This window comes from Nicotiana tabacum, chromosome 5 (assembly GCF_000715075.1).
Source record: "Nicotiana tabacum cultivar K326 chromosome 5, ASM71507v2, whole genome shotgun sequence".
Classification (NCBI taxonomy): domain Eukaryota; kingdom Viridiplantae; phylum Streptophyta; class Magnoliopsida; order Solanales; family Solanaceae; genus Nicotiana; species Nicotiana tabacum.
Window position 1 is genome coordinate 120,247,530 of NC_134084.1, and position 72,089 is coordinate 120,319,618.

At 37.8% G+C, this 72,089-nt stretch overlaps 1 protein-coding gene and 2 non-coding genes across 3 annotated transcripts; all 3 read left to right on the top strand.

The window, feature by feature from the left end:
• The first annotated feature begins 10,758 nt into the window (after window positions 1-10,758).
• TRNAW-CCA (transfer RNA tryptophan (anticodon CCA)) lies at window positions 10,759-10,832 on the top strand. Its single transcript has one exon. It is a non-coding gene; the product is annotated as a tRNA-Trp (tRNA).
• Window positions 10,833-18,302: 7,470 nt separating this feature from the next.
• On the top strand, window positions 18,303-18,376 carry TRNAW-CCA (transfer RNA tryptophan (anticodon CCA)). The gene has a single exon. It is a non-coding gene; the product is annotated as a tRNA-Trp (tRNA).
• Window positions 18,377-33,876: 15,500 nt separating this feature from the next.
• On the top strand, window positions 33,877-41,712 carry LOC107829550 (alkane hydroxylase MAH1-like). Its single transcript, XM_016656995.2, has 2 exons — window positions 33,877-34,214; window positions 39,962-41,712. Exon 2 carries the CDS (start codon window positions 40,014-40,016, stop codon window positions 41,541-41,543), a length of 1,530 nt encoding a protein of 509 aa, XP_016512481.1. The 5' UTR covers window positions 33,877-34,214; window positions 39,962-40,013; the 3' UTR covers window positions 41,544-41,712.
• Window positions 41,713-72,089: the final 30,377 nt, after the last annotated feature.

Sequence of the window (72,089 nt, forward strand, 5' to 3'; positions counted from 1 at the left end):
TCCCTTGTTGGGATGTTTGTTTTGATATTATTGTTCCTTTGCCGAGATGTTGTTGAAATATCATTATTCCCTTGCCAGGAAGTTGTTATATTGCTCTTGTTCCCTTGCCGGGATTCCTTGTGATTATTGTTGGCTTGTAAATGGGAGCGGGTGGTATGCCTACCACAAGAAATAATGAAATGGGAACGGGTGGTACGAAATGAGAGCGGGTGATACGGGTGATACCACAGGATATAATGAAATGAGAGCGGGTGATACGCCTACCATAAGATATAATGAAATGGGAGCGGGTGGTACGCCTACCACAAGATATAATAAAATGGGAGTGGATGGCATGCCTACCACAAGATAAATGAAATGGGAGCGGGTGGTACGCCTACTACGAGATAAATGAAATGTGAGCGGGTGACATGGCTGCCACAAGATAAATGAAATGGGAGCGGGTGGCACGCCTGCCATGAGAGGAAATGGGATCGGGTTGCATGCCTACAACAAGATGTGAAAAGAATTTTGCCTTTGTTTTCTTTATTCTTGTTAGCGGTTGATTTTGATTCCTTTATAATTCTCGTGATATTCTATTTTACCTGTTATTCCCCCAGAAGCATGTTTCCCCCTCCTATCTTTATTTGTTTATTTATGTATTTCTTTTCCGTTGTATATATATTTAAACTGCACAGGTTTATTTGGTAGTATGGTCCTAGCCTCGTCACTACTTCGCCGAGGTTAGGCTGGACACTTACCAGCACAAGGAGTCGGTTGTGCTGATACTACACTCTGCACTATGTGCAGATCCCAGAGCAACTTTTGGACAGTAGCTTGGAGGCTTCCTTCAGTCCATCCGGACACCCAAGGTAGACTTGCAAGCGTCTGCAGGCCCTGGCGTCTCCCTTTGTCTCTATTTCCTTTTTCATTTTCCTTTTATTCAAAAATAGTGTACTGTTATTTCTTCAGACTTTGTATGTAGAAATCTTAGACAGTCTGTGACACTGTAACACCAGGTTTTGGGTGATTAAGGCTTAAGTAGTTGTAATATCTACATAATCAGATATTTTACTATTTTTCTTTCGCTTAATTAAATATTCTGCTGTTTATACATTATCGTCTTATATTTGTTAAAAAGAAATAATTAGTTAATGAAGTATTTAGATTAAAGGTTTGGCTTGCCTAGCTCACATTAGTAGGCACCATCACGACTCCCGAGGGTGGGAAATCCGGGTTGTGACAAGTTGGTATCAGAGCTCTAGGTTACATGGGTCTCACACTTCACAGACAAGCTTAGTAGAGTCTGAGGGATCGGTACAGAGACATCTATATCCCCAGAGGCTGCAGAGTTAGGAACAACTTCACATTTATTCTCTCATGTCGGGCGGTTTGGTTTCTCAGTGCTAATTGAAATTCTATTCTGTTCTTTCGCTGATGGCGAGAACACGCGCTTCCTCATCCACTGACCAGTAGCCCGAGCCCCCAGTAGCAGCTCCCACGAGGGGCAGAGGGCGAGTCCGAGGCCGTGCTAGAGGCCGAGGTAGGGGAAGAGCTCAGCCCCGAGCAGCAGCACCAGCGGCGGAGCCTTAGGTTGATTTTGATGATGAGGTTCTGGCCCTAGCAGTTCTGGTGGGCCCAACTTAGGTCCCAGAGGGGTTTATTGCTACCCAATTCTTCAGGATGCTCTAGTCCGTCTAGTGGGCCTTATGGAGAGTGTCACCTAGGCAGGTTTGCTTCCTCTAGCGCCAGCCGTCTCTTAGGCTGTAGCAGGAGTCCAGACTCCTGCTACTCGCACTTCGGAGCAGGTAGCTCCCCAGTTCCAGACTCCAGAAGTTCAGTCAGTTGGAGTAGTTTAGCCGGGTGTAGTAGCTCAGGCCGGTGATGGAGTAGCTATATCTATCGATGCTTTGTGGAGGTTGGATAGGTTCACCAAGCTCTTCACTACTACTTTCAGCGGTGCATCTTCTAAGGATCCCCAGGATTATCTAGACAGTTGTCATGAGGTTCTCAGGAACATAGGGATAGTTGAGACCAATGAGGTCGATTTTGCTACTTTTCGCTTGTCTGGATCCTCCAAGACTTGGTGGAGATTACTATTTGGCTAGACCAGCCGGATCACCAGCTTTGACTTGGGAGTAGTTTACTCAGCTATTTCTGGAGAAGTTTCTTCCCATCACTCAGAGAGAGGCCTATCGGAGGCAATTTGAGCGTCTCCAACAGGGTTCTATGACTGTTACCCAATATGAGACTAGATTCATTGACTTGGCTCGTCATGCTCTTATCATACTTCCCGCTAAGAGAGAGAGAGAGAGAGAGGGTGAGGAGGTTCATTGATGGACTTATTCAGCCGATTCGTCTTCAAATGGCTAGGGAGACTGGGAGTGAGATATCTTTCCAGGAGATGGCCAATGTGGCCCGGAGAGTTGAGATGGTTCTGTCACAGGGAGGTGGTCATGGGTAGGACAAGAAGCCTCGTCATTCAGGTAGATTCAGTGGTACCTCATCTGGAGGTAGGGATTCATATGGTAGGGGCCATCCTCCCAGGCCTTTTCAGTCAGCACTTCAGGTTTCCCACGGTGCTTCAGGTGGCCGTGGTTCTCAGATGCAGTATTCTGATCAGTAGTCCTACAGTGCACCACCAGCTTCTATCAGTGCACCGCCGCTTCAGAGTTTCCAGGGTCGTCATCCCCAATAGCCGAGGGCTTGTTTCACTTGTGGCAACATGAGGCACATTGCTAGGTATTGCCCTCAAGCATCGAGCAGTTTTCCACATCAGGGTTCCCGTGCCATGGTTCAGGCACTAGGTGTTCCACAGCCCGCCCAGCCAGCTAGAAGTAGGGGTACATGTGCTAGAGGTAGAGGTAGAGGTATTAGAGGTGGAGCTCAGGCCACTAAGGTTGAGGCCAGCCAGCAGCAGGCCGTCCCAAAGATGTAGTTCAAGGTGGTGGGGCTCAGCCCTGATGTTATGCTCTTCCAGCCAGGCTTGAGGCTAAGGCTTCATATGTAGTTATTACAGGTACGGTTCTGGTTTGTGATAGAGATGCTTCAGTATTTTTTGATCCAGGGTCTACGTACTCGTATGTGTCCTCTTATTTTGCACTGTATCTGGTCATGCATAGTGATTCTTTGAGTGATTCTGTTTATGTGTCTACACCGGTGGGTGATTCTATTATGGTAGATCGAGTTCATCGTTCATGTATAGTTGTGATTGAAGGTCTTGAGACTCATGTAGATTTGCTTCTTTTGGACATGGTCGATTTTGATATCATATTAGGGATGGACTAGTTATTACCTTACCACGCTATCTTGGACTGTCATGCCAAGACTGTGACCTTAGCCTTACCGGTTTTACCTCGTTTAGAGTGGAGAGGGACTCCTAGTCATTCTACCTGTAGTGTTATCTCTTATGTGAAGGCTCGGCGTATGGTCGAGAAGGGGTGTTTGGCCTATTTGGCATATGTTCGTGATTCTAGTGCTGAGGTTCCTTCTATTGATTCTATGCCCGTTGTTCGTAAGTTTCCAGAGGTATTTCCTTCAGACCTGCCGAGTATGCCACCCGATAGGGATATTGACTTTTGCATTGATTTGGCTCCAGGCACTCGACCCATTTCTATCCCGTCGTATCGTATGGCCCCGCCTGAGTTGAAAGAGTTGAAGGATCAGTTGCAAGACTTGCTTGAAAAAGGTTTCATTAGGACTAGTGTTTTGCCTTGGGGTGCGCTGGTGTTGTTTGTTAAGAAGAAGGATGGATTGATGAGAATGTGTATTGATTACCGACAGTTGAACAAGGTTACAATAAAGAATAAGTATCCATTGCCGAGGATTGATGATTTGTTTGATCAACTTCAGGGTTCCAAGGTATTTTCGAAGATTGACTTGAGATCCGGCTACCATCAGTTGAGGATTAGGGCATCCAATGTCCCTAAGACAGCTTTCCGTACTCGGTACGGGCATTATGATTATTGGTTATGTCATTCGGGTTGACAAATGCCCCAGCAGCTTTCGTGGATTTGATGAACCGAGTGTTTAGGTCTTATTTGGATTCGTTCGTGATAGTCTTCATTGATGATATTTTGATATATTCCCACAGCCGGGAGGAGCACGAACAACATCTTAGAGTGGTTCTTCAGACCTTGAGGGATAGTCAGTTATATGTTAAGTTCTCGAAGTGTGAGTTCTAGTTGAGTTCAGTTGCATTCCTGGGTCATGTTGTATCAGCGGAGGGTATTCAGGTTGATCCGAAGAAGATTGAGGCAGTCAAGAACTGGCCTAGACCAGCATCAGTTACAGAGATTCGGAGTTTCTTGGGATTGCCAGGCTACTATCATCGGTTCGTGGAGGGGTTTTCATCTATCGCAGCCTTGATAACCAGGTTGAACCAGAAGGGTGCCCAGTTTAGATGGTCAGATGAGTGTGAGGCGAGCTTTCAGAAGCTCAAGGCAGCTCTGACTACGGCACCTATGTTGGTTTTGCCCACAGGTTCAGGGCCTTATATTGTCTATTGTGATGTATCTCGTATTGGACTCGGTGCAGTGTTGATGTAGGATGGCAAGGTCATTGTCTATGCTTCGCGGTAGTTGAAGATTCATGAGAAGAACTATCCGGTTCATGATTTGGAGTTGGCAGCCATTATTCACACGTTGAAGATTTGGATGCATTATTTGTATGGCGTGGCATGTGAGGTGTTCACGGATCACAAGAGTCTTCAGTATTTTTTGGAGCAAAAGGAGTTGAATTTGAGGCAGAGGAGGTGGATGGAGTTGTTGAAAGATTATGATATCACTATCTTATATCATCCGGGAAAGGCCAATATGGTGGCTGATGCTTTGAGTAGCAAGTCAGCCAGTATGGGCAGTCTTGATTATATTCCGGTCGGGTGAGAGACCGCTTGCTTTGGATGTTCAGGCTTTGGCCAATCAGTTCGTGAGGTTGGATGTTTCTGAGCCTAGTCGTGTGTTAACTTGCACGGTCGCTCGTTCTTCTTTATTGGAGCGTATCCGTGATTGACAGTATGATGATCCCCATTTGTGTGTCCTTAGAGACACGGTGCAGCACGGAGGTGCCAAGCAGGTTACCTTAGGTGATGATGGAGTCTTGAGTTTGCAGGGTCGAGTTTGTGTGCCTAGTGTGGATGGGCTCCGAGAGTTGATTTTAGAGGAGGCCCATAGTTCCAGGTACTTTATTCATCTGGGTGCCGCTAAGATGTATCAGGATATGCGGCAGCATTATTGGTGGAGAAGAGTGAAGAAGGACATCATTGCATATGTGGCTCGGTGTTTGAATTGTCAGCAGGTCAAGTATGAGCATCAGAAGCCTGGTGATTTGTTCCAGAAGATTGAGATTCCCGAGTGGAAGTGGGAGCGGATCACTATGGACTTCGTTGTTGGACTCCTACGGAGTCAGAGAAAGTTCGACGCAGTGTGGGTTATTGTTGATAGGCTGACCAAGTCAGCACATTTCATTCTTGTGGCAATCTCCTACTCTTCCAAGAGGTTACCTGAGATCTCTATCCGAGAGATTGTTCATTTTCATGGTGTGCCCGAGTCTATCATCTCGGATCGAGGTACGCAGTTTACCTCCCATTTCTGGAGAGCAGTTCAGCGAGAGTTGGGCACACGGGTTGAGTTGAGCACAGTGTTTCATCCTCATACGGACGGGCAGTTCGAGCAGACTATTCAAATTTTGGAGAATATGCTCCGAGCTTGTGTCATTGACTTTGGAGGCTCGTGGGATCAGTTTTTGCCTTTAGCAGCATTTGCCTACAATAATAGCTACAAGTTGAGTATTTAGATGGATCCTTATGAGGCTTTATATGGTAGGCAGTGTCAGTCGCCGGTGGGATGGTTTGAGCCGGGTGAGGCTCGGTTGTTGGGTACGGATCTGGTTCAGGATGCCTTGGACAAGGTCAGGATTATTCAGGATAGTCTTTGTACAGCTCAATCCAAGCAAAAGAGCTATGCCGACTGCAAGGTTCGTGATTTGGCATTCATGGTCGGGGAGCGAGTATTGCTTCGAGTGTCGCCTATGAAAGGCGTGATGAAATTTGGGAAGAAAGGCAAGCTTAGCCCTAGATTCATTGGCCCATTTGAGATTCTTGATCGAGTAGGAGAGGTGGCTTATAGACTTGCATTGCCTCCGAGCTTATCAATCGTACATCCAGTGTTTCATGTGTCTATGCTTTGGAAATAATGGCAATCCATCTCACGTGTTAGATTTCCGCACTGTCCAGTTGGACAAGGACATGTCTTTTGAGGAGGAGCCGGTAGCTACTCTTGACCGACAGATTCGTCAGTTGAGATCAAAGAGTTTTCCTTCTGTTCGTGTTTAGTGGAGAGTTCAGCCCGTTGAGGCGTCGACCTGGGAGTCCGAGTTCGATATGTAGAGCCGTTATCCCCATCTTTTTCCGAACTCAGGTATTTCCTTCTTATGTTCGTTCGAGGACGAACAGTTGTTTTAGAGGTGGAGAATGTGATGACCTTTTAACTTGTGTTGCAAGTGAATTCACAGTTCCGAGGCCTAGAAACCTCCTTTTACCTCACCTTGATTTACGTGCGTGGTCCGTACCTATATCCGGAAAGCCTTTTATGTGAAAATATGAGAAATAGAAATTCTAAAGTTAAAATTTAATTATGGTTGACTTTGGTCAATATTTTAAGCAAACGGATCCGGATCTGTGTTTGGACGATCTCGGAAGGTCTGCAGTAAAATATGGGACTTGGGCGTATGCCCGGAAATGAATCCGAAGTCCCAAGCCTTAGAAATTAATTTTTGAAAGAAATTATTTTACTGAATTATCTAAGAAGTAAGAAAAGAATTAATATTTAAAACCATTGTTATCAGGCTCGTATTTTGGTTCCGGAGCCTTGTACAAACTTGTTATAGTATTTGAAAGATAATTTTAAAATTTGGTGAAACCGGAGTTTATTTGACGTGAGTTGGACTTTCGGTTGAAAAGTTATGAACTTTGAGAGTTCTTGACGAAAATGTTGAGTTTTGAGGTTTAATTCATGATTTTACATGTTATTTTGATGATGTGATTGCATGAGTAGGTCCACATGATGTTTTTGAGTTAGTATGCACTCTTGGTTTGGAGTTCCGAGGGCTCGGGTGAGTTCCGGGTAGGTTTCGGGATGTCTTAGGCTTAAAACATAGTTGTTGCAGGTTCAGAGAAGTGGAAGGCCTCTGAACAAACCAGTGCGGTCCGCACAAAAAGGAATGCTGCTGCGGAGGGGCTTGTGCGGCCGCACTAGATTTTGTGCGGACCGCGGTGAGGGCTTTGCGGCCGCACTAGATCTACAAGGAATTGTGAGATGATTCAAAAATAGAAGTTGTAGCCCTTCATGTCTAGTTTCCATAAAGCTAATGAAATCACAATTTGGACATCTGTAGAGACAGTTATGGAAAAAATACTAAAGTGTGTCACTGTAGTCCACATGAGAGCTGTGCGGCCGCAGTTGATTTTGTTCGGTCCGCACAGGACAGCTGAAAGTAGTATATTAAGACGGGATTTTCAATTATTTTTCATTTTTCAAAATCCCAAAAACATAAGAGGCGATTTTTCAAATAACCTTTCTTCTCCAAAATATCGGTAAGTGATTTCTAACTCGTTTCTTCAATCATTAACATCTTTAACGTGATTTCAACTCAAAATCAATGATTTTCATGGGGGAAATTGGGTGTTTTGGGTAGAACCTAGGTTTTCAAAAATTGGGGATTTGGACCTCGATTTGAGGTCCGATTTCAAAACAAATTATATATTTGGATTCGTGGGGGAATGGGTAATCGGGTTTTGGTTCGAACCTTGGGTTTTGACCATGTGGGCCTGGGGCGATTTTTGACTTTTTGGGTAAAACTTTAGAAAATGCATTCTCATGCATTGAGGTTGATTCATTTAGCGTTTATTGATGTAATTAAGTAACTTGTGGCTAGATTCGAGTGAATTGGCGGTGGAATCAAGGGGTAAATCTATAGTTGAATCGTGAATTGTGTTCGTGACATCGAGGTAAGTGTTTGGTATAACCTTAGCATGAGGGATTAGGAGTTGTGTCTTATTTGCTACATGTTAATTGTGGAGTACGACATATAGGCATGGTAACAAGTATCTATACATTGGTGTCAAGCATGCCCGTGAGTCTTGTATTATAATTGTTATGACTCTGTTGTGGTTTATTGTGCTTCATATGTTATTATCACCATTGTTCCCTTGCCGGGATGTTTGTTTGATATTAATGATCCCTTTCCGGGATGTTTGTTTTGATATTATTGTTCCCTTGTCGGGATGTTGTTGAAATATCATTATTCCCTTGCCGGAAAGTTATAATATTGCTATTGTTCCCTTGCCGGAATTCCTTGTGATTATTGATGGCTTGTAAATGGGAGCGGGTGGTACGCCTACCACAAGGTATAATGAAATGGGGGAGGGTGGTATGCCTACCACAAGATATAATGAAATGAGAGCGGGTGGTACGCCTACCACAAGATATAATGAAATGGGAGCGGTTGGTACGCCTACCACAAGATAAATGAAATGGGAGCGGGTGGTACGCCTGCCACGTGATAAACGAAATGGGAGAGGGTGCCACGCCTGCCACGAGATAAATGAAATGGGAGCGGGTGCCACGCCTGCCACGAGATAAATGAAATGGGAGCGGGTGCCACGCCTGCCACGAGATATAGGAAATGGGATCGGGTTGCACGCCTGCAACAAGATGTGAAAAGAAAGTGAAATCTGCCTTTGTTTTCCTTATTCTTGTTAGTGGTTGATTTTGATTCCTTTATAATTCTCGTGATATTCTGTTTTACCTGTTATTCCCCGAAGCATGTTTCCCTCTCCTATCTTTATTTGTTTATTTCTGTATTTCTTTTCCGCTGTATATATTTGAACTGCACAGGTTTATTTTGGTAGTCTGGTCCTAGCCTCGTCACTACTTCGCCGGGGTTAGGCTGGACACTTACCAGCACATGAGGTCGGTTGTGCTGATACTATACTCTGCACTATGTGCAGATCCCGGAGCAGCTTTTGGACAGTAGCTTGGAGGCTTCCTTCAGTCCATACGGAGGCCCAAGGTAGACCTGCAGGCGTCCGCAGGCCCTGGCGCCTCCCTCTGTCCCTATTTCCTATTTCATTTTCCTTTTATTCAGAAATAGTGTACTGTTATTTCTTTAAACTTTGTATGTAGAAATCTTAGACAGTCTGTGACACTGTGACACCAGGTTTTGGGTGATTAAGGCTTAAGTAGTTGTAATAACTATAGAATCGGATATTTTATTATTTTTCTTCCGCTTAATTAAATATTCCGCTGTTTATACGTTATCGTCTTATATTTGTTAAAAAGAAATAATTGGTTAATGAAGTAGTTAGATTAGAGGTTTGGCTTGCCAAGCTCATATTAGTAGGCGCCATCACGATTCCCGAGGGTGAGAAATCTGGGTCGTGACATTTAATTAATTGAATTTTATATATTTTAAACATGTTTTTTATTTATATCTTAGTTTTAATTTTATGTTTATAAAATACTAAAAGATTAAAGATGAGGCTTAAGCCCCGCCACAACTTTTGATTTTTTTTTTGTTGTTCTTACAGATATTACCTTAAGGGATTTAGCTAATATGTTATGCATTGCAATTGCTTTAGTTGTGATCTTACATAACATATATCAAATATGCAATTTCGTAGGGTAAATCATAGGTTATAGCGTTGTTTTAAAAACTCAAAAATCTTTCTCATAAATAATCTTGTAATTTTAATAAATAATCTTGTAATTTTAACGTGGATATCTGAGGGGAAGAAATTTGATCTTAATATACTTCTTTACCTACTAATAATTAATTACGGCTTTGCTTTCCAGGGTATTACTACTACCTGACTCATGTTTTATCAAAAACTATTTTACCGATTCATCACCAATACTTGATTGGATCTATAATCTTCTTCATTCCTTCCCATGACAATAACTAGAATGAAAAAAGGGGAATATCAACGCATCCGAGGAAAAAACGATTAATCTCTATCAATAGACCTGCTAAAGCCCCGAACCACAGTGTACTTAGTACTGGTGCCACAAAGAGATATGTTTTTAGATCTTGCATTGAAAAACCTCCTTCTTTTGTATTATTTGTTGGAATAGATAATACATATATGATTATATGCATATATAGTTAAGGGCTGCTTAGAGTTGGACGCAGAATTCCTAAGTCAAAGTGCAATGTACAATGATTCGAGAAATAAGATTTTTCTTTTCTTAAAACAGAAAAAAAAATACATCCCCTTCTTTCTTACCGAGAATTTCCGAAAAATACTAATTTATTTTTACGACAGGTTCTGTATTTATATATTTTGTATATAATTTTATATAAATATTTTCTATATAATCTATAAGAGAAGTCTTTTCTTTTTATTTTACTATTATATGTTAAATTATATGGTAAATGAGACCAAAAGGACGAAATGAGCAGAAAATTTGTATATATCAATGGAGGAAATAACCATGTGGAAAACAAGACAGAAATTCTCTATAATTACACTGTGAAACAATTGAAGGGATGTGGCACAGCTTGGTAGCGTGTTTCCTTTGGGTAAAAAATATCACAGGTTCAAATCCTGTCATCCCTACCTATTACTGCTCAAAGGAGCATTAACGAGGGATCAATTGAGATCGCCTCAAATTGGACATAATCTTTGATTTTTATCATGCTATTCTAGTATATGCATACAAAATATATTGGGGTTATGAAAAGAATCCTTTTATTTACAGTCTTATCTATTCTGATAAGAAAGCGCTCTTAGTTCAGTTCGGTAGAACGTGGGTCTCCAAAACCCGATGTCGTAGGTTCAAATCCTACATAGCGTGATTTTTTTTTCTTGTAAACGATTTCAAATATGAAAATTTCTTTATTACCTCATATATAATTTGAGTCTTTTTTTTTGTTGTAGAGGGGAATTGTTCTTTCTTTGTATTTTATTTTTGTTTAATATAATATCATAAAATACAAATATGTTGCATAAATATATTTATAGGGAACTAAAAGTTGTGCTGGATATTTGTCTGCAACAGGGAACGTCTTGGTTGTTGATAGGTATTACTCCAATAATGGATAAGGGATATATATATATATATATATATATATATATATATATATATATACATATGTAGTGAATGTATAAAAATTATATATGACACCAAATTAATAGAGTTATGTTGGAGAATATGCAAAAGGATAAAACTGATCAAAGAGTACTGTTTCCCTAATTTTTCATTGTATGCTCTTGATAGTATAGAACAGACTTTGTTGAAACTGATCACTTTACATAAAATTTAATATTATTTGTAAGAATAAAACGAGAATAAGAATTACATTTCGTTAATCTTAACGATGAATTTAAAAGTTTCACTGCATGAGTTATCTCAAGACCATGACACCAAATTAATAGAGTTATGTTGGATAATATGCAGAAGATAAAACTGATCAAAGAGTATTGCTTCCCTAATTTTTCACTATATGCTCTTGATAGTATAAAACAGACTTTGTTGAAACTGATCACTTTACATAAATTTAATATTATTTGTAAGAACAAAACGAGAATAAGAATTACATTTCGTTAATCTTAACGATGAATTTAAAAGTTTCACTGCATGAGTTATCTAAAGATCATGAGTTTGGAAATTATATTTATGTCTTTTAGGCTACTCTTTTATTAGTAAAGACTGATTTTATGTGATAAGAATTCTACCAATTACTGTTTACCCATATTTTTATTCTCTTTTGATGACCGATAAATTTACTAGTTACTAATTAAATCAAATAAACCATCAACTGACGAATGAGTCACAAATCTCAAAGTACAACCATGTGAGAAATTTGATTTCCCAAAAGACTTCTTGATCTAAGATGTGCATAAATAAAGTAGATAACAATCTATTACTATATCAAAAAGGTATTTCATGCTAAATTTAAAGCTCAAGCTTATAATGGCCATCTACAGTAAGCAAATTAGATAATTTAAGCAATGAAAACCTAGAAGACTATTATGCATAGTTGATTGTTACACCCTCCGATATTCTTTAGTTGTCATGGTTAATAAAAATAATGCGTAATACATACGGAGACACCTAAAGTTGACACGATCTTTTATTTAGACACTTAAACTAGTCCTCTTTCCAATTAGACACGTTTCCTAGGTAATTCTCCTATCAATAAGACACTTTTTTTGCTGGCTTATTAATTAACCAAGTGCGTGTTCTGTAATCTCCGTCTACGTGGCAAAAGTAACCATTATAAATCGTGTCACATCATTTTATTTGTCCACCTCACTGTCCACCTCAGCTATATAGTGTTATTTCCACTAAAATACAAATAACTAGCCCTAAACAAACATCTAAACATATTACCAACCCACCACTCCCCTCACTGTCCACCTCAGTATGGGCAGTCTTGCTTATATTCCGGTCGGGTGAGAGACCGCTTGCTTTGGATGTTCAGGCTTTGGCCAATCAGTTCGTGAGGTTGGATGTTTCTGAGCCCAGTCGTGTGTTAGTTTGCACGATCGCTTGTTCTTCTTTATTGGAGCGTATCCGTGATTGGCAGTATGATGATCCCCATTTGTGTGTCCTTAGAGACACGGTGCAGCACGGAGGTGCCAAGCAGGTTACCTTAGGTGATGATGGAGTCTTGAGTTTGCAGGGTCGAGTTTGTGTGCCTAGTGTGGATGAGCTCCGAGAGTTGATTTTAAAGGAGGCCCATAGTTTCAGGTACTTTATTCATCTGGGCACCGCTAAGATGTATCAGGATTTGCGGAAGCATTATTGGTGGAGAAGAATGAAGAAGGACATCATTGCATATGTGGCTCGGTGTTTGAATTGTCAGCAGGTCAAGTATGAGCATCAAAGGCCTGGTGGTTTGTTCCAGAAGATTGAGATTCCGGAGTGGAAGTGGGAGCTGATCGCTATGGACTTTGTTGTTGGACTCCCATGGAGTCAGAGAAAGTTTGACGCAGTGTGGGTTATTGTTGATAGGCTGACAAAGTCAGCACATTTCATTCTTGTGGCAGTCTCCTACTCTTCCGAGAGGTTAGCTGAGATCTATATCCGAGAGATTGTTCGTCTTCTTGGTGTGCCCGAGTCTATCATCTCGGATCGAGGTATGCAGTTTACCTCCCATTTCTGGAGAGCAGTTCAGCGAGAGTTGGGCACACGGGTTGAGTTGAGCACAGTGTTTCATCCTCAGACGGATGGGCAGTTCGAGCAGACTATTCAAATTTTGGAGGATATGCTCCGAGCTTGTGTCATTGACTTTGGAGGCTCGTGGGATCAGTTTTTGCCTTTAGCAGAGTTTGCCTACAATAACAGCTACAAGTCGAGTATTTAGATGGATCCTTATGAGGCTTTATATGGTAGGCAGTGTCAGTCGCCGGTTGGATGGTTTGAGTCGGGTGAGGCTCGGTTGTTGGGTACGGATCTGGTTCAGGATGCCTTGGACAAGGTCAGGATTATTCAGGATAGGCTTTGTACAGCTCAATCCAGACAAAAGAGCTATGCCGACCGCAAGGTTCGTGATTTGGCATTCATGGTCGGGGAGCGAGTATTGCTTCGAGTGTCGCCTATGAAGGGCGTGATGAAATTTGAGAAGAAAGGCAAGCTTAGCCCTAGATTCATTGGCCCATTTTAGATTCTTGATCGAGTAGGAGAGGTGGCTTATAGACTTGCATTGCCGCCGAGCTTATCAATCGTACATCCAGTGTTTCATGTCCATGCTTCGGAAATAATGGCAATCCATCTCACGTGTTAGATTTCCGCACTGTCCAGATGGAAAAGGACTTGTCTTATGAGGAGGAGCCAGTAGCTACTCTAGACCGACAGATTCATCAGTTGAGATCGAAGAGTTTTCCTTCTGTTCGTATTTAGTGGAGAGTTCAGCCCGTTGAGGCATCGACCTGGGAGTCCGAGTTCGATATGTAGAGCCGTTATCCCCATTTTTTTCCGGACACAGGTACTTCCTTCTTATGTTCGTTCGAGGACGAACAGTTGTTTTAGAGGTGGAGAATGTGATGACCTTTTAACTTGTGTTGCAAGTGAATTCACAGTTCTGAGGCCTAAAAACCTCCTTTTACCTCACCTTGATTTACGTGTGTGGTCCGTACCTATATCCGGAAAGCCTTTTATGTGAAAATATGAGAAATAGAAATTCTAAAGTTAAATTTTAATTATGGTTGACTTTGGTCAATATTTTGAGCAAACGGACCCGGATCTGTGTTTGGACGATCTCGGGAGGTCCGCAGTAAAATATGGGACTTGGGCGTATGCCCGGAAATGAATCCGAGGTCCCAAGCCTTAGAAATTAATTTTTGAAAGAAATTATTTTACTGAATTATCTAAGAAATAAAGAAAAGAATTAATATTTAAAACCATTGTTATCAGGCTCGTATTTTGGTTCCGGAGCCTTGTACAAACTTGTTATAGTATTTGAAAGATAATTTTGAAATTTGGTGAAACCGGAGTTTATTTGACGTGAGTTGGACTTTCGGTTGAAAAGTTATGAACTTTGAGAGTTCTTGATGAAAATGTTGAGTTTTGAGGTTTAATTCATGATTTTACATGTTATTTTGATGATGTGATTGCACGAGTAGGTCCACATGATGTTTTTGAGTTAGTATGCACTCTTGGTTTAGAGTTCCGAGGGCTCGGGTGAGTTCCGGGTAGGTTTCGGGATGTCTTAGGCTTAAAACATAGTTGTTGCAGGTTCAGAGAAGTGGAAGGCCTCTAAACAAACCAGTGCGGTCCGCACAAAAAGGAATGCTTTTGCGGAAAGGCTTGTGCGGACCGCGGTGAGGGCTTTGCGGCCACACTAGATTCTGTGCTGTCCGCGGTGAATAACATTTCACTGGTCTGACTTCGGAAGCCTATATCTTTTGATCTACAAAGAATTGTGAGATGATTCAAAAACAGAAGTTGTAGCCCTTCGTGTCTAGTTTCCATAAAGCTAATGAAATCACAATTTGGACATCTGTAGAGACAGTTATGGAAAAAATACTAAAACGTGTCACTGTAGTCCACATGGGAGCTATGCGGCCGCAGTTGATTTTGGGCGGTCCGCACAGGACAGCTGAAAGTAGTATATTAAGACGGAATTTTCAATTATTTTTCATTTTTCAAAATACCAAAAACATAAGAGGCGATTTTTCAAGTAACCTTTCTTCTCCAAAATATCGGTAAGTGATTTCTAACTCGTTTCTTCAATCATTAACATCTTTAACGTGATTTCAACTCAAAATCAATGATTTTCATGGGGGAAATTGGGTGTTTTGGGTAGAACCTAGGTTTTTCAAAAATTGGGGATTTGGAGCTCGATTTGAGGTCCGATTTCAAAACAAATTATATATTTGGATTCATGGGGGAATGGATAATCGGATTTTGGTTCGAACCTCGGGTTTTGACCATGTGGGCCCGGGGGCAATTTTTGACTTTTTGGGTAAAACTTTAGAAAATGCATTCTCATGCATTGAGGTTGATTCATTTAGCGTTTATTGATGTAATTAAGTAACTTGTGGCTAGATTCGAGTGAATTGGCGGTGGAATCAAGGGGTAAAGCTATAGTTGAATCGTGAATTGTGTTCGTGACATCGAGGTAAGTGTTTGGTATAACCTTAGCATGAGAGATTAGGAGTTGTGTCTTATTTGCTACATGTTAATTGTGGAGTACGACATATAGGCATGATAACGAGTATCTATACGTTGGTGTCAAGCATGCCCATGACTCTTGTATTATAATTGTTATGACTCTGTTGTGGTTTATTGTGCTTCATATGTTATTATCACCATTGTTCCCTTGCCGGGATGTTTGTTTGATATTAATGATCCCTTTCCGGGATGTTTGTTTTGATATTATTGTTCCCTTGTCGGGATGTTGTTGAAATATCATTGTTCCCTTGCCGGGAAGTTATTATATTGCTTTTGTTCCCTTGCCGGAATTCCTTGTGATTATTGTTGGCTTGTAAATGGGAGCGGGTGGTACGCCTACCACAAGATATAATGAAATGGGAGCGGGTGGTATGCCTACCACAAGATATAATGAAATGGGAGCGGGTGGTACGCCTACCACAAGATATAATGAAATGGGAGCGGGTGGTACGCCTACCACAAGATAAATGAAATAGGAGCGGGTGGTACGCCTGCCACGAGATAAATGAAATGGGAGAGGGTGGCACGCGTGCCACGAGATAAATGAAATGGGAGCGGGTTCCACGCCTGCCACGAGATACAGGAAATGGGATCGGGTTGCACGCCTGCAACAAGATGTGAAAAGAAAGTGAAATCTGCCTTTGTTTTCCTTATTCTTGTTAGTGGTTGATTTTGATTCCTTTATAATTCTCGTGATATTCTGTTTTACCTGTTATTCCCCGAAGCATGTTTCCCCCTCCTATCTTTATTTGTTTATTTCTGTATTTTTTTCCGTTGTACATATATTTGAACTGCACAGGTTTATTTTGGTAGTCTGGTGCTAGCCTCGTCACTACTTCGTCGGGGTTAGGCTGGACACTTACCAGCACATGAGGTCGGTTGTGCTGATACTATACACTGCACTATGTGCAGATCCCGGAGCAGCTTTTGGACAGTAGCTTGGATGCTTCCTTCAGTCCATATGGAGGCCCAAGGTAGACCTGCAGGCGTCCGCAGGCCCTGGCGCCTCCCTCTGTCCCTATTTGCTATTTCATTTTCCTTTTATTCAGAAATAGTGTACTGTTTTTTCTTCAAACTTTGTATGTAGAAATCTTAGACAGTCTGTGACACTGTGACACCAGGTTTTGGGTGATTAAGGCTTAAGTAGTTGTAATAACTATAGAATCAGATATTTTATTATTTTTCTTCCGCTGTTTATACGTTATCGTCTTATATTTGTTAAAAAGAAATAATTGGTTAATGAAGTAGTTAGATTAGAGGTTTGGCTTGCCAAACCCACATTAGTAGGCGCCATCACGATTCGTGAGGGTGAGAAATCTGGGTCGTAACATTTAATTAATTGAATTTTATATATTTTAAACATGTTTTTTATTTATATCTTAGTTTTAATTTTATGTTTATAAAATACTAAAAGATTAAAGATGAGGCTTAAGCCCCGCCACAACTTTTGATTTTTTTTTTGTTGTTCTTACAGATATTACCTTAAGGGATTTAGCTAACATTGCAATTGCTTTAGTTGTGATCTTACATAACATATATCAAATATGCAATTTCGTAGGGTAAATCATAGGTTATAGCGTTGTTTTAAAAACTCAAAAATCTTTCTCATAAGTAATCTTGTAATTTTAATAAATAATCTTGTAATTTTAACGTGGATATCTGAGGGGAATAAATTTAATCTTAATATACTTCTTTACCTACTAATAATTAATTACGGCTTTGCTTTCCGGGGTATTACTACTACCTGACTCATGTTTTATCAAAAACTATTTTACCGATTCATCACCAATACTTGATTGGATCTATAATCTTCTTCATTCCTTCCCATGACAATAACTAGAATGAAAAAAAGGGGAATGTCAACGTATCCAAGGAAAAAACGATTAATCTCTATCAATAGACCTGCTAAAGCCCCGAACCACAGTGTACTTAGTACTGGTGCCACAAAGAGATATGTTTTTAGATCTTGCATTGAAAAACCTCCTTCTTTTGTATTATTTGTTGGAATAGATAATACATATATGATTATATGCATATATAGTTAAGGGCTGCTTAGAGTTGGACGCAGAATTCCTAAGTCAAATTGCAATGTACAATGATTCGGGAAATAAGATTTTCCTTTTCTTAAAACAGAAAAAAAATACATCCCCTTCTTTCTTACCGAGAATTTCCGAAAAATACTAATTTATTTTTACGACGGGTTCTGTATTTATATATTTTGTATATAATTGTATATAAGTATTTTCTATATAATCTATAAGAGAAGTCTTTTCCTTTTATTTTACTATTATATGTTAAATGAGACCAAAAAGACGAAATGAGCAGAAAATTTGTATATATCAATGGAGGAAATAACCATGTGGAAAACAAGACAGGAATTCTCTATAATTACACTGTGGAACAATTGAAGGGATGTGGCGCAGCTTGGTAGCGCGTTTGCTTTGGGTAAAAAATATCACAGGTTCAAATCCTGTCATCCCTACCTATTACTGCTCAAAGGAGCAGTAACGAGGGATCAATTGAGATCGCCTCAAATTGGACATAATCTTTGATTTTTATCATGCTATTCTAGTATATGCATACAAAATGTATTGGGGTTATGAAAAGAATTCTTTTCTTTACAGTCTTATCTATTCTGATAAGAAAGCGCTCTTAGTTCAGTTCGGTAGAACGTGGGTCTCCAAAACCCGATGTCGTAGGTTCAAATCCTACATAGCGTGATTTTGTTTTCTTGTAAACGATTTCAAATATGAAAATTTCTTTATTACCTCATATATAATTTGAGTCTTTTTTCTTGTTGTAGAGGGGAATTGTTCTTTCTTTGTATTTTAGTTTTGTTTAATATAATATCATAAAATACAAATATATTGCATAAATATATTTATATATATATATATATATATATATATATATATATATATATATATATATATATATATATATATATATATATATATATATATATATATATATATATATATATATATATATATATATATATATATATATATATATATATATATATATATATATATATATATATATATATATATATATATATATATATATATATATATATATATATATATAGTGTTATGTTGGAGAATATGCAGAAGGATAAAACTGATCAAAGAGTACTGCTTCCCTAATTTTTCACTGTATGCTCTTGATAGTATAGAACAGACTTTGTTGAAACTGATCACTTTACATAAAATTTAATATTATTTGTAAGAATAAAACGAGAATAAGAATTACATTTCGTTAATCTTAACGATGAATTTAAAAGTTTCACTGCATGAGTTATCTCAAGACCATGACACCAAATTAATAGAGTTATGTTGGATAATATGCAGAAGATAAAACTGATCAAAGAGTATTGCTTCCCTAATTTTTCACTATATGCTCTTGATAGTATAAAACAGACTTTGTTGAAACTGATCACTTTACATAAAATTTAATATTATTTGTAAGAACAAAACGAGAATAAGAATTACTTTTCGTTAATCTTAACGATGAATTTAAAAGTTTCACTGCATGAGTTATCTCAAGACCATGAGTTTAGAAATTATATTTATGTCTTTTAGGCTACTCTTTTATCAGTAAAGACTGATTTTATGTGATAAGAATTCTACCAATTACTGTTTACCCATATTTTTATTCTCTTTTGATGACCGATAAATTTACTAGTTACTAATTAAAGCAAATAAACCATCAACTGACGAATGAGTCACAAATCTCAAAGTACAACCATGTGAGAAATTTGATTTCCCAAAAGACTTCTTGATCTAAGATGTGCATAAATAAAGTAGATAACAATCTATTACTATATCAAAAAGGTATTTCATGCTAAATTTAAAGCTCAAGCTTATAATGGCCATCTACAGTAAGCAAATTAGATAATTTAAGCAATGAAAACCTAGAAGACTATTATGCATAGTTGATTGTTACACCCTCCGATATTCTTTAGTTGTCATGGTTAATAAAAATAAGGCGTAATACATACGGAGACACCTAAAGTTGGCATGATCTTTTACTTAGACACTTAAACTAATCCTCTTTCCAATTAGACACGTTTCCTAGGTAATTCTCCTATCAATAAGACATTTTTTTTGCTGGCTTATTAATTAACCAAGCGCGTGTTCTGCAATCTCCGTCTACGTGGCAAAAATAACCATTATAAATCGTGTCACATCATTTTATTTGTCCACCTCACTGTCCACCTCAGCTATATAGTGTTATTTCCACTAAAATACAAATAACTAGCCCTAAACAAACATCTAAACATAGTACCAACCCACCCCTCCCCTCCGTCATCTTCCCCAACGACCCCCACCCCCTTCCTTTCCATCTTCATCTGCAAACAAAGTTGGCTCCCCTTCTCCTTGAACTTGAACCACTCCAAAAGACCCTTCTTCTCCATCCCTAAAATACCAGCCAGCGCCCACCCACAAACGACCACTACATCTCCACCTCTTTCCGCCGCTCAAACCTAATACACACAACACCAGCGACCGAATCTCTCCGCTGGCAGACCCCAGCAGCCGCACCGTCTTCTTCAGCCTCATTGTCGCCATCCCCGCCACCAGAGCTCGCCAAAAACCCCCACTCTCTGCTGCCCAGAAACAGCCATACACACACGCATAAATAGTGAACAGACAAAGAAAGAGTGACGAGAAGGAAAGGAGCTAGGTTTAGAAAGGAAAATTTCTGTTTACCTTCTTCATTATCCAGATTTCTTGACATAATTAATTTCTGTTCTAGCAGCTGGGTTAGGCTTCTTTTTCTTCACTTTATCCTTTTTGTTTTCTTCCTATCACAAATACTCACCTTTTCGTTTTCGGCTGAATTTGAATCTGGTATGGGATTCGAAAGAAGAATAGCGATTTGAGTCAGAGAAGATGACGGAAAGTGGAGGAGGCAATGGTGGAAATGGTGGTGGACATAAAGAAGAAGAAGGAAATAAAAAAAACAAAAAAAAATCTGTTTTTTGAGCTTTTCACGCGCCCATATTGGGTGAAACTCACTTTATGTGCCAACTCAGCAAGAAGTCTTTAATTGGAACAAAGTTCATGTAACGTACGTGCTCAATAGGAACTCTCTTAAGTTCAGGTGTCTAAATGAAAGATCGTGTCAACTTTAAGTGTCTCCGTATGTATTACGCCTAAAAATAATTTACCCGATACAATTGTCATTTTAGAAAATTAAGAGAGCACTAATTAATTCTTTTTACATGTACTCTTACTCTAATAAATATGGAGAGAGATTAGTATAATAAAAGCAAGAGTAACAACAAATTGTGATTCAAAGAATACATAAGAATAATTTAATCAAGTTATTTTGAGATTCAAAGAATAAATAAAAGTAATTTAGTCAAGTCATTTTTTTTAATTAAATTTTTCTTAGAAACATGTAAAAATAAAAACATAACAAGCAAAAAAGGTCGGAAGAAGTAACATTTTTATTACACACTTTTACGGATGATTTATGACACGCCTCACTTATCAGAAGAGCCCGTTTGGATTGGATTAAACAAGTGACTTTTCATCCTAAATAGCTTTTAAGTCAAAAAGTAATAAATTGGGACTGTCTATATTGCTTTTGACCTATTTTAAGTAGTTTTTAATTTATTTTAAGCATTTTTTAATTTTACCAAACACTGAAAAAACTAAAAAAAACTTAAAAGTTAATTTAATCAGCTTATAAGTCAATCCAAACACCTTCTCTTGTAGCATGACTACTTAAACGAGTTGTAGATATCATGCCCCAATTGTGTTGATTAGTGGCCCAACCCATGCTAATTTGATGAAATCGAAATAGAAAAATGATAAAAAGAAATCTGAAGCTATTTCATTCATAAAACGAAAAATGATAAATGTCTTTACATAATATCTAGAGAGAAATTAAAAAATAGCCAGATTTATAAGTGGTTATTCAAAAATAGCCACAGTTTTAAAAGTAATCGAAATATAGTCACTTTTCATGTAAAGATAAATCTGAATGAAAATATTGTTCAAAATTCGAAAAAATACTCCAGCATAATATACTGGAGTTTGGAGCACCGGTACTCCAGTCTCCAGTATATTATACTGGATCCAGCAAAGTATACTGGAAGTTCATACACAAGTGCACCGAACTCCAGTATATTATGATGGACCGGTCTCTGTTGCAGCAAAATAATGGTTATTTTTCATTGACTTGGCAAACGCTGGCTATTTTTGAATGACCAGTCCGAAAACTAGCTAGACTGTACTATTTCCCCTAATATCTACGCCTCTCTATTTATAGAGGCTCGAAAACTCGAAACTAACTATTGGCCACATCTGCTACATCCTGCGATAAAGGGAAGCTATCAACTATTTCCATTTAAAAATAGCTTATTACAAAAATTGGTCAATTCATCAAATATTATTAATAATAGCTAAATATTACTCATATTATCCAATTAGCTATTTGTAGCAGAAAAATATCAAATCTTTTGTCACGACCCAATTTTTCCTCCGTGGGTTTCGTGACGGCACCTAGTCTTAAGGACTAGGTAAACCTAATATTTATGGAAGAACAACAATAATAAATAACATCTTAAAATTCTTCTGGAATGAATCCTTTATACAATGGACATATTCCCAAAATCCGATAGTACAAGTCATAAGCTCTACAAAGTTTCGCTACAATTTCTAAACACAACTGTATGGAAATAAGTACAAAACGTGAATACAATTATAGGAAGGTGACTCTGAAGCCTGCGAATGCAGCATCAGGTTTATCTTGAGTCTCCACAGCAATGACCCACACAGCTACTAACGAACAATACCTGGATCTGCATAAAAATACGCAGAAGTGTAGTATGCATACCACTGCAGTACCCAGTAAGTATCAAGACTAACCTCGGTGGAGTAGTAACGAGTAATAGTCGAGACACCTACTGGTCTAATAAACTAAACAAGTATAAGTGTAGAACAGCAGAACATAATATCTATATAAGGACTACGCGATATGGATAACTACACTGTAATTGCAATAAGGAAAGAAAACAGTAAGTAACAGCAGAACACCGTAATAAGAACACAGAAAAGTGAATGGAAATACAACCCAACTCCGAAATCGCAAATACAACAAAGACAAGTCATAACTCAGTAACTACGACAACTTTCACATTTGGTCTTAGCTAGCAAACTTTAATCAATTAGTCAAATCCTTCAAGTGATAAAAATATTTCGAAATATACTTTGTGCCAATAAATATTTTTCCAAAAATAGTTCTTTCAAAATAAATATCTTCCGAAGATAATTTTCTCGAATAAATAACCTTTGAATATAAGTCACCCTGTGACGCCTGATCTCAAAATCATATAATACGGGTCTCAATACCTGAACCCTAACACTTAGCATCATGTACCCTCATCACACCACATAATCATACTGACATATCACGTACCGAATAGAGTCATTTTCACATGGAAGACAAAATAAACAATGGTGTGCGTCTACACTTGGCAATACCAAGAAGCCTCATATCCGATTAGGGTGCTTAGCCACGTGTATGCTTGTGCAAGTGCCCTAACATAGTTCAAACCAGCTAGTAAGTGTAAGGAATAAAACGGACAGTAGATATATTGTTTACACAAGGGTAGGATCAATGAAAACAACAACTCAGAACACAGGGATAACAATAGGGGGATCTACCGTGATATCATCCCGTAGTCCTAAACGTAAATGTGCAGGGGATCTACCGGATACCGATCCGTAGTCCCAAAGTAAATATGCAGGGGGGTCTATCGGAATAGCAATCCTTAGTCCCAAAGTAAATATCCAGTATAGGAGGATCTACCGGGTGTTGTCCCGTAGTCCCAAATATAAATATGCAGGGGGATCTATCGGGATACCGATCCGTAGTCCCAAAGTAAATATCCAGTATAGGAGGATCTACTGGGTGCTGTCCCGTAGTCCAAATAGAAACATGCAGGGGGATCTACCGGAATACCGATCCATAGTCCCAAAGTAAATACGCAGCGCAACCAACAGAAATAACAGTTACAGCACAACACACAATAATACAAGGTAAGACAAGTAAATCAACTCAAGGACTTTAAATCACAAGGAAATGGTAGAACCAACTCACAAAGAATAACCACAGAAAAGAATGCTGACATAAAGGGAACAGTTCAACAACGGGAAAACTAACATGTAGCAACTATCCCACAATATACAAATCAATAACAAGGAAATCAACACGAGTCAAGTAGTCCCAAATAAGGGCAAGTCAACAAGGATATAAGTTATCTAAACTCCTTTTAAGGTTGGGCAAATTCGAGGATATTCGATAATTCAATTTAAGGAAGGATGATCTTAGCTTAACTTAAGACTAAACAATTTCAGGAGGGAAAATAATAATTCTCAAATAAGATAAGCAGCTATGAAAAGATAGCATGACAGTAGGAGAGGCGAAATTCTTCAATTAAATCAAATAGGAATCAATTAGGCATAAGAGTGAATCATGAAGCAATTAATTCCAATTAAGCATGTAGAAGTGAAGTTAGTAAATAAGAAACTCGGTCAGGTTAAGAACACATTCATACACAATGAATATAAAGACCTAAGAACCCTAAAAGGCCAATTTTCCGCAAATAAGTTCGAGTACGCACTCATTACCTCGCGTACATGAGCTACAATCAACATAGGAGAATCAAATCCTAAGGAAAAGTTCCCCACACAAGGTTAGACAAGATACTTACCTCAAAGACGACAGACCGATACTCTAAAATGCACTTCTCAGGTGAAAAGACCTTCAGACAGCTCAAATCCAACCAAAATAACTTCAAAGCATAAATAAAATACATAAGAAACTATTCTAGATCATAAAGTCTCAATCTTTAACAAAATCTAAAATATCGGTCCAAAAGTCGACTCCCGGGCCCGCACCTCGGAACCCAACGATTTTTATAAAATCCGAACACCCATCCCAATATGAGTTCACTCATACAAAAATTATCATTCCGATACCATTTGGTTCTTCAAATCATCATTTTACATTTTTGAAAGACTTTACAAATTTTTTCCAAATTCCATCCCAAATCACGAATCAAATGATGAATTCAATGATAGATTCATCTATGTATTTTAGCCCAATCCGAGTTAGAATCACTTACTCCGATGAATTTCTTGAAAAACGTTCAAAAAAATCTCCAAGATCCGAGCTCTCTAGGTCAAAATATGAAATAAAATCCTAAATCTCGTATTTATAGTACACCTCTTGGATTTCCATTTCGGGTGACAGCCAAAATCACCGCTGCAACGAACTCCCCTCCGCGGCCGCGAAAAAGTAGCGCGGTCCGCGCTTCTGGTAACTGCACAAACATGCCTTAGTATTTTGGCCATAACTTTCTCTACAAATATCCAAATGATGATTTCTGTACCTTTATGGAAACTAGACACAAAGGTCTACAACTTTAGTTTTTGAATTATCCCAAATTTCCTTGTATATCAAAATATATAGGCTTCCGAAGTCGGACCAATGAACCTGCAGATTCTACCTTGAAGCACCTTAGAGCCTCAAATTCCGCTGTCAGCGCTCCCTACTCCGCCTCAGCAAAATTCCATCGCCCTCAGCGGAAATCCCTTCCCTCTCGGCGATAATTAAACACCAGAACCATGCCCGAGTTCCGAAAATGCCCGAATTCGCTCAAAACTCAGTCGAAACACACCTGAGGCCTCCAGAACCTCAACCAAATGTGCCTTCAAGTCCTAAAATACCATACTAACTCAATTGAGCTCTCGAATCACCTCAAACAATAACAAAAACATGAATCACACACCAATTCAAGCTTAATGAACTTGAAACCTCATACTTTCACAACCAATGCCGAAACGTATCAACCCTCGTCAGAATAACCTCCAATTTTGCACACACATCACAAATGACATTACGAACCTACTCCAATTCTCGGAATTCTATTCCGACTCCGATATTATAAAAGTCAACTCTCGGTCAACCCTCTCCATTTTTCAAACTTCAATTTTTTCCAAATTCCGCCGAAATGCCTCAAATTACCCTACAGGCCTCCAAATCCGAATTCGAACGCACGCCTAAGTCCAAAATCACCATACGAAGCTACTGACATCACCCAAAACTCATTCCAGAGCTGTTTACTCAAAAGTCAAATTCCGATTAAACTCTCACCGTTTAGGTTTCTAAAATTAGAATCCTTCTTCCAATTCGACTTCGAACCCTCCGGTAACTGAATTCAACTATGTACGCAAGTCGATACACATAATATGAAGATGCTCAAGACCTTATACCGCTGAAAGGAGCTTAAATTCTCAAAACGTCCGGCCGGGTCGTTACATCTTTGCTTTCTTTTGAGTGAGTGTTATTAGAATAGATTAGGTACATGTTAAGGAGTTTGAATCTCCGTTTTGCGATGATTTGGTGGAGTTTTGAAGTGGTTTGAGTTGAAAATTCGAAATAGAAGATAAAACATGAAAAAAAGGATATATTATCCTACTGTGTATAATTTGTGTATCAAATATATATCACATGTATATCTATGTATACCTGTATGTGTGATACATGTGTGATATATGTTTGATACATGTGACGCAGAATAATTTATTGAACTCGATTTTAACTATAAATTTTGATACCAAATCAGTACAAATCACCTTCGATCTTCCTCAAAATTTGTATTTTGGCTCATCTGTATGTTTTCAATGTATTTCAACCATACCCATTGAAAAGGGTCCTTTTTTGCTTAGATTTTTGGAATCTTGTCTATATTTTTTCTTGTATTTCATCACCTTATTTGCTACCTCATCTTTGAAATTCTTTTTCCATATTGAATCTGATATTGCTGATCGCGCTTAAAATATGGAAGGAGATCTTTTCATGTGATTCTTGGAGAGGAAGAACCTTATTTATTTGGGTTTTTAATTTTTATATGTGCTTGACTAGTTTTGGTAAGTCTATGATTTATGGTTAAAGGTTGGTAAGTTAAAACTTATGTAGGACATTTATATAAGATTCCCAATGATAAATACAGAAATGGGCTGGGCCCAATACAAAGGAAACTGAATAAAACAGAACCAACCCAACTAAGTAATGTCATTCGCATAAAATAGAATAATTAACCCAAATAGCCGATCATCTAATTTCTTAAACTAAAAATAGCCGGAGGATGTATAATACATGTAAAATTCATGTATAATATGTGTATAACTATATAATTAATGTATAATTTATGCATACCGATTTAAAAAGTAAATATTGAATATGATCGGCTATTTATATAACAATCCCCATAAATATTCCAACACGTGTTCGAAACGTGTCATAAACTAAAGGGAAAAAGGTATGAATTTGCCCCTCTCCTATTGTATATTATTTACATTTGTTTTCCGTTATACATTTCGTTCATTTCAACCTCTACCATTAACAAACTCTTCAGATTTACCGCTAATCCTAACGGCCCCACACTATGACAGCTGACCTCATCAATCTTTTTCGATCTCAGGTGCCAAGTCAGATTAAAAAAGAAAAAAGATGCCAAGTCAGATGGCCCAGGAGAGAGAAAGAAAAGGTGGGCAGAGTCATCGCCGGATCGGGTCTGAAACCTTCTCCGGCGTCTTTTAAAAACAGGCTTACTTATTAAAAATGGCATGTAAAGACGGGGGTTGATCTTGTGGTTGGGAAATAAATGAGGATTGTATTCAAGATATCTGAGACTACTATTTAGTCTGTGCCTTGTTCTATTTGTTTTTTATCCAATTGACTGCTTGCACTTGGGATATGAGAGAGTCATCTTCTTCTGCAAATATACTGCTATAGTGAGGTTGCTAAGGGTTTAGCTGACTTGCTATGATGTTGCTAGGAAAAGTCTTGGTGGCGGATATCCGATATCGGTCTGCTGGAATTCATCTGCTTGCTAATTGACTCTGGAAAACTTGAAAGTCCTACTACTATTTCTTCTTTCACTTTATATTTGTGTTGTTCGTGCTCTTCAAACATATTGAGAATGCACTTATGATTAGATTTTTCATTCCGAATTTTTCTTTCTGAACACAAAAATATCAATTCCTTTGCCGTTTCCCTTTACCAATTTCAATTTTATACCTGCAACCTTGAGGGACTTAGCTTCAGGCACTTTCATTTGTTATAGTTGAAGCCATTATTTGAACTTGTAGCTGAAATAGTCAAGTTTGTCTTCCATGGCCAAATAGTTGGTCATGGATCTAAACTTATTGCTGGGTTTTCACTATTGTCATTTCTTGTAGTTGTGAATCGCGTCACATTCTGTTAAATTTTATTTTGCTGCCGTGAATACTCCATTGTTGGTTTGACAAATCATTTTCCCATATTTTGTAGCCTACGATAAAAAAATCTTTTGAGGTCTGTCATACCTCCTTTTTCCCGAGGAGATAGAGAGTTTTTCCAATTAAAGTGACAATAATCAAAATGATATTCCCTCCGTTTCAATTTATGTGAACCTATTTCCTTTTAGTCCGTGCCAAAAAGAATGACCCCTTTCCCTATTTGGAAACAATTTACCTTTATGCAATGATTTATAGCCACACAAAATATATGTGCCTCATTTTACACCACAAGTTCAAAAGTCTTCTATCTTTTCTTAAACTCTGTGCCCAGTCAAATGAGTTCACATAAATTGAAATGAAGGGAGTATTATTTATATACAAATTCAGAGTCGCCATTTAGGATAATTTATGGTGTCCTATGTCACCGGTTTAAAATCCCGAATCGAGGAAGTTTGACTCTGTTTTATAGTCCGCGAAACACAAAAATCCGGGTAAGAAATTCTGTTAACCTGGGAGAAGGTGTTAGGCATTCTCGGGTTCCGTGGTTTTAGCACGACCGCTTAACTATTAATAATTGACCTAATTATCTGATTAATTACACATTTTAAACCTACGTGCATTTTTAACTTTCTAACCACTTATAATGTTTATAGAATAAATCACAATTGTCGTACACTTGTCGTTTTGGTACACATTGCAAACCGCGTCACATGAAATGCACCCATGACCTGCAACATATTGATTTTATTAATATTGTTAGAAGTTGTGATCGGATCACATGAAATGCACACCCGAATGAGATTTAAGTATCGTGACCATGCCAAGGGAACCGTACCCATGGCCACGATGAATTGTTAATCGCGCCTATAGCAAACTACGAATACTTACAATTTATTCAACTTTTAAACCCAAACCAACTAATATCTTGTTCAAGTTATTGGAGTCTTTAATCCAACAAACTAATTCAAAGAACCATTTTTAAGCGGCATTACAAAACAAACAGCTTCGAACAAATGAACAGAGTAATGAACCATGTATTTCACTCAAATCTTCATTCAAAGGTTCAGGGGCAGATTCAATAAAATTTCAACATATACTAGTTTGACTAACGAATCACTAGTCATCAAAATACCACAAAGATCAAGTAAAACAAGCTTTGAAATATAATTATAACAGCAACTACTTAAATTAAAAGACCAGTTAAAAATGGACTTTAGAATAAGAGATTCGGGTTTCCTCTAAAGCTTTTGAAAAACATACACGGACTTCCAAGCATAGACTAAATAGAGTTGCAGAATTCTGAAACGGAACTGTGAACTACGAGCGGAACTAACGAACGGACGATCTCGTCGGACCCGAACTCGAACCGGCAACTGACCTGAACCTCGAACCTCAGTTTCCCATTTCCTACTCTGTTTTTCTGTTACTGTACGTGTGTTTGAGGGTAATTTATAAACCCAAGATTTGACGACCCAGCTGGATTTGGTGTTCTATGCCATTTTTAGGTAGTATTGTTTGAACTAAGTTTATTTTGGAGTTTGGTGGCTATGGAGTTTTGGAGAGGAGTGACGGCTGTTGCAGCTCATTTTTCGGCATGTTGGCGTCTAGCGGCGGCTGTTGGTTTGGTGATTGAGAGGTGAAGGAGATGAAGGGTCGCTGGTGTGAGGTGACGGCTGGGAGGCGTGAGAATGATGAAGAAGGTTGCTAGTTGTTGTGAGGTCGTGAGATGAAGAAGCAACAACGGTTGGTTTGTTTTGAGGGTTGAAGATGAAGGGTTCTAGGTTTCAGGGGCGGCCTGTCCGGCGGCGGCGGAGATGGTGAATGGGAATGGCGGATTTCTAGTGAGCTGCTAGTTCTGGGTTCAAGATGACTGAAGGTTCTGATGAAGCTTAGGGTTCTGTCATTGCCTTCAAGTGGGTGAAGAAGAAGAAGGTTAGGGGTGTTGTTTCTGAAGATGAGGGGAACGACTGGTTTTGTTTCTAGGTCTAGGGTTATTTTTAATTAGGATATATGAGGGGAATGGGTATATGGGCTTGGATTTATGAAATTGGGTTGGACCTGTCTTTTGGGTTTAAATTTAGGCTAAGAAGACTAAATAATACAATAAATCTATAAAGTGTAAAAATCACTCTTAATTAAAATAAATTAATATAAAACTAAATACTAAAAGTGAAACTAATTTTTTGTATTTTCAAATGTTATAATAAAGTAAAAAGTAGGAAGAATAGGCTAAAACCATGGTGAAATTAAAATACTATAAATATAAATATACGAATTGACTTTAAACTAAAGATGAAAATATTTTTGTAAATTTTATTTTTGTGATAAAATAAAGTAAAAGAGTCAAAACTATTTAAAATAGAAATATTAAACCTAAACTAAATATTTAAATGCTAAAATGTGTAAAATTTTGAGGAGGGTAAAAAATTACATGTCTATAAAGTCTAAAAAGAAAGTCAGATTTTGACTCATTCTGTAGTGAATGACATGAGACCATTTGACTTGGTAGATGACATTGACAAAATGGGAGGGATCAACTGCTTGTAAGGCGATTAGGGTTAGGGGCAAATAAAAAGAGTTTACTAATGTTAGGGGCTAAAATGAACGAAAAAATATAATGAGGGATAAACATAAACAATACATAATAGTAGAGGGACAAAACCAAACCTTCTCCCTAAACTAAAAAGGAAAAAACACTTAAGGGTTCTTTGGTCGAAGGGATTGAGTGGGTTATGCCGACATAAAATTTAAAATTAAATTTATCATATGTTAGGTTAAGGGTATTAGCTAAAATACGGATAAAATTTTATACCATTATAATTATAATTCTAGTTATAATTCCATAATAACTTGATTTTGATCCAGGGGCGGCTCAAGCACACGCGAGATCTAAAGCCAAAGTTTAATATGAGGGCTAGATTTTTTAAAAGAAAGTTATAAAATATATTTTTATTTGAAGTCTATTCTTCTAACTTTTTGAAATACAAAGTTGTTAATAATCTTTTTTATATAATCGATTTTCTCTAATAATTCTTTTTCAACTGATAATATAGTTAACTCATTTAATCTTTCTTGAGATATTGTTGATCTTAGATAAGATTTTATAGAGCAATAAAAGTATAAAATTGTTAGAAGCTTAAAAGTATTGTTGAACTAATCAAATCTTGGAGAAAGAAGGTAAGTAATAAATTCCCGGAGAAAGAATGTGGGTAAGAATATTGAAGAGAAAGAAAGAAAATATATAGGAGTTTCTAAAATATGAAGAGATTGAGGAAAAGAAAGATTGATTTTGACAAATTAAGAAGGGAGAGTAAAATTTTAACACGTTATCTAATGAAGGAGTAAAAAGTAAAAATTGAAACGCATGAAAAATTATCCATCTACTCATTGTTAAGTAAGTCAAATTATTACTTTATTTATATATCTAAAGAGCTTTTTTTATAATCCATTAAAAGTATTAAATATTATTTTTTAAAATACCTATAAACCTATTATTTATTACAAAATGAGACCCTAAATTTGGGGGCATGAGGCGCAAGCCTGCCTTACTATTCACAACTTTAGAACACGCCCTGTTTTGATATATAACACAACTGCACCCCGCCCCCTCCCTCCTCCCTCCACTCCTCCCTCCCTCCTCCCCCCTGTCCCCCACCCAAAAAAAAAGCAATTTTGGTTGGCCAAATTAAAGTCCCATTATTGATGACTCCATACTTTTTCGACCTAACTTTCTGTCCTTTTTCCATCCTCATTTATTTACGCCTTTGAATTCTCTTTTCCTCCATCTCCTTGCAACTTCACCTTGGTACCTTTCATTTATAGCTGCCATCTTCTTCCTATCTTTTGATTTATTACAGATCCAAAGCTGTGAAGAATTTGAGAAGATTTTTGGTAGGCTCTTGTTGATTTATCTTCAAAAGACCCTCCCTGCCAAATGTATGGGAGCTTATGTTACGTTCACTTTTGAAATACAGCTAATGGATTGGCTTTTCATGAATACAACATATGTACCGGTAATAAATAAGTTGAAGTAAAATAATCACGGGGCAATTGAAATTAAAGCGACTGCAACTCTTTTGAAACTTAAAAGATTTAGATGAAATTTCTCTAGTGTTATATGCGTGTATTGTTATTAATCGATATTGCTGTAAATAAATAAAATAATAATCTTTCTGAAAATAAAAACAGAGAGTTAGTAGAAATTAAATTCCGAAAATAGTATTTGAACTTCTTCAAAATAAATTCTAAAAACGGTATAGGAACAAATCGAGCCAACTGAATATACAGTATGTCCTTAAAGAAATTATTCCCCTCAAGTACTCGAGGTTCTGGAATATATCCTCCCATGATAGAACGATTTAACTCACCGGAGTGTTAGTACCAAAAAACGCCGATGAATAGCGAACCACTCGAAGACTGCAAAACACACTGGAATTTTTGTGTAGAAGAAGAAGAAAATTATCAGAAAATTTCGTAAGTAAATATTTTGGGATTTGAAGGTATATTTATAGCCAATTTGATACAGTTTCTAAAAAGGTTTGCAACCTTTCAGAACAGCCATAGCTGTTGGAACAAGTTTGACACTGTTTCAGAACAACCATAGCTATTGGAAATATTGCGGGAAATGTAAAACGGATTTAAAATAATCCGGAAAAGAAAACGGGCCGAACCGGACCGGGCCGCGGGTCATGGGTTATTCCGGATTGAATTTTCGTTAATTAATTTAATTAAATATTTGAAAAGAATTTTGTCCAAAAAGATTAATTAATCAATCTTTGATTAAAGCCAAAGGCGAAGCCGAGCCAAGCGAAGACAACGACGCAAGGCTTGCCTTCTTCTTAACTATTTAAGAGCTAAAAGATGAGCTTCTCTATATATACACAAAAATTTTCTTTCCTTCTACCAATGAGGGACAAAGTGTATTAGTAAAATGAACTCATTCAAAATTTTACTTCCCTCCATTTCTTTTTCCACCATTTTCCATTCACACCTCTTTTGTTATTAATAAATAATAACAAAACTCAACATGTATTTCTTTTTACCTTTTATAAATAGTATACTATATACTTATGACCAAATAACTAAGATCACTTAACCAGATATGGTTTTGGAGTTTTAGATTTTTGCAATTTATATGTTACTGCATTCAATCACTAGCTACTCTTTCACGTCACATGTTGCATGTTTTAATTTTCTAAAAAAAGTAGGCACATGTCACACGTCATATATATATATATATATATATATATATATATATATATATATATATATATATATATATATATATATATATATATAGATATATATAGAAATTATCTATTATTTTCAATGGATTTAATTATTTTTACGGTAACCAAATAAATGTGGTAATGATAAATCCTTGTTCCATTAAACCTAGCGTTGCAATAACCAGAACCTCACGCAATTAATCTCCCGAAACTGAGAATTTGTTATAAGAATCAAAACAATTTCACGTTTAACATTTATCTATTCTGCACTCAGTTTACTTATCCGTCCATATATAATAACTCTAATAGTTATTTTTTTGTTATCTCAATTCTCAAATGTGTCCTCTTTTTATTGTTTTGCATCGCGCATAGCCTATTAAAGAAGGAGATGCTCCATATATTCCCAAGGTTCAAAACTGAAACCTCTTACTATTAATTAAAGATAAAGTTAACCGATTTATTTGGGGTCAGAGACGAATCCAGGATTTAAACCCTATGAGTTTAACTTTTAAGGTTTTTAACATTGAATCCATTATAATTTTAAAGTTATGGATTCATATCTATATTTCTTTTTTTTGCAATTTTAATAATTTTTACATATAGATTTTTATTCATCATCGAAAGTTATAAGTTCAATTGTATCGGTCCGCATAACACTACATCCGCCCCTATTGGGGATTGAGTTAATGAGAATTTGTGTCGCATAAAGGAGGCTAGCCAATTGAGCTGGCTTTCATTTCTAAACTATAGGTGGAGGGATGCGACAAAGTCCTATAGGAGCTTCCATAAGTACGTAGAAAATAGGGAAACAAAAAAGAGAATAAGGGAAGAAAGTTGACTTTCACCGCCGCACCAATATCCATCCCCCAACATAGTCTGTGCCACTGCTGCGGCCGGCCGCCCTACACAACCTAGCCTTCCCTCCAAAAATTTAATTTTTAACCACCTATAAAAACTCCATTTATCCAAGATCTGCATTCTAAGGGCTTACAACTGCAGGAGCCACTGCTTCATATTTGTTCAAGGTATTTGTCTAAACATTTGTGTGAGATGTACACTCAGTTTCTACTGCTTCATATTTGCTTGCAAATGGTGCTTTATTTAGAATTTAATTTTTATATCTTGCATTTGTGTAAAACTAGCAAAAAAGAATAACGACGAACCCGCAATCTTTGGATTTGATTTATATATTTATTTTGAGATAACAAGGTGTAAAAATATGTTTTCTTTAGTTCTTCTCTTTCGCTTATGTTTTATTAGGAAAGTTAAATGATACTCCTCCGTCTATGTCATATTTTTCCTTTTTAATCTATCTCAAAAAGAGTATCCTATCTGTCACGACCCAAAATTCCATCACAGGCGTCGTGATTACACTTAATCCCTAAGACTAAGTAAGTCGATTTTAATAACGATTCAAGCTATTTTTTTTTTTAAAATAGAAACAAGTGTCGAAACCAACAGCGAGAATAGTTATAACAACTTCCCAAGACTGGTAATACTGAGTCACGAACTCTAACTGAATACATGCAATGATTTCAAGGATCGAATATACAATACTATTTGAATAAGTGTTAACAGTACAATAAAATAGAAAGACCCCAAGGAACTGCGACGACCAAGCAGCTCTACCTTGAATCCTTGCGATCAACACACTAACTCTGTCCGAGTCCGATATCTCCAATACTTGGCTCTATATAAAAATGTACATAAGTGTAGTATGAACACACCACAGTCGGTGCCCAGTAAGTATCAAGACTAACTTCAGTGGAGTAGTGACGAGGTACAGTCAAGACACTTATTAGTTAAATAACCTGTGCAATATAGCAATATACAATAGTACTGGAAAACAACTAGTAGTGATAGCAACAAAAATCAACCAGTGATACAACCAGCAAGGCAACAAGAACACTATAAATATTGCTCAACAACTAATGAATACAAGTACAACCAATTAACCAAGTCCTTCAAATGTAAATCTTTCACCCATAAGTTTTTCAATTAATAATCATTAGAATATAATCCTTTCCAATAAAATTCTTTCAACAAATATCTTCCGAATATAATTCTTTCAAATAAATATTTTTCGAATATAAGTCACCTGGTGACATTTCAAAATAGTTAATTGAAAATAAGTACCTTTGAGTATAATCTTTTCAAATAGATAGCCTTCGAATATAAGTCACCCTGTGACACTTCATCTCATAATCATACAATACGGGTCTCAATACTTGAATCCTAACACTTGGCATCTTATGCCCTCATCACACCCTTATGTACTTTTCTTTTGTTTAGACACTCTGCACTCAGAAACATCGACAGGGGATCTCCCGGGATCCCGTCCCGTAGTCCCAAATATAAATGCTCGGGGATTTCTCAGTATCCTCAATATATGTGCTGAGGATCTCTTGGTATCCCGGGGATCTCTCAGTATCCTTAATATATGTGTTAGGGATCTCTTGGTATCCTCAATATATATGCTAAGGATCTCTTGGTATCCCGAGGATCTCTTGGTATCATCAATATATGTGCTGGGGATCTCTTGGTATCCCGAGGATCTCTTGGTATCCTCAATATATGTGTTGAGGATCTCTTGGTATCCCGAGGATCTCTTAGTATCCTCAATATATGTGCTAGGGATCTCTTGGTATTTCGAGGATCTCTTGGTATCCTCAATTATATGTGCTAGGGATCTCTTGGTATCCCGAGGATCTCTTGGTATCCTCAATATATGTGTTGAGGATCTCCTGGCATAATGACTACGTAGTCCCAAAGTAAATATCCAGTACAGGGGAATCTCCCGGGTGCATTCCCGTAGTCCCAAATATAAATATGCAGGAGAATCTCCCGGAATATCGATCCGTAGTCCCAAAGTAAAAACACAACAATCTCAAGGAAAGAATCCAGTACATGGGCGCTACAAGTGTTCAAATATCACAACATTTCACAAGTTACACCTCAAGTACTCAATTATCACATTCTTCACAAGTTATACTACAAATGTTCAAGTATTACAACATATCACGATTTCCACCTCAAGTGCTCAATTATCACATCATTCACAAATTATACTATAAATATTCAAATATTACAACATATATCACGATTTCCACCTCAAGTGCTCAATTATCACATCATTCACAAATTGAACTACAAGTGCTCAAATATCACAACTTCATGAAATAAATATATTTATTCACCTTATTAATATAATTTCCCATTTAAATTATCTATAGATAAAAAATCAAGAATGAAAGTATTTTCCATAAAAAAAAAGAAATCAAACAAACACTGAGTTCACGTAAAAGTCGAGTAGCAATCACTTTCAAATTATCATATCAAAACAACATCGGCAAATAAGGAATGAGGCATGGCATATAAGAGATTTAGTAAGTCCCATAAATTTTTCAATTTAATACATAAGGGTGTCCACGAATTTTAACCAATATAATTTGTACATATAAACCAAGTACGTACTCGTCACCTCACATACATAGTTTCAAATCACACAATTTCCACATAAGACTCAACGCCTAAGGGGAAATTCTCCCACACAAGGTTATGCAAGATACTTACCTTTTTGAAGTTATGCCGATATTTCACAATCGCCTTCTTGCTTGAATTAACCTTCGGACGGCTCAAATGTATCCAAATTAATTGTATAACTTCATTAAAATTCATCGGAAATAATTCCGGATAATATAACATCGACTTAAAATTTCACATTCAAAAAGTCAACCAAAAGTCAACGCGGGATCTGCCTCTCGGAAACCAACATAAATTTTACGAAATCCGAACACCCATTCGGATACGAGTTCAACCATACCAATTTTATCAAATTCCGACATCGGATTGGCTTTCAAATCTTAAATTTTCCTTTTTGGAAGATTTTACAAAAATCCCAATTTCTTACCCCTAAATCCAAAATAATTGATGAATATGGACATGGATTTATGAAATATAATCACTTTCGGATATAGAACACTTACCCAAGTCGAAGTCATGAAAAACCCCTTTGGAATTGCCCAAATCCGAGACTCAAAGCGCAAAAAATGAGTAAAAATGGCTAACTCCCGTTCTTAAGAATCTGTCCAGGTAAGTTGCATTTGTCATTTGAGACTTATAAATCGCATTTGTCACATGCGATTTAGCCTCTATCCCAGAAAACAGCATTACCAGCTTTTGGTAAATTGATCATAACATTCTGTACAAATGTGCAAATGATGAATCGTTTAATTTTATGAAAACTAGAATAAATGGGCTACAAATTTTATGTTTTGAGAATTTTCAGTATCCTTATACATTTCGAGATATAAGCGTTCAAAGTCGTCCCCGTGAAACAAAAATTTGTGGCGATTTCAAAATTCTTTCTAGATAGCCTATAGTGTATTAACTATAACTTTTAGTATACAACTCCATATGACAAACGGTTTGAATTTCTGAATACTAGACAATAAGAGCTACAACTTTCATTTTGGGATCATCTCTAAATTCTTTATAGATTGCGAGATATAAACTCTCAAAGTCAGCTCTGCGCTGTCCAAAAACGGCTTCTGCATAGCGAAATTCCAGCATCTTCAACAATGCGCCAAACGATCCGAACCCCATCCGAAACTCATCCAAGACACTCCGGACCTTGTTCATATATACCAATAAACCCCGTAACATAACATGGACCTGCTTGAGGCCTCAAATCACATCAAACAACATCCAAACTACGAATCGCACCTCGAATCGAATTATGAGTTTATGAATTTCCAAATTCTATAGTTTGCGTCGAAACCTATCAAATCAATCCGGAATGACTTCAAATTTTGCATACAAGTCATAAATGACATAACGAAGATGTTCCAATTTCTAGAATCGGATTTCAACCCCAATATCAAAAAGTTTACTCCCCGATCAACTCTTTCCATTTAAGCTTCAAAATGAGAACTATTCTTTAAATTTAACTCGAATCTTCCGAAAACCAAACTCGACCTCACATGCGGGTCATAATACATATTATGAAGTTGCTCGAGATCTTAAGTCGCTGAACGAGGCATAAATTCTTAAAACGACAAATCGGGTCGTTACACTAACTTCTTATTTAAAAATAATTTACCTTTAAATTTCTAATTTTATCATTACTGAGATGATATATAGCCATTAATATTTATGACTTGTTTACAGGGGCGGCTCAACTGATCTCGTGGCTTAAGGCGAAATCATATTGAGAGACCCTTAAATTTATTTTATAAAATTTGTACACTAACCAAAATATTGCTTTCTAAACAACAAATTAGTCATTTAACATATACACACACACACAAAAAAAAAAAAACTAGGAAGAAGAGCACAAAAAATAAATTGATGGATTATCAGTGTTGAGGTCCGGAACTCAACTTGAACATTTTGATTTGGCTATCATCACAAATAAGAAAAAGAAATGAACGTACATATATAATGTAATAGTTTAAGTTTTGAGCATTGACAGTATCAAAAGTATTTACACCTTCTGATTAATTTAAATGATAATTGTAGTCCATTCCATTAAGTAGTACTCATTGGAGAATATCTAGAATAAATTGTAAATAACCTAATATAATATGTTGAATTACACTAAAAAAAACTGGTGCATGAATAATATATGTGTTCATGGAATTTCATAGAAGATTGTAAGTACCACTCTTGCTAATACTTTATTGAGAGTGCTTGTTGAGATTGTAATTATATATTTGAGTTTCTAATAATATGGCTCATATTTTGTAGACAATAATTTTTAAAGTACAACCTAACATAAATCGAAAGGAATATGCAATTCGAATTATTAAATGCACTTTTTTGTTTGACACAATTTATAAATGCTTACGAAAAAGAAAAGAAATAGCACAGGTATAAATATGAATTAGGAAGACAAGATTAAAATGAAACTTGTATTGCCAATAAATCAAAATTTTATACGCATTTCGTTACAGTAAGCGTTCACTATGCTCTCCTTTTCTTTGATTTTTTTTTTTGGGTCAGCATGAATTACAAAGTTTACAATTCTTTTTATCTTTTTATTTTCTAAAAAATTCAATATTATTTTAATATCTTTAAACCACAAAGCTAATTTTAAGAAATTTTGGGCCCCTAGAATTTGGGAGCCTCAAGCCAATGCCTTACTTGCTTTGTTTATACCATAACTTTTAGAAGTTTTTTTCTTTTTAAACTTTATATCCAGTCAAACACCGTTACAAATTGAGACAAAAGAAAGTATATTAGTCTTATGAATAGGATGTTTTGGAGTTTGTTAGAAATAAGCTGTTGATATAAATGGCGGATTTACATTTTATTGGTTTATTCATTTTTTGAGATCTAAAGAAAGAAAGAAAAAAAGTTCTTAAGGGAGAGATAAAGTTTGGGATGAACTTTATTCCATGTTTGGTTTGGGATATTAGTTAATACCGTGATAACTTTTATACTAAAATAGTAAGACTAACTATCTCATATAAAAAGTGGGATAGCTAATCCCATGGATATCCCACCTCATTGGATATCCTAGGATATCCCATTATCGTACCACTACCCCTAAGTGATAACTTATGCTATATTAGGTGAATTAGATAGTATTGGTTGCACTTTAGTGCTGCAACATACGTTATAATTGCAATTTCAATTTTATTTCTAGAAGTTAGTTCTTAACCTAAAGAAATTCTCTCTAACTAGAATTTTTTTCTGCATCTCTCTCTCCATTACTTTCTTGGGAAAAAAATATGAGTATTTTGCTGATACTTGTTTTATTTTTGTGCAGACACTACAAAAACACTAACCAAAGCTAGCTTGAAAAATTAAGTCCGACCACAATGGAGGTATACTCTATTATTCCCGTACTGATAATCCTTGGATTCACTTATTTTACATGGTTGTTCATAAATAGAAGGTCGAAAACCTCAGAGCCAACAAATTGGCCTCTCGTTGGAATGTTGCCTGGATTAATTCAAAATGCTCATCGAATCCACGATTTTTTCACTGATATTCTTTTAGAAACTGGGAACAATTTTGAGTTCTATGGTCCTGCGCTTGGCAACATGAACATGTTATTCACTAGTGATCCTGCAAATATCCATCATATCCTTAGTAGAAACTTCTCAAACTATCCAAAGGGCCCCGAGTTTCGTAAAATATTTGAAATATTAGGAAATGGAATCTTTAATGTTGATTCTGAATTATGGGAGATTCATAGGAAAATCACCATGTCCTTAATGAGCCATGCCAAGTTCCAAATTTTATTAAAGAAGAACGTGTGGAACACTGTCGAAAAAGGTTTGGTACCAGTTCTTGATGCTTTTGCTGAACGAGGCACGACGTTTGATTTGCAAGATATTTTTCAGAGATTTACTTTTGATAATATTAGTAAATTGTTACTTGACTGTGATCCAAAAAGTTTATTCATCGATTTACCTCATTTGCCATGTGAAAAGGGCTTCAACGACATGGTTGATGCACTTTTGTATAGACATGTCGTACCAGAGAGCTATTGGCAATTGCAAAAAAAGCTTAATATTGGTAAAGAAAAAAATCTCAGTCAAGCGTGGGTGGCTTTTGATCAATTCATCTATCCTGCCATTTCGCAAAAGCAAGAAAAGCTACTGAATAAAACCAACAAAGACGAGGATTTTGACTTATTCTCTGACTACATCAAAGCATACAATCAGTGGACGATTGGAGATACTTCTGGTAATGTACAACAATTTCTTAGAGATACTTTCTTGAATTTGATGTTTGCAGGGAGAGACACCACAAGCACAGCTCTCACTTGGTTTTTCTGGCTTTTAACTAAAAATCCCTTGGTAGAGACAAAGATTAAAGAAGAGATTGAACAGCAATTTCATTTAAAGAAAGGTGAAAACCTCAAGTTTTTCGACATAGAAGAGTCAAGAAAACTGGTTTATTTACATGGTGCATTGTGCGAAGCTCTTCGGCTATTCCCACCAGTTTCAATTGAGCATAAAGCTCCACTAGAACTTGACGTTCTCCCGAGCGGTCACCGTGTTACTCCAGACATGAAAATATTGATATCGTTTTATACGATGGGGAGAATGCAGACCCTATGGGGGAAAGATTGCTTAGAATTCAAGCCAGAGAGATGGATTTCGGAGCGAGGAGGCATCAAACATGTGCCATCTTACCAATTTCCAGCGTTTAATGCTGGTCCAAGGACTTGTATAGGGAAGGATATGGGGTTCATTCAGATGAAAATGGTGGCGGCCACCATCGTATACAATTACCATATCCAACTAGTGGAAGGACAAGCCATTTCGCCTACTGCTACTGTTGTGATTCGAATGACGAATGGTTTGAAGGTTAGGGTCGTCAAAAGGGTTCCTCTTTAATTTTGTCCAAATGAATGGTAATCAAAAATTGCGTAGACTACAAATAAATTGAGTTAAATTGATAGGTATATAAAGATGTGTGACAAATGGTTGTAATTCGACGCTTTTCCATATGGAAGGGTTGTTGAACCAATAACTGTTTATTAATGCGACTAAAATAATTGCTCTATTTTGTTGCTTCTTTCGTAGAGGCTTGTTTACTGCTTTACTTTACTTTCTTTTATCGCGGTACAAAATCTTGCTTTTAATATGAAACCGTTAGTTTTTAAACTTTGAGCAAAAGTAGGATGTATCTTATGTTACGACTCGATTTCTGTCCAAGTCGTAATCGGCACCCGGCGCCTTAACTTGACCGAGTGAACTTTCTTACCTGTTCTTTTTATTCTACTAGGTGGGTCAACATCAACCAAGACAAAACATCTTTCTTTAAGTCCGAAAAATTTAGTTTTAAAGCGTTATGCATAATCAAAACCTTAACAATCGGTATCTAACAAAACCAAATAAAATATATCAGACTTTGTAATATCTATGAAGCCTCCATAGAGTCTGGGCGGATTGCTCTGGACATGATTTACCGGCTAATCCTCAAATAAAAATAAATGAAAACAGAAATTAAGAGCTGAAATCAAGCAACAAACTCCATGGTCAGAATCGGAGCTCACCGAGAGTTTGCTAGGATGAGAGAATGTTTTAACTCGTAACCTGCTGTGAGCACGTGATTTTTGCCTCACAAGAATTACTCCAAAAGAATTCATAAATAATTTTTCTTTGTATACGATTTTGAATTTTTCGTGGCATTTTATCTGTACATGTTTATTTCATTCTAATTAAAGAAAAAATACAGAAAAATAGTAATATATAGGTACATGTGCATTTAGGAATTAATGTTGCATTTTCATAATTAATTAATCATGGGTTTATACAAAAAGATAAAATAAAATATATTTAGGAATTAAATAAACCATAGTTGGTTTTAAAAGAAGAAAATATTCATTTAAAGTGTGCCATCGTGGGATTTTATTTTTACTTATGTGTTAATTGTTGATAAGAGTTAATATTTTGTAGTTTGATTTTGGTTTTATGTTTCATTTTTTATTTTTAGAATTTTTGTTAAAGTGTTGATTAAAAGAAGAAATGAGAAAAATTTAAAAAATAGGCAAATCAGATCTGGGCCAAGAAACTCTAAATAAAAAAAATTAGGCCCAAAACTTTCTCTATACCCGGCCAAATCCAGTCCACCTGCAGCCAATCCAAATGACGTCATATTGGAAACCTACATGTGGACCGTCGATCAAGATAATTTAATGGTCCAGATCAATTCTCTTGTTAAACCAAACGACACCGTATGACTTTATTTGATTAGGACCGTTCATCGTTATTAATCCAATGGCTCTCAGGCTTTCCCTCCTGACCCGACCCATCCCCATCTGAGACCGACCCAATCCCCACTAAACCAAAACGGCACCGTTCCTTTAAGTGGATAGATCCTGGCCATCTATTTTGCCTGATCTAACGGCCCAGATCAGACCACCCTTACCCTATATAAGCTGAATTCCTAACCCAGCACCCCTAACCAAACACCCCCCCTCCTTCTCCTGTTCATCATCGTCCCTAAGACGATGCCCCCAAACCCTAGCCGCCCTAGCTCCCCCTCGCCTGAAACCCGGCGGCAACTACGCTGCCGGTCACCAAACCAACACCCTAAGACCACCTGACCATCTTCTATCCAAATCTGCTAACCACTGAGCTCAAATCTTCCTGGAGTTTCTCGAATCTTCATTTGAAGATTCGAGCCAAACTCAAATCCAAACCAACCAGTCCCTAATTAACACCACAGCACCCCCTAACCACCCTCGTTACAGATCTGTTAGTTGTTCACCTCGAATCACCCTACATCGTCTCGAATCTTCAATCGAAGATTCGAGCATAACCTAAACCTACCCCGATGTACCCCAAACTCACACCAGTCACTCTCCTAACCTCACTCGTAACCAAACCAAACTTGGTTTGGTTCGAATCTGACCAGAAATGATCGAACCCTAAATTTGGGGAAAGTGGAACCCTAAAATTCCGAATTAGGGAATTTGTCCGATTAAAAGAAGGTTTGGGGTCTAATGGACCTTAATCAAAGTATTCTCAAATTAGAATACTTCGATTCAGGTCCGTTCGACCTCAACAAGGTTCAAATCAATTCAAGATTAAGACATATTCTGGGTTTGAGGATTCAGAGGTATTTTCACTATTTTCTTTTGTATGCTATGTATGTATTATTGCCTGTTGTAGTAGTTTGTATATAATTTTCTTCTGTTTATTGTTTCTGTTTGTTGTAGTTGTTTACAATGTGTGTAATCGACTCGATTAAGTTCGTCGATTAGTTGTTTTAAATTCTTGTTCCTATTATTTGTTGATTGAAACAACCTGTTCGTTTATTTTTGTATTGACTGTTATCGTTTGTTTTAAGTAGTCAATTAAATTAGTTCTCGTCAATTAATTCACTCTTGTTTGTTAAGTCAGCAAGTTCGTCAAATGTTGTTGTGTATATTTGATCCAGGGCCATTTGATTTCAGGAATGAACTTGCATACCTGATATTTGTATTCATGTGCATATTTCAGTTTTAGTTTCAGGACATTGTCATTAAGCTGACAATGAACCTGCATTCACATTACCTTCATTCATGTGCATATTGATTCAAGTTTCAATTTCAGCTTCAATGATTCTGTTGAGTTCTGTGTGGTGTTAATGTGATGTTTTGGTTTGAATTCAGTTTTACAAGTGTTAATTAGATATTATTGGGTTAGAAGGTTGCATTTTTAGTTAAAATTCAGTCCAAAACTTACTACTGTTGGTTAAAGTTGCAGTTTAAGGGTATTTCAGGGGCAATTTGGGAATGAGACAGTAGGGATAATACTTTAGTTTAGTGCTTTGTTAAATAGGGTATTAATTAATGCAATAATGGGGGACAAAGGGAATTGGGAGTGCTGAAAATAAGGGAAAAGTTTTCTTAGTGGAACTAAAAGTAAAAATGAGGGAAGTGGGAAATTTCTGATTTTTAAAAGGGGAAAAGGGGTCCGAGCAGTAGGTTGGGGATGGGAAAATAAGTTGTATAAGAGAGGGTATTGGGACTGATTTAAAGAAGGGAGAAGACACAGAAAAAAAGGGAAGGAGATATACTGAAGAGAAAAAAAAGAGAAAAAGAGAAAAGAAGGGACTGGATTTTAGTGAAAAGGAAAAAGAAAAACAGAGAGAGAAAAAGAGAAAGAAAGCAGACTGATTTCTAGAACAGAAAAGTAACAAAAAAATAAATAAATAGAACTTTACATTAGAAGTTAGAGTGTTAAGGCTGATTTTCGAGATTAAGAGTTTCAAGTTACATTTCCTGAGTTTAAAAATCAGAAATACTGTTTCCTCGCATCTGTCCGGATTTGTTTGGTGATATTGTTTGGTTTGAATCTGGAAATTCCTGAGATTCCTGTTATTGTTTTGTCTGATTTTTACGGATTTTTGTGGGCTGTTCAATCTGTTGTATCGCTATGTGTGTGCTGCTGTTAATTTCGCCGATGTTCCTATTTTTCTGCTGTTGGGTTTTGTTGCTGCTACTGCTGAATATTACCTCTTTTACCCTCATTTTCAGGTATATATTTAGACTCATGTTATTGCAAAGCTTCAATATTGCAGAGAAATGAAATCTGGAATTTCAAATATGTCTTTTATCCATTTAAATTCATTAGTTAAGTTTTCGTGTAGTTAAGATATTGGAATATTCCGAAAGGTTCAGATGTGTATTTGCGATATATGTAATGTCATTTTATTAAATCAATTTGTAGATTAGTTCTCTTTCTTAACAACAAATGGCCCATTTATTTTAGGAATGCGATTAACTCATTTCTTAAAAAATAGTATAATGTCAATGATTTGTACAAAGTATAGATTTAGTATTTGTAAATAGCTTGCATAAGCCGAGATAAAAATTGGTTTGATTTTATCTATCTCAAACTCAATCATCGTAAGCAAATTAACCAAATAATTAGACCTTTGGACTAAAAACAAGTTGTGTAGAAGAAGGTTGGATTTATAAATACGAATTGCAACATTTTAAGTCAAAGATATACAAAGTAGAGTTCGCTCCGAATAAAATAATGAAAATTCTTCGAAAACTATTAGTGTGCTTATCAATTAAATTTTTCCTAGTTTTTACACGTAATTCGCTTTTTGGTAAGTTTTCAAGCATATACACTTAGTCTTAAGCTTAGGAAAATAATAAATAACTTGTGCATATAATTATCAAGTACTGAAAAATACATAAACAAAAATACGAATACTGTATTCACGATAAAAATGGTAGTTTTAGTTGCACGTTATTTATTTATTTTTCATCTCATTAATTCTTTTAATTTGAATAGTTTTGAGGTATATAATTCACACGTTTAAAATATAACCTGTGGTCAACACCTAATAAATTTTGAATTTTTTTTAGAAATCTCGAGACATTCCATTCGGCGATTTCCCGTGGCTTTCATATTTAATAATAGATGGACATAATAAACATTTGTAGAAAATTTATATTACCATTAAAAATATTTAGTGTGATTGGGGACACGTTCGCGTGACATGATTACATTTCTAAAGACAATTCGGAGTATGCGTTCGCGCAACTTCGAGCAAACTTTCTTAATAAAAGTGGTTTTTTCTAAATTAATTTATTTCATATAACTCGAGATGTGCAGTTCACTATTTAATCATACAAGAGTGACGAATGTTCGTAATTTTATTTTAAGCACGCGCAATTTCGGCCATAATTTTTTTTATAATAAAAATATAAATAATACTATCAATCTCATTGTGTACACGTATGCGTGACACGATTCTTTACATTTATAAAAAAAAAAATATAATGCGAATATACGTACGCGTGATTCGTTTCAAGGAAGGTCTATAATTGTAAACAATCTAACCAAAAGCGGTAGCAAAATCATGCAACAAGAAATAATGTATTTAGTAAATCAAGATAATTAGGCCAAGTATAAAAATGGTTAAGCGACCGTGCTAGAACCACGGAATTCGGGAATGCCTAACACCTTCTCCCGGATTAACAGAATTCCTTACTCGGATTTCTGGTTCGCAGAATGACAAACAAAGTCATATTTTCCTCGATTCGGGATTAAAACCGGTGACTTGGGATGCCATAAAATTCCCAAGTGGCGACTCTGAAATTGATAAAGAATCCCGTTTCGATTGTCCTTTAATTGGAAAAACTCCCTTTACACTACGCCATCCTCCGGAATGTTGTGTAAAGAAAGAGGTGTGACAGCTCTGGCGACTCTGCTGGGGAACCTAATGAACCCAGAACCACTGGTTCAGGGTTCAAGAATTCGAGCTTAAAATAACTGTTATAGTTGACTTTATTTATTATCTGATTTTTACATGTTTATGCTTAATGTGCTAAATGTTGCTTTTTACCGTTTTAATATTATCTGAATTGTATATATAAAACTGCTACGAAACCCTTCTTCTTTCTGAGTCTTCTGAATTTATGGTGCACACGTGCGCGTGGCCCACCTTTCTGTTAGAAGTCATACCAAATAAGACGAAGTTGGGACAAGTAACTAGGCCGGGAAGACTTTTGTGCTCCCGGTACGTTGCCCCCATTTCGGCTCAAGCTGTCCGTTTGGGTAAGCCATGTCTAGAACAATCTGCCTCAGGTTTTTCACTTAGAATAACTCAGCCTCGTACCGGATCCCTAGTAGGAACGTCTATTTGCATCATGTACATTTGACCTTGGAGACTCAACATAGGGGTTGGGTCTGTCTAGGACAGGTGAACACGAAATGAAAAGACCATCCTGATGCATCCTACTTGCTACTTGTGCATTCATTTGCCTCGGATTTGCATGTTGACCAGCTTAATAAAAAAAAATCATTGTGAGAGCCGAGAAATAAAATGGGTTGTTTTAGAAAATTCCCAAAATAGTTGTACATTTTGAAAAAAAAAGAAGAAGAATTGTTAAATAAAAAAATGATTTTCTTTTTATGAGTGTCTGTTTTCAAAAGGAGTCTTGATTTTGTTAAAATTAATCGCAGATACAAAATGAGCACCACCCAAAACCCATCATTCGCAAATGTAGATGAGTTTCTATTTCGGCTTCAGATATGGTGGCATGAGTTAGGAGAAGATGGTCAGAAATGGGTCGTTAAGAATTTGGGAACTCTCACAGATATTATGAAAGTTAAACCACGTGATGATTTGATTGCGACGTTAGTAACTTTTTGGGACCCTGTTCACAATGTCTTTCGTTTCTCTGATTTCGTGCTTACTCTTACATTAGAAGAGATAGCTGGATATGCTGGTTTTGACGGAGATTTAAGAAATCAAAATCTGATATTCCCAAAGGCTCCCTCAGTGCATCGATTCTTTGGTCTTCTGAACATCAGTAATCAAATCAGAAAAAGCAATGTTGTCAACAGGTGTTGTTCTTTCAACTTCCTATATTCAAGGTTCGGAAAGCCGGACGGATTTGAAATTCATGAAAAGGGCCTTACTAACAAACAGAACAAAGACACCTGGCAGATTCACCGTCGCTTCGCTTTTATGGTGGCTTTTCTGGGAATCATGGTCTTCCCAAACAAAGAACGAACAATTGATATTCGCACAGCGAAAGTCGTACAGGTCCTCACTACCAAGGAAAATCACACCCTTGCCCTGATCATTCTCTCAGACATTTATCGGGCGTTGATTTTATGTAAATCAGGGGCAAAGGTCTTCGAAGGGTGCAAAATTTTGTTGCAAATGTGGATGATTGAACATCTCCAACATCACCCCAAGTTCATGCAGTATGGTCCAAGCAATGATAATTTCATCGAGAGTTATAAAGAAAGAATAAAAGATTATAAGTCTCCAGAAGGGGTGGAAGCCTGGGTATCTCATATAAGATCTTTAACGGCAAGACAAATTGAGTGGACTTTGGGATGGCTCCCGGTAAGGGAAGTGATACACATGTCAACCTTGAATAGTTATTTGCTGTTATTGGGATTGAGAAGCGTCCAGCCATATGCGCCACAGAGAGTTCTAAGACAACTAGGGAGATACCAAGTGGTGCCTGATGATGAGGATTTGAGTATGCAAGTAATCGAGTTACACCCCGAAGCCACTCTTCCCGAGGCTTTAATTCAGCAGATGTGGAATGGATGTCGATACTTGAAAGATGATACTCAAGTTCCAGACACTACAAAGGGCGAGATAAATCCAGGATATGCAAGGTGGTTTGAGAAACGATCCCGCGTGGATGATGCACCAGAAACCGATCTGAGAAGGCCTATAAAAAGACCCCATGTTCAAACCTTTAACGATAAAATCCAAGAACGATTGATTTGGGGAGAAAAGGAAAAGGGATACAAAGCAACTATTCATGCCTTAAAGGAAAGTCTGAGGAACCTCAATTTGGAGAAAGACTTACAAGTACAAGAAGCAGAAGGTGAAAAGAAGAGTCTGTCTTGTGAAAATAAAAATCTTCACGCTCAATTTCAAAAAATGAAGAAAGCTTCTGAAACACCAATGAGAAGTTGGAAAGATAAAAAAATCATCGCCAATCTTTTGGAAAAAAGGCAAGATTATGATTCCATTTTGGCAAAAACCGAAAAGGCGTTGGGCAAAGCTAAAGAAAGAATCATACAATTAAACGAGGAGGCCAAATCTAATAAGGAACGCCAAGTAATGCAATCCGAAGAAGACAGGGCACAATTCAAGAAAGAGAAAGACCGTTGGATACATTCAGAAGCTCAACTCCATGCACAATTGGAAGAAGAAAGAAGGTACAATAGAGAACATCAGCACGCAGACATCGACAGAGAAAGAGCACAGGCAAGACTCGATCAGGCCAGACTTCGAGCTCAATTAGAGTCAGCTTTAGATCGCGAAGACCGTATAAGAGATATAGCCACCACTCACCAACAGCAACTGCAAAACCAAGACCAACGTCTCCAAGATTTCAGGGCACAAATCCATGATTTGGCGGTTTACACCTCTCAAAGTTATGTGAACTGCCAAGGGATGGATTATGAAAGGTTTATAGAGCATGCACCTATTTTTTCCCGGCATCTGGCAATGGAGTTAGAAAGAATGTATCGTACGCTAGGAGGTCAGCCGGGTCAAGCCCCACCGTGAGCAGATGATCCAATGATTGAAAACAAATGTGGGGAGTGGAGCATGTTCATAGCTGTTAAGAGTTATGTCTTTTGTTTGATTTGGGTTTGTGTCGAGTTTTTAAACCATTTTCTTATAATGTTTTCCAAATGTAATGTCCATCTTTGTATTATTTCAAGAATAAATAAAAGTGTTGACAATTGCTTTACGCCGGAACTACGCACGGTCTGATTCATGCGGAGACATGATACGTAGGCAATATCTATAAGATTCGACCACAATCAAAAGAAGGAATAAAATAAAGAGTGAGTGACAATAAAAAGAAAGATCAAGAAAAGCTGGGATGACACAAGCAGCCGATCAAATGCATGATAGAAAAAGGTTATTTGTCTAGGAACATTGCATCTCAACATGTAATTATATATGTGTTAAACTCTCAAAACTAACAAGTTTGTTCATTTCCAGAATTCAAGCAATTAGTTTTTCTAAGAGTATACTGGCATATTATCATTATCACACCAGATCAAAAGGACCGATACCCTAAAGCATGTCTATCCCGGATGTCGACACAGGTATTGAGATAGAGGAGATGGACGTCGGTAAAATGAAAGAAGATATGCTTAAACTTAAGCAACAAATGGCCGAGATGTATCGAGCCTGGTCCACAGGGCAATCACCCCCATCCCCAGCTAAACCTGCCTCCACCCCATCACTAGCCCAAACTCAGGATAGTCCTGCCACTTAACTATCCACGCTACCAGCACTACCGAGGCACCACCTCTCATACACCGTAGTCTCCACCTCCTAAACCAGTTCTATACCCTCCTCCACCAGTAACTCCTGTCTTCGTGGCACCTCCCCCAGCTACATTCCACAAATCTCCTAGTGAGCCTATATTCCAGGCCTAGGACAACCAATACTACCCCCCGGAGCCCACTTTCAAAGCTTCCGAAATCCATTCATTTACTCCCCGTTTTAACCTCCCAACAAAAATTGATAAGCCAGTCAAAAATACTGAACAAGAAGAGATGTTCAGGAAGGTCAAAAGCTTAGAACAATCGTTCCGAGACATGCGAGGGTTAGGAGGGCAGGTCAGTGTGGCCTACAAGGACTTATGTTTGTTCCCAAATGTGCAATTACTAGTTGGTTTCAAGATGCCCAAATTTGACCTATACAACGGGCACGACGATCCAGTAGCCCACTTGAGGGGTTTCTGCAGCAAGATGCGAGGAGCTGTGGGGAGAGACGAATTATTAATGGCTTACTTCAATCAAAGTTTGAGCGGATCAGCTTTGGAGTGGTATACCCGCCAGGACCATGGGAGATGGTACACCTGGGATGACCTGGCACAGGCATTTGCTTGTCACTTCCAATACAATCTGGAAATCATCCCAGATCGACTATCCTTGACAAAATTTGAGAAAAAACACAATGAAAGCTTTAGAGAGTATGGTTTCCGGTGGAGGGAACAGGCAGCAAGGGTGGATCCTCCAATGAAGGAAAGTGAGATGGTAGATTACTTCCTACAAGCCTTGGAGCCAACTTACTATGCCCATTTGGTTTCAGCGATAGGAAAATCATTCAACGAAGTGGTGAAGATGGGAGGTATGGTGGAAGAAGGCCTCAAGACGAATAAAATCATGAGTTATTCGGCTATTAAGGCAACTACTCAAGCTATTCAAGGCGGAGTAGGAGGAATTGGAAAGAAGAAAAGAGAGGAAGCGGCAATAGTTGATTCAGGAACTTGGTCGGAATCCATAGGTTCACCTCATTACTACAATCAACATCGATCCCACCAACCAACTTATCACTATAATTCACCCCAACACTACTATCACCCGTCGGAACCTCATTTTTCCGTCAACCATGCGCAAGCATACAATCAGCCACCTGCCCACGCTCATTGGCGTAATCCTGTCATACCAAGTACCTACCCTTATCCGCGAACCTATCCCGGACCAGGTTTCAGGCCTAATCAAGCACTCAGGGGTGAAAGGGTGCAGAAAAAAAAACCTTCACTCCACTGGGAGAATCCTACACTAGTATGTTCCACAGGCTAAGACAGCTAGATATGCTAAGGCCGATACAATCCAAGCTGCCCAATCCTCCTCCAAAGAATCTGGACTACACCGTTAGCTGTGAGTATTGTTCTGGTACACCAGGCCATGATACAGAAAAGTGCTGGCATTTAAAAAATGCAATACAAGAGCTGATTGATACTAATAAAATTGAAGTTCAAACCCCCGAAGCTCCCAATATCAACAGAAATCCAATGCCAGCCCATCAGGAGGCCAATATGATAGAAATAGTACGGGCTGATGGGGAAACAAAGAAGCCATCACAAACCGTCATGATGATTTGGTCTCATGAAGCCAAGCCAGATGAACAATTAGTAGAGGAGAAGTCGGTACCTAAGCAGAACAAAAATGGTGATGAGCCATCTGTGGTAGTTGAGAAGGGATCTTCGAGCAAAGTTGCTACGAAGTAGGAAGGATCAAAAGTGATTGTACCAGGGGTCGCCAGCAAACCCATCATAGTCGTGGAAGGAGCCTGTGTAGATCGGGTTATTATCAAGCCAGTAACCTAGTTACCAGTGATCAACAACAAGGCCATTCCATGGAACTATGAACGGGTGACGGTAATGTACAAAGGAAAAGAAGTCAAGGAAGAAGTCTGTGAGTTGCAAGGCTTGACTCACTTGGGAAGATGTTTTACTCCCGAAGAGTTAAGAAAAACTAAAAATAATCCAACACCAATGAAGAAAGCTGTGACGGAAGAAGAAGCGGAAGAATTCTTGAGAAAGATGAAGCTCCACGACTATTCTATCGTGGAACAATTGAAAAAGACGCCCGCTCAAATTTCATTATTGTCATTGCTGATCCATTCAGACGAGCACCGTCGAGCTTTAATGAAGATCTTGAATGAGGCACACGTTCCTGATAAAATCTCCGTGAATCACTTGGAAAAAATAGCCAACAAAATCTTTGAGGCAAACAGAATCACATTTTCTGATGACGAATTGCCTGTGGAAGGTACTGAGCACAACAGAGCTCTTTACCTCACCTTAAAATGTGAAAACTCCGTAGTGACCCGGGTGTTGGTTGACAACGGGTCAAGCGCAAACATCTGCCCTCTCTCCACTCTGAGCAAGTTGAAAATAAAAGAGGAGAGAATCCACAAGAATAGTATTTGCGTACGACGATTTGACGGTGGAAGCAAAGATTCATTTGGCGACATAGTGCTGGAGCTGACAATAGGACCAGTTGAATTCATAATGGAGTTTCAGGTGTTGGATATAGCTGTTTCTTATAATTTACTGTTGGGTCGACCGTGGATCCATGCTGCTAAAGCAGTCCCATCAACACTACACCAGGTGGTCAAGTTTGAATGGGATAAACAAGAAATAGTTGTGCATGGGGAAGACAGTTTAAATGCTCACAGCAGTGCCATTGTACCGGTCGAGGGAATAGAAGATGACCAGGGACCATGGGTTTACCAGGTTTCCGACACAATGTTGGTAGAGAAAATTCCGGAGGGGAAATACATTCCGAATCCAAAGATAACTGCTGCATCAGTCATGGTAGCCTGTGAAATGTTGAAAAATGGTTTTGTACCCGGCAAAGGTTTGGGCTCATCTTTGCAAGGCATTATACAACCAGTATCTCTTCCCGAGAACTGAGGAACATTTGGATTGGGATTCATACCCACTGTCACAGACGTGAGAAAGGCCAGAAAGCCAAAACAGAAGGCATGGGTCCTTCCAAAGCCAGTCCCACATCTATCAAAGTCTTTTGTCAAGTCCGGTACCAGAAATCACCCGATAACAACAATTCCTAAATCCATGATTAATCCTGAGGAGGAATTAATTGAAAGATTCGAAAAGCTATTTTACAATGTGAACATGGTGGAAAGCGGTGAAGGTTCTAGCGACGCAGAAGTTCAATTCGTTGGGCCAGAGACAAAGCTTAATAACTGGAAAGCCACTCCTTTCCCCATTTGAAAGGAGTCTTGGTAGTTTATTTTGATTTTCCTTCAGTTTGTTTGGGTTACTTCAGGGTTGTAATCCAAATTTTTATCTTACAGTTTGTTTGAAGTGTGCAAACCTTGTTATCTTTCATCATCCAATGAAATACAGTTTCCTTTTCATTATCATTCCTGATAGTTTTCTTTTCTTTTTCTTCTTTTTCTGTACAGTTCTTTTTACGCTGGCTCTAGTGATATGGCATGCATAAGGAATCCTCAACCCAGTCTTAAAAATCATTTTGATTCCGAAATAATAATTCAAGAAGTATATTGTGATTATGAATCAGAATATGATGAGGATGAGGCTTTTGAAGAGATTAGTAAAGAGTTAATTCGTTTTGAAGAAAAAACCAAACCTAACATGAGTGATACCGAAGACATCAATCTAAAAGATACAAATAATATCCGAGAAACTAAAATAAGTGTCCACCTCGAACCAAAGATCCAGGAAGAGTTAATTAAAACACTCATCGAATTCAAAGATGTTTTTGCATGGTCATATGACGACATGCCAGGCTTGAGCACTGATTTAGTGGTTCACAAATTGCCCACTGATCCAATGGTGCCTCCTGTCAAACAAAAGCTGAGGAAGTTCAAGACTGATATGAGTGTGAAAATTAATGAAGAAATCACCAAACAGTTGGATGCAAAGGTCATTCGGGTCACTCGATATCCTGTTTGGTTGGCTAATGTCGTTCCTGTGCCAAAGAAAGACGGCAAGATTAGAGTATGCGTCGATTACCGCAATCTTAACAAAGCAAGTCCGAAGGATAACTTCCCATTACCCAATATCCATATTTTGATAGATAATTGTGCCGAGCATGAGATAGGATCTTTTGTGGATTGTTATGCCGGGTATCATCAAATTCTAATGGATGAAGAAGATGCAGAAAAGACGTCATTCATCACACCATAGGGAACTTATTGCTACCGGGTAATGCCATTTGGTTTAAAAACGCCGGGGCAACTTATATGAGAGCAATGATCACGGTGTTTCATGATATTATACATAAGGAGATTGAGGTATACGTGGATGATGTGATCATAAAATCAAAGCATCAGGCCAACCACGTTGGGGATTTGAGGAAATATTTCCTGAGACTTCGCAGGTACAACCTCAAGCTTAACCCTGCCAAGTGCGCATTTGGTGTTCCATCTGGAAAGCTGTTGGGATTTATAGTCAGTCGGCGAGGCATCGAGTTGGACCCATCAAAGATCAAAGCCATCCAAGAATTGCCACCTCCAAGGAACAAGACTGAAGTAATGAGTTTGTTAGGGAGGTTGAATTACATCAGCAGGTTTATTGCTCAGCTCACGACAACTTGTGAGCCTATTTTTAAATTGTTGAAGAAGGATGCTACGGTCAAATGGACTGATGAGTGTCAAGAAGCGTTTGATAAGATAAAAGGATACTTGTCAAACCCACCCGTGCTGGTTCCGCCAGAGCCAGGAAGACCTTTGATTTTTTACTTGACAGTCTTGGAAAATTCATTTGGTTGTGTACTGGGGCAAAATGACATCACCGGCAGAAAGGAACAGGCCATCTATTACCTTAGCAAAAAGTTCACAGCTTATGAGGTTAATTACACTCATCTGGAAAGGACATGTTGCGCCCTAACTTGGGTAACTCAGAAATTGAAACACTATTTGTCATCCTACACTACTTACCTCATTTCGCGTCTGGATCCGTTGAAATATATTTTTCAAAAGCCTATGCCAATAGGGAGACTTGCAAAGTGGCAGATATTGCTCACAAAATTTGACATCATCTATGTGACTCGGACTGCGATAAAAGCCCAAGCATTGGCTGATCATTTAGCCGAAAACCCGGTCGACGAAGAGTACGAGCCATTGGAACTTATTTTCCCGATGAAGAAGTAATGCATATCGGTGAGATGGAGCAAATTGAAAAACCTGGCTGGAAACTTTTCTTTGATGGGGCTGCTAACATGAAAGGAGTCGGGATAGGAGCTGTGATTATTTCTGAAACCGGGCATCACTATCCTGTTACGGCTCAACTTCGGTTTTATTGCACCAATAATATGGCTGAGTATGAAGCTTGTATTTTGGGGTTAAGGCTAGTTGCAGACATGGATATCCATGAAATCTTGGTCTTGGGAGATTCGGATCTTCTGGTACATCAAATTCAAGGAGAATGGGAAACACGAGACTTGAAGCTCATACCATACCGGCAATGTTTACATGATCTTTGTCAGCGGTTTCGATCAGTGGAGTTCAGACATATTCCAAGGATCCATAATGAAGTCGCCGATGCATTGGCTACCTTGGCATCAATGTTTCACCATCCGGACAAAGCTTATGTGGATCCTTTGCATATTCAAGTCCACGATCAGCACGCTTACTGCAACATGGTTGAAGAAGAATTTGATGGTGAACCATGGTTCCACGACATCAAGGAGTATATCAGAATGGGGATATATCCAGCACAAGCCACATGGGATCAAAAGAGAACCATTAGGCGGTTGGCAAATGGATTCTTCTTAAGTGGAGGAGTTTTGTATAAAAGAACACCAGACCTTGGATTATTAATATGCATAGATGCTAGACAAGCTACGGCTATCATGTCTGAAGTATATTCGGGAGTTTGCGGACCCAACATGAGCGGATATGTGTTGGCAAAGAAAATTCTCCGAGCTGGTTACTATTTGCTTACCATGGAGCGAGATTGTATCAGTTTTGTGCGCAAATGTCATCAATGCCAGATACACGGAGATTTGATTCATTCTCCACCATCCGAGTTGCACACAATGTCGGCACCATGGCCCTTCGTCGCTTGGGGCATGGATATTATTGGACCAATTGAGCCGGCAGCATCCAATGGGCACAGGTTCATTCTGGTAGCCATTGATTATTTCACCAAATGGGTTGAGGCCAAAACATTCAAATCAGTGACCAAGAAAGCTGTGGTAGATTTTGTTCACTCAAATATCATATGTCGATTCGGAATCCCAAAGGTGATCATCATAGATAACGATGCTAATCTTAACAGTAACTTAATGAGAGAAGTATGTCAATAGTTTAAGATTATACATCGCAATTCTACCCCATATCGGCCCAAGGCGAATGGAGCAGTCGAGGCAGCCAACAAAAACATAAAGAAGATACTTCAGAAAATGGTATAAGATTCAAGACAATGGCACGAAAAATTACCATTTGCGTTGTTGGGATATCGCACTACTGTTCGCACTTCGGTAGGAGCAACTCCTTATTTGTTGGTATATGGCACTGAGGCGGTAATTCCTGCAGAAGTTGAAATTCCTTCTCTTCGGATCGTCGCCGAAGCTAAGATTGATGATGATGAATGGGTCAAAACCCATTTGGAACAGTTGAACTTGATTGATGAAAAATGATTGGCAGCCGTATGTCATGGCCAATTGTATCAAAGAAGAATAGCAAGAGCATACAACAAAAAGGTGCGTCCCCAAAAGTTTGAAGTGGGTCAACAGGTGCTGAAACGTATTCTTCCACATCAGGTTGAAGCAAAGGGCAAGTTTGCCCCAAATTGGAAAGGACCGTTCATTGTGACCAGAGTATTGTCCAATGGTACATTATGTTTAACAGATATTGAAGGAAAATGCATAGACATGGCTATCAACTCTGATGCATTAAAGAGATATTATGCATGATTTTTCTTTGGTATAGTTGTTGAATGTTTGGATTTGGCATTATTTCGAAGATTGGAATGACGAAGGCAATTTATTCTGCTATCCAAACACTGTACCCTTTGTTCCCCCTTTTGAGCCATATTTGTTTCTTTCCTACCCTCTTTTGGAATCAATAAAAAGAACAAGGAATCAATTAAAAAAATTATTATTATTGGAGTGAACTACGTTTGACCTGATTCCTCAAAGAGGATACGTAGGCGCCTCACGGCTCGGTCATAGGGTGCATAATATGCATAATGTGCATAAAATGAAACATCAAGAGACCCCCAATCAAGAAACTGGGGCAGGAATTATATTGGCAATAAGAAAAATGATTCCAAGAGTTGTAATTTTAAACCCATATCAAAATTGTTGTGACTTTTGATACCCTTTCATTCCAACCACATACCAAAAGACCTTTCGATCAATCTTAGAAAAATGCCGAGTCGAGCAAATGTAGGTGATTCATAACACTCTGGTCCAAACAAGAAAAAGCGATGAAAATGAGAGAGTCTTATAGGTGAAAACCCTCACGGGCACCATGAGACGACGGAAGCTGAGAGAAAGTAAAATGAGAGAGTTTTATTAGTGAAAACCTTCGCAGGCACCATAAGGCGAAAAAGAATTAAGAAATAAACAAATGAGGGAGGTTTGTCGGTGAAAACTCTTTAAGACACTGCAAGTCAAACAAGGTCCGTAAGTTGGCAAAAAGTAAAATTGGGTTGTGGAAATTTTGGAAAGATTGAAAAGGAAATTGGTTAAATAGACTGGGCTGATTAATCCAAAATGCATACCCTGATCATTGGTGCCAGTAACTCCAATCAGATAAGTTCCTTATTCCTATCTCCAACAGTCATCCAAATTTGGATTTTTCTTTTCATTCTTAATTGTCGAAATCGTCATGTTTCGTCACTAATAATCTTACTCTTCTAAAGCTTTTGAGGTAAGTTTCATTCCAAGCAAATAAAAAGGAATGTCAAGGTATACTACCAAGATTCAAAATTGCACAATGCAAAATACGGCCATGATAGGCGGGAGGTAATAGGATGAAAATAAGATATGGGTGTGAGAAAAGTTGAATCAGAAAGCTGGTTCAGTAATGTCATGAGAGACATATGATTACGATTGAAAGGATTTGAAGTGAAAACAACAGTTGGGGATCCTACGGTTAAGGATCAATCATGAGGACAAAACAGTCTTTTCAACCGCTTCAAGGCAGTAAAACAGGACAAAGAGAAACCCCACCCCCAGCAAGAATGCCACAACTAACCACCATGCCTTAAACTAACAAGATTTTCCTTGATTTGAAACAGGGGCAAAAACAATATTTGTTTCAGGAAACACCCGGTGATGGAAGTATCAGCAAGCAGGCGTCCACCTGGAGAACAAGGAAGAACAGTTGAAATATCAGCAAGCAGGCGTCCACCTGGAGAACAAGGAAGAACAATTGAAGTAGCAAACAGGCTTCCACCTGAAGAACAAGGAAGAACAATTGAAGTAGCAAACAGGCTTCCACCTGAAGAACAAGGAAGAACAGTGAAAATATCAGCAAGCAGGCGTCCACCTGGAGAACAAGGAAGAACAGTTGAAATAGCAAGCAGGCGTCCACCTGGAGAACAAGGAAGAACAGTTGAAATATCAGCAAGCAGGAGTCCACCTGGAGAACAAGGAAGAACAATTGAAGTAGCAAACAGGCTTCCACATGGAGAACAAGGAAGAACAGATAAAATATCAGCAAGCAGGCGTCCACCTGGAGAACAAGGAAGAACAGTTGAAATATCAGCAAGCAGGCGTCCACCTGGAGAACAAGGAAGAACAACTGAAATAATAACAAGCAGGCGTCCACCTGGAGAACAAGGAAGAACAATTGAAATACCAGCAAGCAGGCGTCCACCTGGAGAACAAGGAAGAACAGTTGAAGTATCAGCAATCAGGCGTCCACCTGGAGAACTAGGGAATATAATTCAAAAGAGGTCAGGAGCCCCGCTGAAGAACAGAATGGTGATTTATTTTTGACATTGTTGGTTGAAGTCAGGAGCTCGCCTCCACAACAGAGGAATACATGTCAAGATCAAACAGAAGGCAGTAATGAGGAGGGTTACAACAAAAATCCTCAGCATAACAAGCTTTAACATAGGAAGCAGTTGTTCCCATCAGACAGAACGGAATAAAGCTTACGCTTGAAAGGCAAAAGTCCAGTGTCGTCCCCAGCAGTTTTCGAAATAAAGGCACCAGAGAAAACACAAGCCGACAAGAGTGAGGCAACCAGAGCCAGGGGAAGACAGATAAGATTTTGTAATTCCTAGCTTAGTCTAGCTTTTTATTTTCTTTTGGCACGGTGTAATAAGGAGATCGGGAGGCAGTAGCAACAACAAGCAACAACAGTAACAGCAAAAAAGTAGTCCCATGGTAGTCCCAGCTACCAAAACTTCCCGAACTACATTGACCTGATTCCCTTTTAGCCAGGGATATGTAGGAAACCTTTGAAGCAAGGTTCGGTCAAATCTTTCAAAATGCTTCACACGGAATAGTCAAACGGGCAAAAATCGCTCGTATCCGCTCACTTTATCTTTGTACGAAAACTCTTCGTATTTTCGGACAAAGAGGGGCAGCTGTGAGCATGTGATTTTTGCCTCACAAGAATTACTCCAAAAGAATTCATAAATAATTTTTCTTTGTATATGATTTTGAATTTTTTGTGGCATTTTATCTGTACATGTTTATTTCATTCTAATTAAAGAAAAAATACAGAAAAATAGTAATATATAGGTACATGTGCATTTAGGAATTAATGTTGCATTTTCATAATTAATTAATCATGGGTTTATACAAAAGGATAAAATAAAATATATTTAGGAATTAAATAAACCATAGTTGGTTTTAAAAGAAGAAAATATATATTTAAAGTGTGCCATCGTGGGATTTTATTTTTACTTATGTGTTAATTGTTGATAAGAGTTAATATTTTGTAGTTTGATTTTGGTTTTATGTTTCATTTTTTATTTTTAGAATTTTTGTTAAAGTGATGATTAAAAGAAGAAATGAGAAAAATTTAAAAAATAGGCAAATCAGATCTGGGCCAAGAAACTCTAAACAAAAAAAATCAGGCCCAAAACTTTCTCTATACCCGACCAAATCCAGTCCACCTGCAGCCAATCCAAACGACGTCGTATTGGAAACCTACATCTGGACCGTCGATCAAGATAATTTAATGGTCCAGATCAATTCTCTTGCTAAACCAAACGACACCGTATGGCTTTATTTGATCAGGACCGTTCATTGTTATTAATCCAATGGCTCTCAGGCTTTCCCTCCTGACCCGACCCATCCCCATCTGAGACCGACCCAATCCCCACTAAACCAAAACGGCACCGTTCCTTTAAGTGGATAGATCCTGGCCATCTATTTTGCCTGATCTAACGGCCCAGATCAGACCACCCTTACCCTATATAAGCTGAATTCCTAACCCAGCACCCCTAACCAAACACCCCCCTCCTTCTCCTGTTCATCATCGTCCCTAAGACGATGCCCCCAAACCCTAGCCACCCTAGCTCCCCCTCGCCTGAAACCCGGCAGCAACTACGCTGCCGGTCACCAAACCAACACCCTAAGACCACCTGACCATCCTCTATCCAAATCTGGTAACCACTAAGCTCGAATCTTCCTAGAGTTTCTCGAATCTTCATTTGAAGATTCGAGCCAAACTCAGATCCAAACCAACCAGTCCCTAATTAACACTACAGCACCCCCTAACCACCCTCGTTACAGATCTGTTAGTTGTTCACCTCGAATCACCCTACATCGTCTCGAATATTCAATCGAAGATTCGAGCATAACCTAAACCTACCCCGATGTACCCCAAACTCACACCAGTCACTCTCCTAACCTCACTCGTAACCAAACCAAACTTGGTTTGGTTCGAATCTGACCAGAAATGATCGAACCTTAAATCTAGGGAAAATGGAACCCTAAAATTCCAAATCAGGGAATTTGTCCGATTAAAAGACGGTTTGAGGTCTAATGGACCTTAATCAAAGTATTCTCAAATTAGAATACTTCGATTCAGGTCCGTTTGACCTCAACAAGGTTCAAATCAATTCAAGATTAAGACATATTCTGGGTTTGAAGATTCAGAGGTTTTTTCACTATTTTCTTTTGTATGCTATGTATGTATTATTGCCTGTTGTAGTAGTTTGTATAATTTTTCTATTCTTTTTTTTATTCTGTCTCATATCCACTATACCCGTTTATTAGATAAAATTCTGTTTATTGTTTCTGTTTGTTGTAGTTGTTTATAATGTGTGTAATCGACTCGATTAAGTTCGTCGATTAGTTGTTTTAAATTCTTGTTCCTATTATTTGTTGATTGAAACAGCCTATTCGTTTATTTTTGTATTGACTGTTATCGTTTGTTTTAAGTAGTCAATTAAATTAGTTCTCGTCAATTAATTCACTCTTGTTTGTTAAGTCAGCAAGTTCGTCAAATGTTGTTGTGTATATTTGATCCAAGGCCATTTGATTTCAGGAATGAACTTGCATACCTGATATTTGTATTCATGGGCATATTTCAGTTTTAGTTTCAGGACATTGTCATTAAGCTGATAATGAACCTGCATTCACATTACCTTTATTCATGTGCATATTGATTCAAGTTTCAATTTCAGCTTCAATGATTCTGTTGAGTTCTGTGTGGTGTTAATGTGATGTTTTGGTTTGAATTCAGTTTTACAAGTGTTAATTAGATATTATTGGGTTAGAAGGTTGCATTTTTAGTTAAAATTCAGTCCAAAACTTACTGATGTTGGTTAAAGCTGCAGTTTAAGGGTATTTCAGGGGCAATTTGGGAATGAGACAGTAGGGATAATACTTTAGTTTAGTGCTTTGTTAAATAGGGTATTAATTAATGCAATAATGGGGGACAAAGGGAATTGGGAGTGCTGAAAATAAGGGAAAAGTTTTCTTAGTGGAACTAAAAGTAAAAATGAGGGAAGTGGGAAATTTCTGATTTTTAAAAGGGGAAAAGGGGTCCGGGCAGTAGGCTGAGGATGGGAAAATAAGTTGTATAAGAGGGGGTATTGGGACTGATTTAAAGAAGGGAGAAGACACAGAAAAAAAAGGGAAGGAGATATACTGAAGAGAAAAAAAAAGAGAAAAAAAAGAGAAAAAAAGAAAAGAAGGGACTGGATTTTAGTGAAAAGGAAAAAGAAAAACAGAGAGAGAAAAAGAGAAAGAAAGCAGACTGATTTTAAGAACAGAAAAGTAACCAAAAAATAAATAAATAGAACTTTACATTAGAAGTTAGAGTGTTAAGGCTGATTTTCGAGATTAAGAGTTTCAGGTTACATTTCCTGTGTTTAAAAATCAGAAATACAGTTTCCTCGCATCTGTCCGGATTTGTTTGGTTTGAATCTGGAAATTCCTTAGATTCATGTTATTGTTTTGTCTGGTTTTTACGGATTTTTGTGGGCTGTTCAATCTGCTGTATCACTGTGTGTGTGCTGCTGTTAATTTCGCTGATCTTCCTATTTTTCTGCTGTTGGGTTTTGTTGCTGCTACTGCTAAATATTACCTCTTTTACCCTCATTTCCAGGTATATATTTAGACTCATGTTATTGCAAAGCTTCAATATTGCAGAGAAATGAAATCTGGAATTTCAAATATGTCTTTTATCCATTTAAATTCATTAGTTAAGTTTCCGTGTAGTTAAGATATTGGAATATTCCGAAAGGTTCAGATGTGTATTTGCGATATATGGAATGTCATTTTATTAAATCAATTTGTAGATTAGTTCTCTTTCTTAACAACAAATGGCCCATTTATTTTAGGAATGCGATTAACTCATTTCTTAAAAATTAGTATAATGTCAATGATTTGTACAAAGTATAGATTTAGTATTTGTAAATAGCTTGTATAAGCCGAGATAAAAATTGGTTTGATTTTATCTATCTCAAACTCAATCATCGTAAGCAAATTAACCAAATAATTAGACCTTTGGACTAAAAACAAGTTGTGTAGAAGAAGGTTGGATTTATAAATACGAATTGCAACATTTTAAGTCAAAGATATACAAAGTAGAGTTCGCTCCGAATAAAATAATGGAAATTCTTCGAAAACTATTAGTGTGCTTGTAAATTAAATTTTTCCTAGTTTTTACACATAATTCGCTTTTTGGTAAGTTTTCAAGCATATACACTTAGTCTTAAGCTTAGGAAAATAATAAATAACTTGTGCATATAATTATCAAGTACTGAAAAATACATAAACAAAAATACGAATACTGTATTCATGATAAAAATGGTAGTTTTAGTTGCACGTTATTTATTTATTTTTCATCTCATTAATTCTTTTAATTTGAATAGTTTTGAGGTATATAATTCACACGTTTAAAATATAACCTGTGGTCAACACCTAACAAATTTTGAATTTTTTTTAGAAATCTCGAGACATTCCATTCGGCGATTTCCCGTGGCTTTCATATTTAAAAATAGATGGACATAATAAACATTTGTAGAAAATTTATATTACCATTAAAAATATTTAGTGTGATTGGGGACACGTTCGCGTGACATGATTATATTTCTAAAGACAATTCGGAGTATGCGTTCGCGCAACTTCGAGCAAACTTTCTTAATAAAAGGGGTTTTTATTAAATTAATTTATTTCATATAACTCGAGATGTGCAGTTCACTATTTAATCATACAAGAGTGACGAATGTTCGTAATTTTATTTTAAGCACGCGCAATTTCGGCCATAATTTTTTTTTATAATACAAATATAAATAATACTATCAATCTCATTGTGTACACGTATGCGTGACGCGATTCTTTACATTTATAAAAAAAATATATAATGCGAATATACATACGCGTGATTCGTTTCAAGGAAGGTCTATAATTGTAAACAATCTAACCAAAAGCGGTAGCAAAATCATGCAACAAGAAATAATGTATTTAGTAAATCAAGATAATTAGGCCCAGTATAAAAATGGTTAAGCGACCGTGCTAGAACCACGGAATTCGGGAATGCCTAACACCTTCTCCCGGATTAACAGAATTCCTTACTCGGATTTCTGGTTCGCAGAATGACAAACAAAGTCATATTTTCCTCGATTCGGGATTAAAACCGGTGACTTGGGACGCCATAAAATTCCCAGGTGGCGACTCTGAAATTAATAAAGAATCCCGTTTCGATTGTCCTTTAATTGGAAAAACTCCCTTTACACTACGCCATCCTCCAGAATGTTGTGTAAAGAAAGAGGTGTGACACCTGCTCGTCTATAAATCCTGTACCTATATTGGAATATTCCAATCTAGGTTTCAAAAAGAAAATTTGAAACATCAGTACACCACAACAGTACTCGGTAAGTAAAGCAATCCCCCCCAACTATAGCTGGAACGAGACTCTGAAAGAAGTATGTATGCATGATAAAAGAAAATTCTAACAACTTTTGATGAAGAGTTGGTACCAACAACTCATATATACTAGTATAAAGTTCTTCTTGATGTCATTCATAAAAATTCTCTTTTTCTTCGAGAAAAAAATTCAAATAGATAAATATATAAAAATTTCTCGAAACAATCTTTGTAAATTTTCTAAAGCATTTTCTTTTCTGTTCTTTTATTTTCTTTGCTGGCCGGGGAGTTCCATTGATTCTGACATTCTTTCTGATTCTGATTCTGAAAATATCACCATATGATCGGTCTGGTGGACGATCCCAGTCCGATCACCTGGACCCCATTCCTGTGGTGCCTCACAGTTCAAGGTTCTAGCATGCTCGCGTTCTTGTGCCTTACCAGGGCACTTCTATCATAGTGCCCGAACCAACGGTACACTAATCTCCTACTCTGGTACAAGTAGTTTTGGGGTAACATAAACCACTAAAGGGCTATGAACCCTACTCAGAGATCTAAGGAAACTCCCAAAATAGTCTTCTGAGTAATTCTTTCATCACAAAATTTAAAACAATGATATATCTTCACAGTTCTCATCAAAACAGTTCCATAAAATCATGTAAAAGAAATTTTCATGGTCTATACATTAAAGAAATATATGCAAGTCATGAATACATGAGACATGATTTATGGAGTAACAAACTATTCTTGCGTTATTAACCATGATAATCATCTAAGATCTTTTCTACAATTCTAATGGATAACGTGGGTCCACTCGTTCAGTTCAGAGCCCACATTAACACCCTATACATTCTAACAATAACTTATGGTATGATCTTTGTGAGAAGACAACTTTAGTAAAAGCATTGTCTCTACTTACCTTGATTCCTTATTTTTGAATACCTTCGTTTGCTCCAATCCAATGGGTTTGACTTACCAAACAAATCTATACATGGTTAATTTAAAAATCAATACTAGAAGTTCCAAGATTTCCAAAATATAGAAACCCCATATTTGATTCTTCTCTCCTTCTAGGGGTCATCGTTAATCTAAGTTCTTGCAGTAGTTTCATGGAACAAATATCAACCATAAACCTATCAAACAATTGTGGTTGAAAACGGTTATGAAACTTTTCCTTGAATCGTGAAGCCCTAGGTTAGTGGGGAGACTTTGTTCTTGAGTTCTTGTTGAGAATCTAGCGATTTTGAGATAGACTATTGTTAGAATTGATGTTTGGAAGTAGTATTCTAACATTAATCGCATTGAGAGCTCACCTTAGATAGTATGAGAACACTTGGATGACTTGAGAATGAGAGGGGAGGTTTTAATCTTTAAAAAATAAGGCTATTTCTTCTCTCCCCGTCCCTTTTATTTCAATTTCACGCCTTCGGCCTCACGGTCCGCGACCAGCGCCAACAAAAACGCCTCAAAAATTTTACTTCTAATTTTGGCATTTTGATTCGCGCTTGGCGCCCCCTGGATGCCTAAAACACGACCCATTTTTCTAACAAGACAGTTGATAGAAACTAAGGGTCCACCAAACTATATAGAGAACCAGGTTCTCTATTAGTTCCCACATAATACACGCATACAACAGTAAGTAAATGACATAATGGAGTTTTACGTGGAAAACTCCCAGCTCATAGGATAAAATCCACGGCCTACACTCGTAGGATTTAAACTTCACTACTGAGCAAACTTTAGATTACAAACTATTGTAGCCTAGGGATTAAACTCTTAATCCCTCACTAACTTGTAATAACCCTATTACAAGTCCCTTTGCAATAACTCTATTACAAAGCTTACAATTCGACTAACTCTAGTCAAGATATAAACACAAGGTTTATGGTTTTACAAACGGTTTCCTATGCAACACTTCTTAACTAAGCTAAGTAGGAATTATAAGTAAATCACTTTAACAAAGGTGCAACACAACTAAGGACATGTAATGACTCAATGCAGAAAACTGGTCCTTCGTTATGTTGCTCTTTGTTTTTGAAGCCTTGAGAGTCACTTGCGATATTGACACACTTGAGAGAAAGCTTGATCGATTCTGGAATGTGCAAGTGACTTTTTTTTGCTTTGCTTCATGTTAATATTACCCAAGTGATGTCACTTGGATGATGCAAGCACATTTGGTACAAAGGCATTCCCCATAAAGTGACTGCTGCACTGTTTGCCTTGTTGCGTGCGTGTAGAGGAACAGTTGCATCAGCTTTATAGTTGTGGGGAGTTGACTTAGTACAGTCAGCAAGGAAATTGATGTCTATCTGTTCCCTCTGTCGTTTCTTTGACTTTAAATTATTGAGACATGTCCCCGACTTGAGACTTGTTGTTCTTGAGCATTTGAGAATGTAGAATAGGTTCCCCATCTGGTTCTTAAAGTTTGTTAGATCATTAAAACACAGTAGGTCACATAATTTATCAATTTTTCTCTTTTTGATGATGACAAACTTGTAATTGAAGTTCCCTCGATAACCAGAGTTTCATGCATATTTCCTATATTCCCTAAAAACTTGATCCCTCTCTTGTTCGCCCTCAATTTATTTTTCCCCTTTTGGCATCATAAAAAGATTAATCACAAGCAATAAACAAAAGGAAGTCTAGCCTGGTTAACTCATGCCACATGTGCACACACAAACATGACTAAAAACAGAGCAGAAGAGCAAAGTATGCATAGCAAAATGACGGAATATTCATTAATTTTTGAAATAAACAGGGAGAAGTACTAGTTGTTACATAATCATCCACAACTTAAAATAGTAAAAAAAAGTACTAGTCACTAAACACAGCAAACAAAAACATCAAAATAGAGGACAAACAACTTGAACTTGACACTAGGAAGGAAATGATTTTAAGGAGCACTGGAAGAGGGAGGCACATATGAAGAGGCAAGGGTTCTAAGGAGGATGTCCATTTGAGCATTTGCTGACACTTGCTCGTTGAGCAACCTCTCCTTCAGGTCCTCGACCTGTTTCTTCATATCAGCATTTTTTTTCGTCAGCCGGGCAACCTCTATTCCTTGTGAACTACTGGAACCAGGTGCCTCCTAGGCATGCCTGAGCTGACCTTCGAGAATGGCATTCCTTTCCTTCAGTTTCCTTATCTCTTCAGTGGCAGTATTCTGAGCATCAATGAGTTGAGAGATAGTAGAAGTGTTGTCAGCCCCTCCGCTTTTATCGATGCACTCAAACTCTTCTAAGGTGGTCTTGGAGATAGTTTGCTTGCGAGTACCCACTGTAGCCTTTCCCAAGGGGACCTGAAAGAAGTTAAATACTTTGGTGAGTAGGAACCTGTACGGCAACCCATGATTACCATCCTTAAAATCTGTGACTTTTTCATATGTTCTATCATGAGACCAGACAAGTTTATAGTAGAGGGGACATATAATGCTTCCATGAGAAACAGTTCTGCCCGTGACGTAATGGAACGTCTTTCTGCATGTGGGAGCAGAACCTTGTGACCATTTCAAACAGCAGTTGGTACACTGGAAGGAGGGTCTTATTGTATACCTTTCCCCGTGTTGTACTACATTATCCTTCAAATGGCAATTCTGATGTTTGAAGAACAAGTCCCTTCAATGGAGGATATTCCGCCAGTAGGCACTCCCAAGATGGTTCTTAGCAAACTCTCATCCATCACAAAGTCAATAACATTCACCTTCATGCAAATGTTGTCATCCTCTACTGCGAAAAAGTCAGCATAGAACTATGCACTTCTACCTCATACACCTTAGGATTCTCCACCATGAACAAATGTGTCCACTGTTTTGATTCACAAATCTCTACTAGTTGGCGCATACCAAGCATGTCTAGAATATCAGGGGTAAATGTTCTACCCCACAGCACCTTTTGATTTCTCAAGTTTTCTCTTCCTGCATCCTTGACCACACACAGCTTGGCCCTCTTGGAGGAACCAGGTTCCCCACCAGCTTTTCTTTTCACTGATCTTCTCACACTTTTGCCTTTGTCTGCAGATTCCTCAGACACAAATTTCTCAATCACCTTCTCAGCCACTTTCTTACTAGACTCCTCAGTTACTTTCCCTCCAGACTTTTCAGCCTCAACAGTGCTAAACTCCATTACACTCTCAGATGACTCCTTCCTGGATCTTGGAACTGTAGGTTTCTTTGAGGACTTACGAACCAAAGAACTAGGTTCCTCATTCACCTCGTCATCAATGTCCATAACAAGTGGTGAGGCACTACCCTCTCATTCACAACTTTCCATTCTTAACCAATCTCCCCTGCTTCTTTTCTTCTTTTTTCTGCCTAAGAACAGATTCATGAGCTTCCTTCTTTTGCAATCTAGTTGTAGGTCTTTTAGGAGTGGACTCATTGGAAGTTTCCTTTCTACTCCTAGCACTAATGAAGCTTGCAAGATCCACATTGTCATAGTCTTCTTCTTTACTATCCTCATTCTCCTCCTCAGACAGAGATCTCATCTCAGGAACAACAATGGTCAATGGCTCAGCATAGAAATAAGGAGACAGAGCGAGATCAGTACTGACCTAGAGTTCTTTTGGTGAACAGGGGATTTCATCCCAAGTAGAAGTAGAGGGATCCTCTTGGGCGGAGGGATCAGGTCCCTCGTATGGTTCCCTAGTAGTACTTTTAGGTGCTAGATTTTTGACAGGCACCAGTTCCCTACCCTCTACCTGTAGACAATCACCTTACCCCTGAAACCCATAAGTTTCAGACACATCTTCATAACCACCCACCAAAATTCCCTTAGCACCTATTGACAACATATTTTCTATTGCTTCTTATTCTTGTAACCCCAAAATAAACTCAGAAGGCACATGAAGAGTATTACCTGTAGAATCAGCGACATTCAAATCGAGGTATGGCGTAGTCATTGTTGATTCATCGCCATTGTGAACCACACCCTATTGTGTATCATGATTCTCTTCCACTCGCAGACTAGAGACTTTTTGATTTTTTTCTACTTCTATTATTTCTCCCTCAACCATTTTTTCTGTCGAGGAAGAAGGAGAGGTCATAGCTATAAACCTCTTGGGGTTCTAAGTCTTACGACTCTGATGAGAACCATAACTTGACTGGGTTAGAGAAGACAATTGTTGGTTGGGAATCTTGCTTAGGGTTTGAACTGGGTGGCAGAGGTGACTTTGACTCTATCACTGATGCTTCAATAGATGAAGCCACAGTGGGGATGATACTTGGGATATTTGTGGCTTCAAGATTTTCAGACATGGTGGAGTGTAGTGAAAGTTTAAGGAATAAGAGAGTGTTTGGTTGTTTGGAGAAAAAGGGAAGTTTTGGATTTTGATGTGAACAATTATGAGAGTGACATCCTTTGGATTACTATAAAGGGGGTGAGGGACCGGTGTCACGACCCTAAAACTGACCCGATCGTGATGGCGCCTATCGTGAAACTAGGCCAACCATCACAAATCCAAAACAAACCAGAAAACCATAAGAAGTCATTTTAAGCTATTAATTAACTAAAATCCCGTAATATAAGTTTAAATAAGCAGTGTGGAGATATAACACAAGCCCGACATCGGGGTGTCACCATTCATGAGCAACTACAAACTCGTCTAAGAACAAGAAAGGCTAACATAGTCCGAATTAAAATACTAAGACAATTGGAGAAAGATGAGAAGGAGAAGTGTAGGGCTGCGAATGCCAAACAACTACCTAGCCAACTCCGGAGACCTGCTGGAAGACTGATCAACACCCACTATCTCGTCTTAAGACTCCTGGATCTACATACAAGGTGCTGTGAGTAATGTGAGTATGCCAACTTAGTAAGTAATAAAAGTAAAAGCAGCGGAGCAGTAAGAAAATAGGTAATTCCACATCATAGCACTACAGCAAAACAATATATGTCCAAAACAATACAATAAATCAATTAACTCGTAAAAACAACTCAATTCAGTAAAACCTTTTTAAAACATAATTCAATTGTTTCGACAAGTGGTAAAATACTGAGTAAAATGATAAAAACGTAAACAACCCATCGGGCAAAAACATTTACCATAAACCGTCTCTCGGGCAAAATATCAATAGAACCAGCCCCTCGGGCTACCTCACAATCGCGCATAACCAGCCCCTCGGGCAACAACATGAAACAACAACTGCCCCTCGGGCAGTATCACATCACTCACAATGGGTACCCGCGCTCACTTTGGGTGTTCAGACTCCGGAGGGGCTCCTACAGCCCAAGCACTATCACAAGCCACCTCGTGGCATAATAAATCAGGACATCGACCTCTCATATATCACAAATCAGTACAATATGCTGCGGCGCGCAACCGATCCCATAATATCCTCACAACACAGGACCTCATTCTCACTCAGTCAAAAACCTCTCAAACCACTCGGCAATAGTAAAACATGATGCACATCTCAAAATATCATTTAAAGTATCAAAACTGAGTAAATACGGCTGAGTTATGAATTCATTAAAATAGAGCATGACTAAGTATAGATATTAAGTCAAAACAGTGAGGAATAGTAGTAAAAACAAGCCCCATAAGTGTCCAAAACAGTTGGCACGAGGCCCAAATATGACATTCAGCCCAAAACATAGCAATACTTTCCAAAACACAATGATATCAAATAGTTTTCAATCAAATACATGACTTAACAGTCGTACGGGACGGACCAAATCACAATCCCCAGTGGTGCATGACCCCACGCTTGTCATCCAGCGTGTGCGTCACCTCAAAGTAGCACAACGATGTGAAATCCGGTGTTTCATACCCTCAGGACAACATTTACAATCATTACTTACCTCAATCCGGTCCAACTCTAGCCCGCGATGCCTTTGCCTCTTGACTCGGCCTATGAATGCTACAAATCTAACCAAAATCAGTATCATACCATTAATACGTGCTAAAGGAACAAAGCTCAAGCGAAAATAATTAAATTAACTCAAAAATCCCGAAATTGTCCAAACTTGACCCCCGGGCCCACATCTCGAAATTCGATAAAAATCACATCATAAGAATCCTGATCCTCCCACGATTCAATACATACCAAGAACATCAAAATCAGACCTCAAATGGCCCCTCAAATCCCCAATTTAAACTCTCTAATTCCAAGCCCTAATTCCCCAATTTTAATTCTTAAATCCCACAAATTTCATGTCTAATTAGTTAGAAATTACCATAGAATATTGTATTGAGTTCAAAAACCTTACCTCCAAATGTTTCCCTTTGAATCCCTCTTCAATCCCTCTCAAAATGCTTCAAAAGCGTTCAAAAATGGTGAGAAATGGGCTAAAAATTGCGAAGATGGGTTTTAATACATTCTGCCCAGGTATTATTTTCCTCTTCACGAACGCGGTAGCTCCCTCATGTTTG

Coding starts and splice junctions, on each gene's coding strand:
- LOC107829550 (XM_016656995.2), top strand. CDS start 40,014: ATGGAGGTATACTCTATTATTCCCGTACTGATAATCCTTGGATTCACT.